This window comes from Denticeps clupeoides, chromosome 12, assembly GCF_900700375.1.
Source record: "Denticeps clupeoides chromosome 12, fDenClu1.1, whole genome shotgun sequence".
NCBI classification, from domain to species: Eukaryota; Metazoa; Chordata; class Actinopteri; order Clupeiformes; family Denticipitidae; genus Denticeps; species Denticeps clupeoides.
In genome coordinates this window covers 19,445,211-19,514,767 of record NC_041718.1, presented here as the reverse complement: position 1 = coordinate 19,514,767, position 69,557 = coordinate 19,445,211, and the positions used below count along the sequence as shown (strand labels likewise).

At 45.6% G+C, this 69,557-nt stretch overlaps 5 protein-coding genes across 7 annotated transcripts; all 5 read right to left on the bottom strand.

The window, feature by feature from the left end:
- Nucleotides 1-20,196: 20,196 nt before the first annotated feature.
- ube2v1 (ubiquitin-conjugating enzyme E2 variant 1) lies at nt 20,197-22,748 on the bottom strand. The gene is made up of 4 exons (XM_028998506.1): nt 22,659-22,748; nt 21,851-21,999; nt 20,947-21,072; nt 20,197-20,667 (listed from the first exon to the last, which is right to left on the bottom strand). The coding sequence occupies exons 1-4, from the start codon at nt 22,678-22,680 to the stop codon at nt 20,521-20,523; spliced, it is 444 nt and encodes a 147-aa protein (XP_028854339.1). The 5' UTR covers nt 22,681-22,748; the 3' UTR covers nt 20,197-20,520.
- A 485-nt stretch (nt 22,749-23,233) lies between these two features.
- Nucleotides 23,234-35,489, bottom strand: LOC114800363 (proto-oncogene tyrosine-protein kinase Src-like). Of its 2 annotated transcripts, XM_028997617.1 has the most exons (13): nt 34,937-35,489; nt 30,822-31,082; nt 29,370-29,469; nt 28,717-28,734; nt 28,068-28,166; nt 27,872-27,975; nt 27,644-27,793; nt 27,348-27,503; nt 26,989-27,168; nt 26,780-26,856; nt 25,843-25,996; nt 25,503-25,634; nt 23,234-25,410 (listed from the first exon to the last, which is right to left on the bottom strand). In XM_028997617.1, the coding sequence occupies exons 2-13, from the start codon at nt 31,072-31,074 to the stop codon at nt 25,202-25,204; spliced, it is 1,632 nt and encodes a 543-aa protein (XP_028853450.1). In that variant the 5' UTR covers nt 31,075-31,082; nt 34,937-35,489; the 3' UTR covers nt 23,234-25,201. The 2 variants fall into 2 exon arrangements, with proteins under 2 accessions (XP_028853450.1, XP_028853452.1); XM_028997619.1 differs by lacking the exon at nt 28,717-28,734.
- Nucleotides 35,490-35,702: 213 nt separating this feature from the next.
- LOC114800364 (protein phosphatase 1 regulatory subunit 12B-like) lies at nt 35,703-41,033 on the bottom strand. 2 transcript variants are annotated; one of them, XM_028997620.1, is made up of 7 exons: nt 40,871-41,033; nt 39,062-39,078; nt 38,819-38,951; nt 38,621-38,725; nt 38,316-38,366; nt 37,855-37,905; nt 35,703-36,835 (listed from the first exon to the last, which is right to left on the bottom strand). In XM_028997620.1, the coding sequence occupies exons 1-7, from the start codon at nt 40,952-40,954 to the stop codon at nt 36,749-36,751; spliced, it is 528 nt and encodes a 175-aa protein (XP_028853453.1). In that variant the 5' UTR covers nt 40,955-41,033; the 3' UTR covers nt 35,703-36,748. The 2 variants fall into 2 exon arrangements, with proteins under 2 accessions (XP_028853453.1, XP_028853454.1); XM_028997621.1 differs by lacking the exon at nt 38,316-38,366.
- Nucleotides 41,034-42,155: 1,122 nt separating this feature from the next.
- Nucleotides 42,156-54,762, bottom strand: LOC114801090 (immunoglobulin-like and fibronectin type III domain-containing protein 1). The gene is made up of 22 exons (XM_028999059.1): nt 54,741-54,762; nt 51,981-52,035; nt 51,225-51,251; nt 50,343-50,465; nt 50,123-50,262; nt 49,942-50,041; nt 49,651-49,699; nt 49,363-49,555; nt 48,209-48,322; nt 47,979-48,141; nt 47,631-47,903; nt 46,617-46,741; nt 46,374-46,515; nt 46,010-46,303; nt 45,019-45,198; nt 44,801-44,929; nt 44,170-44,478; nt 43,774-43,859; nt 43,252-43,444; nt 42,797-43,093; nt 42,363-42,689; nt 42,156-42,290 (listed from the first exon to the last, which is right to left on the bottom strand). The coding sequence occupies exons 2-22, from the start codon at nt 52,018-52,020 to the stop codon at nt 42,286-42,288; spliced, it is 3,309 nt and encodes a 1,102-aa protein (XP_028854892.1). The 5' UTR covers nt 52,021-52,035; nt 54,741-54,762; the 3' UTR covers nt 42,156-42,285.
- Nucleotides 53,233-67,354, bottom strand: LOC114801026 (immunoglobulin-like and fibronectin type III domain-containing protein 1). Its single transcript, XM_028998971.1, has 21 exons — nt 67,228-67,354; nt 67,004-67,143; nt 66,837-66,936; nt 66,705-66,743; nt 66,530-66,575; nt 66,202-66,388; nt 66,000-66,113; nt 65,740-65,908; nt 65,356-65,628; nt 64,511-64,792; nt 63,104-63,228; nt 62,882-63,023; nt 62,408-62,701; nt 62,021-62,320; nt 60,246-60,425; nt 59,845-59,973; nt 59,670-59,749; nt 59,385-59,577; nt 58,189-58,482; nt 57,672-57,992; nt 53,233-53,237 (listed from the first exon to the last, which is right to left on the bottom strand). The coding sequence occupies exons 1-21, from the start codon at nt 67,313-67,315 to the stop codon at nt 53,233-53,235; spliced, it is 3,501 nt and encodes a 1,166-aa protein (XP_028854804.1). The 5' UTR covers nt 67,316-67,354.
- Nucleotides 67,355-69,557: the final 2,203 nt, after the last annotated feature.

Below are 69,557 nucleotides of genomic sequence, written 5' to 3'. Positions count from 1 at the left end.
GGAGCCAAAAACTTGTTCATAGCACGATAGTAAACGGTACTTTTTACACTTTGAACCCGATTTGTGGGCGGGCCGTACGACCTACCAAAATAAACAATACGTCATATTGTGCGGAGTGGTCAGGCCGAAGGCCTGACCACTCCGTTGTTTCTGTACGTTTAACGGTTTTTGCGTGGCAGCCTTGAACGTAAGACGTGTCCTTTTTTGCTGCTCCCAGCACAATAGTAAGTGGTCTGTCATGCTGACAGGCCCAAACTAGAAGCCAAAATTCCAGGGGAAATTTTGATGGGCCTGTCCGGGCGTTTTTCGTAGGAGCGCGGGCATAACCTGCTGAGCTGGTCTCAGCTGTGAAATCAGGCGGTGTTATTAAAGTATCCGATAGAGCAGGCAGTGACGTGAAATCTGTTGACGTATAGAACATGTTAAAAAATAGCATGTTAGCATGTTAATGCTAGCCTGCTAACATCAAAAGTGCTAACAGGGCGTGGCCAAGGTGCTTCACATTAAATTTGGTGTTGTTTGGAGCATGTTTTAAAATTAGCATGTTAACATGCTAATGCTAGCATACTAACATCAAAAACGCTAACAGGGTGTGGCCAAGATGCGTCACTGTAAATTTGGTCACGTTTGGAGCATGTTAAAAAAATTAGCATGTTAGCATGCTAATGCTAGCATGCTAACATAAAAAACGCTAACAGGGCGTGTCCAAGATGCGTCACGTTAAATTTGGGGATGTTTGGAGCATGTTTAACAATTAGCATGTTAGCATGCTAATGCTAACATAAAAAATGCTAACAGGGCGTGGCCAAGATGCGTCATATTAAATTTGGTGACCTTTGGACAATTTTGAAAAAATTTGCATGTTAGCTCAAGGCGTAGCATGTTAATGGCCGTAGGACAGGGCGTCCCTAATAAAGTTGCTGTAGGACAGGGCGTCCCTTATGAAATGGCCAAAGGACAGGGCGTCCCTAATTAAGTGGCCGAAGGACCGGGCGTCCCTAATGAAGTGGTTGTTGGACAGGGCGTCCCTAATGAAGTGGTTGTTGGACAGGGCGTCCCTAATAAAGTGGCTGTAGGACAGGGCGTCCCTACTAAAGTGACTGATGGACCGGGCGTCCCTAATAAAGTGGTTGTTGGACAGGGCGTCCCTAATAAAGGGGCTGTAGGACAGGGTGTCCCTAATAAAGTGGCTGTAGGACAGGGTGTCCCTACTAAAGTGGCTGATGGACCGGGCGTCCCTAATAAAGGGGCTGTAGGACCGGGCGTCCCTAATAAAGGGGCTGTAGGACAGGGTGTCCCTAATAAAGTGACTGATGGACCGGGCGTCCCTAATAAAGTGGTTGTTGGACAGGGCGTCCCTAATGAAGTGCCTGAAGGACAGGGCGTCCCTAATGAAGTACCCGAAGGACAGGGTGTCCCCAATAAAGCAGCCAAAGGACCGGGCGGTCTTAATAATGTGTTTGATTGTCATCCTAATGAAGCTGCTGGTTTGAAATTCCATTGAATCACAGTGCTGTCGCTGCTGCTGTATCAGTACCCCTTGTAGGACCCCCTTTGCTGGCAATGACACAGTAGCAGTACCACTTAAAAGGGGCCCCATTTTACCAATGCTACCAATGCTAAAATTAGCATTCAATGCATTCTAATGCGAAAATGACCCTGTTTGAACGTTAATAGCTCGGCCACGCCCAGTCCGATTGCTTATAAAAGTAATAGCACACCTCACACAATATAGTACTAATTTTTGATATATAGTACGCCGGTGTGCGTGCTTCGGTACGACCCGCATTAAGTGCCGAAAAAGTCTGAAATAATAAAAAAAAAAAAAAAAATAAAGTTTTTTTTCACCCATTGACACTTTTTTGTTTTTTCAAATTTGTCAATGATCCGTAAATCAGACATAGATAAACCATACGTCAAAACATCAGTCTTGATGAGATCTACGAGACACCATTAAAAACTTTTTTCTATGTCAAACCATCTGGACACAAAGTCCAAAAAAGTCCAATTTTGGACTAGGATAATAAACGCGTTCCGAAAACGCTTTTTGGGGAATTGCGCGCCGACCGTAAATCCGACCGAGCCGAGCCATACGTCAAACCGTGCGGAAGGAAAAGCCGCACGACCTGATATGAGACTTGTGTGTGTGCTGTGAAGCGTTTCATCGCAAATCTTAAGAAACCAATTTTTTTCACACTTTTAATGTTTTGATCACAATTTGTGGCCCTCCTGTATTCCCCAAACAAGCAATCAATATGTCATTTTGTGCGGAGAGGTCAGGCCTTCGGCCTGACCTCTCCGTTTTTTTTGTGCGTCTCACGGTCTTAGCGTGGCAGCCACAGATGCGAGACATGGTCTTTTTGGCCTTCTTCCCTATTTCCCATGTTTTCCTGACCACTGTTGGTGGTAGCAACACATCCAATATGTCAGATTGTGTGTCTCGGCGAGGCCTTCGGCCTCGCCTCGACTCCCGTGTCTCTAGCTTTTACGGCTGGTCACAGGGAGCTGAAAACCTCTTCCTCTGTGCATTAGTAAACCACACTTTTTACACTTTGAACCCGATTTGTGGGCGGGCCGTACGACTTACCAAAATAAACAATACGTCATATTGTGCGGAGTGGTCAGGCCTTCGGCCTGACCACTCCGTTGTTTCTGTACGTTTCACGGTTTTTGCGTGGCAGCCTTGAAAGTGAGACATGTCCTTTTATTGCCTTTTTCCCAGTGTTCCGGATTTATCCGGGTTTTCCAAACCCCCGTTGGTGGCACCGACTCGTCCCATATGTCAGATTGTGTGTCTCGGCGAGGCCTTCGGCCTCGCCTCGACTCCCTTGTCTCTAGCTTTTACGGCTGGTCACAGGGAGCCAAAAACTTGTTCATAGCACGATAGTAAACGGTACTTTTTACACTTTGAACCCGATTTGTGGGCGGGCCGTACGACCTACCAAAATAAACAATACGTCATATTGTGCGGAGTGGTCAGGCCGAAGGCCTGACCACTCCGTTGTTTCTGTACGTTTAACGGTTTTTGCGTGGCAGCCTTGAACGTAAGACGTGTCCTTTTTTGCTGCTCCCAGCACAATAGTAAGTGGTCTGTCATGCTGACAGGCCCAAATAAATTTTTGTTTTTCCCATTGACACTTTTTTGTTTTTTCAAATTTGTGCATAATCCGTAAATCAGACAGAGACAAACCATACGTCAAAAATTAGGTCTTGATGAGATCTACGAGACACCATTAAAAACTTTTTTCTATGTCAAACCATCTGGACACAAAGTCCAAAAAAGTCCAATTTTGGACTAGGATAAGATACGCGTTCCGAAAACGCTTTTTGGCGAATTGCGCGCGGACCGTAAATCCGGCCGAGCCGAGCCATACGTCAAACCGTGCGGAAGGAAAAGCCGCACGACCTGATATGAGACTTGTGTGTGTGCTGTGAAGCGTTTGTTCGCAAATCTTAAGAAACCAAATTTTTCCACACTTTTAATGTTTTGATCACAATTTGTGGCCCTCCTGTAGTCCCCAAACAAGCAATCAATACGTCATTTTGTGCGGAGAGGTCAGGCCTTCGGCCTGACCTCTCCGTTTTTTTTGTGCGTCTGACGGCCTTAGCGTGGCAGCCACAAATGCGAGACATGGCATTTTTGCCCTTCTTCCCTATGTCCCATGTTTTCCTGACCACTGTTGCTGGTAGCAACACATCCAATATGTCAGATTGTGTGTCTCGGCGAGGCCTTCGGCCTCGCCTCGACTCCCGTGTCTCTAGCTTTTACGGCTGGTCACAGGGAGCCAAAAACCTGTTCCCAGAACGATAGTAAACGGTACTTTTTACACTTTGAACCCGATTTGTGGGCGGGCCGTACGACCTACCAAAATAAACAATACGTCATATTGTGCGGAGTGGTCAGGCCTTCGGCCTGACCACTCCGTTGTTTCTGTACGTTTCACGGTTTTTGCGTGGCAGCCTTGAACGTAAGACGTGTCCTTTTTTGCTGGTCCAGCACAATAGTAAGTGGTCTGTCATGCTGACAGGCCCAAATAAATAAATAAATAAACTTTTTTTCGCCCATTGACACTTTTTTGTTTTTTCAAATTTGTCAATGATCCGTAAATCAGACAGAGAGAAACCATACGTCAAAGCGTCGGTCTTGGAGAGATCTACGATACAACATCAAAATCTTTTTTCTATGTCAAACCATCTGGACACAAAGTCCAAAAAAGTCCAATTTTGGACTAGGATAATAAACGCGTTCCGAAAACGCTTTTTGGCGAATTGCGCGCGGACCGTAAATCCGGCCGAGCCGAGCCATACGTCAAACCGTGCGGAAGGAAAAGCCGCACGACCTGATATGAGACTTGTGTGTGTGCTGTGAAGGGTTTGTTCGCAAATCTTAAGAAACCAAATTTTTTCACACTTTTAATGTTTTGATCACAATTTGTGGCCCTCCTGTAGTCCCCAAACAAGCAATCAATACGTCATTTTGTGCGGAGAGGTCAGGCCTTCGGCCTGACCTCTCCGTTTTTTTTGTGCGTCTGACGGCCTTAGCGTGGCAGCCACAAATGCGAGACATGGCATTTTTGCCCTTCTTCCCTATGTCCCATGTTTTCCTGACCACTGTTGCTGGTAGCAACACATCCAATATGTCAGATTGTGTGTCTCGGCGAGGCCTTCGGCCTCGCCTCGACTCCCGTGTCTCTAGCTTTTACGGCTGGTCACAGGGAGCTGAAAACCTCTTCCTCTGTGCATTAGTAAACCACACTTTTTACACTTTGAACCCGATTTGTGGGCGGGCCGTACGACTTACCAAAATAAACAATACGTCATATTGTGCGGAGTGGTCAGGCCTTCGGCCTGACCACTCCGTTGTTTCTGTACGTTTCACGGTTTTTGCGTGGCAGCCTTGAACGTGAGACATGTCCTTTTATTGCCTTTTTCCCAGTGTTCCGGATTTATCCGGGTTTTCCAAACCCCCGTTGATGGCACCGACTCGTCCCATATGTCAGATTGTGTGTCTCGGCGAGGCCTTCGGCCTCGCCTCGACTCCCTTGTCTCTAGCTTTTACGGCTGGTCACAGGGAGCCAAAAACTTGTTCATAGCACGATAGTAAATGGTACTTTTTACACTTTGAACCCGATTTGTGGGCGGGCCGTACGACCTACCAAAATAAACAATACGTCATATTGTGCGGAGTGGTCAGGCCTTCGGCCTGACCACTCCGTTGTTTCTGTACGTTTAACGGTTTTTGCGTGGCAGCCTTGAACGTAAGACGTGTCCTTTTTTGCTGCTCCCAGCACAATAGTAAGTGGTCTGTCATGCTGACAGGCCCAAATAAATTTTTTTTTTTCCCATTGACACTTTTTTGTTTTTTCAAATTTGTGCATAATCCGTAAATCAGACAGAGACAAACCATACGTCAAAAATTAGATCTTGATGAGATCTACGAGACACCATTAAAAACTTTTTTCTATGTCAAACCATCTGGACACAAAGTCCAAAAAAGTCCAATTTTGGACTAGGATAAGATACGCGTTCCGAAAACGCTTTTTGGCAAATTGCGCGCGGACCGTAAATCCGGCCGAGCCGAGCCATACGTCAAACCGTGCGGAAGGAAAAGCCGCACGACCTGATATGAGACTTGTGTGTGTGCTGTGAAGCGTTTGTTCGCAAATCTTAAGAAACCAAATTTTTTCACACTTTTAATGTTTTGATCACAATTTGTGGCCCTCCTGTAGTCCCCAAACAAGCAATCAATACGTCATTTTGTGCGGAGAGGTCAGGCCTTCGGCCTGACCTCTCCGTTTTTTTTGTGCGTCTGACGGCCTTAGCGTGGCAGCCACAAATGCGAGACATGGCATTTTTGCCCTTCTTCCCTATGTCCCATGTTTTCCTGACCACTGTTGCTGGTAGCAACACATCCAATATGTCAGATTGTGTGTCTCGGCGAGGCCTTCGGCCTCGCCTCGACTCCCGTGTCTCTAGCTTTTACGGCTGGTCACTGGGAGCCAAAAACGTGTTCCCAGCACGATAGTAAACGGTACTTTTTAAACTTTGAACCCGATTTGTGGGCGGGCCGTACGACCTACCAAAATAAACAATACGTCATATTGTGCGGAGTGGTCAGGCCTTCGGCCTGACCACTCCGTTGTTTCTGTACGTTTCACGGTTTTTGCGTGGCAGCCTTGAACGTAAGACGTGTCCTTTTTTGCTGGTCCCAGCACAATAGTAAGTGGTCTGTCATGCTGACAGGCCCAAACTAGAAACAAAAATCCCCAGGGGAAATTTTGATGGGTCTGTCCGGGCATTGGTCACAGCCGCGGGCATGGAATTTGTAAAATGGGAATTCTTTAATGTGGTACTGCAGTATGCAGTATGGCCTGACCTCTCCTTTGTTTCTGTGCGTTTCACGGTCTTTGCGTGGCAGCCTTGAACGTAAGTTATGTCCTTTTTTGCAATTTTAATGGTTTGCTCACGATTCGTGGCCCTCCTGTAGTCCTCAATGAAGCAACCAATATGTCATTTTGTGAGGAGAGGTCAGGCCTTCGGCCTGACCTCTCCTTTATTTCTGTGCGTTTCACGGTCTTTGCGTGGCAGCCTTGAACGTAAGTTATGTCCTTTTTTGCACTTTTAGTGGTTTGGTCACGATCTGTGGCCCTCCTGTAGTCCTCAATGAAGCAACCAATATGTCATTTTGTGAGGAGAGGTCAGGCCTTCGGCCTGACCTCTCCTTTTTTTCTGTGCGTTTCACGGTCTTGAACGAAAGTTATGTCCTTTTTTGCACTTTTAATGGTTTGGTCACGATCTGTGGCCCTCCTGTAGTCCTCAATGAAGCAACCAATATGTCATTTTGTGAGGAGAGGTCAGGCCTTCGGCCTGACCTCTCCTTTGTTTCTGTGCGTTTCACGGTCTTGAACGTAAGTTATGTCCTTTTTTGCACTTTTAGTGGTTTGGTCACGATCTGTGGCCCTCCTGTAGTCCTCAATGAAGCAACCAATATGTCATTTTGTGAGGAGAGGTCAGGCCTTCGGCCTGACCTCTCCTTTTTTTCTGTGCGTTTCACGGTCTTGAACGAAAGTTATGTCCTTTTTTGCACTTTTAATGGTTTGGTCACGATCTGTGGCCCTCCTGTAGTCCTCAATGAAGCAACCAATATGTCATTTTGTGAGGAGAGGTCAGGCCTTCGGCCTGACCTCTCCTTTGTTTCTGTGCGTTTCACGGTCTTGAACGTAAGTTATGTCCTTTTTTGCACTTTTAGTGGTTTGGTCACGATCTGTGGCCCTCCTGTAGTCCTCAATGAAGCAACCAATATGTCATTTTGTGAGGAGAGGTCAGGCCTTCGGCCTGACCTCTCCTTTGTTTCTGTGCGTTTCACGGTCTTTGCGTGGCAGCCTTGAACGTAAGTTATGTCCTTTTTTGCACTTTTAGTGGTTTAGTCACGATCTGTGGCCCTCCTGTAGTCCTCAATGAAGCAACCAATATGTCATTTTGTGAGGAGAGGTCAGGCCTTCGGCCTGACCTCTCCTTTGTTTCTGTGCGTTTCACGGTCTTTGCGTGGCAGCCTTGAACGTAAGTTCAGGCATTGGTCACAGCCGCGGGCATGGAATTTGTAAAATGGGAATTCTTTAATGTGGTACTGCAGTATCACTTCAAAGAAGTTTTTTTTTACAAATGCTACCAATGCTAAAATTAGCGATCAATACGTTCGAATGGGAAATTACCCTGTTTCAGCGTTAATAGCTCGGCCAGGCCCAGTCCGATCGCTTATAAAAGTAATAGCACACCTCACGCAACAAAGTTCTAATTTTTGATATATAGCACGCCGGTGTGCGTGCTTCGGTACGACCCGCATTAATTGCCGAAAAAAGGCTGAAATAATAAATAATAAATAAATAAACTTTTTTCGCGCATTTACACTTTTTTGTTTTCCCAAGTTTGTGCATGATCCGTAAGTCAGACGGAGATAAACCATACGTCAAATCGTCGGCCTTGGCGAGATCTACGAGACGACATCAATATCTTCTTTGTATGTCAAACCGTCTGGACGCAAACTCCAAAAAAGTCCAATTTTGGGCTAGAATAATAAACGCGTTCCGAAAACGCTTTTTGGCTAATTGCGCGCGGACCGTAAATCCGGCCGAGCCGAGCCATATGTCAAACCGTGCGTAACGACAAGCCGCACGATTTGATACGAGAGTCGTGTGTGTGCTGTGAAGCGTTTCATCGCAAATTCTTGGAAACCAGATTTTTTCACACTTTTAATGTTTTGGTCGCGATTTGTGGCCCTCCTGTAATCCCCAAAGAAGCAACCAATACGTCATTGTGTGTGGAGAGGTCAGGCCTTCGGCCTGACCTCTCCGTTTTTTTTGTGCGTCTCACGGCCTTAGCGTGGCAGCCACAAATGCGAGACATGGCCTTTTTGGCCTCCTTCCCTATTTCCCATGTTTTCCTGACCACTGTTGGCGGTAGCAACACGTCCAATATGTCAGATCGTGTGTCGAGGCGAGGCCTTCGGCCTCGCCTCGACACCCGTGTCTCTAGCTTTTACGGCTGGTCACAGGGAGCTGAAAACCTCTTCCTCTGCGCAACAGTAAACCGCACTTTTTACGCTTTGAACCCGATTTGTGGACGGGCCGTGCGACCTACCAAAACAAAAAATATATCATCGTGTGCGGAGTGGTCAGGCCTTCGGCCTGACCACTCCGTTGTTTCTGTGCGTTTCGCGGTCTTATCGTGGCGGCCTTGGACGTAAGACGTGTCCTTTTATTGCCTTTTTCCCGGTTTTCCGGCTTTTTCCGGGTTTTCCAAACCCCCGTTGGTGCCACCGACTCGTCCCATACGTCGGATCGTAAGACTCGGCGAGGCCTTCGGCCTCGCCTCGATTTTCGGGTCGCTAGCTTCAACGGTTAGCCTCGGGGAGCCAAAAACGCGTTCCCGGCACGATGGTAAACGGTACTTTTTACACGTTTTAACCCGATTTGTGGCCGGGCCGTACGACCTACCAAAACAAAAAATATATCATCGTGTGCGGAGTGGTCAGGCCTTCGGCCTGACCACTCCGTTGTTTCTTTACGTTTGACGGTCTTCGCGTGGCGGTCTTTAACATTCTTTAATGTTCATTTTTGCCATTCTCAGCACAATAATAAATGGTCTGTCTTCCTGACAGACCCAACTAGAAGCCAAAATTCCAGGGGAAATTTTGATGGGTCTGTCCGGGCATTGGTCACAGCCGCGGGCATGTTATTTGTAAAATGGGAATTCTTTACAGTGGTACTGCAGTATCACTTCAAAGAAGTTTTTTTTTACAAATGCTACCAATGCTAAAATTAGCGATCAATACATTCCAATGGGAAATGACCCTGTTTCAGCGTTAATAGCTCGGCCAGGCCCAGTCCGATCGCTTATAAAAGTAATAGCACACCTCACACAACAAAGTTCTAATTTTTGATATATAGCACGCGAGTGTGCGTGCTTCGGTACGACCCGCATTAATTGCCGAAAAAAGGCTGAAATAAATAATAATAAATAAATATTTTTTTTTTCGCCCATTTACACTTTTTTGTTTTCCCAAATTTGTGCATGATCCGTAAGTCAGACGGCGATAAACCATACGTCAAATCGTCGGCCATGGCGAGATCTACGAGACGACATCAATATCTTCTTTGTATGTCAAACCGTCTGGACACAAACTCCAAAAAAGTCCAATTTTGGGCTAGAATAATAAACGCGTTCCGAAAACGCTTTTTGGCTAATTGCGCGCGGACCGTAAATCCGGCCGAGCCGAGCCATACGTCAAACCGTGCGTAACGACAAGCCGCACGATTTGATATGAGATTCGTGTGTGTGCTGTGAAGCGTTTCATCGCAAATTCTTGGAAACCATTTTTTTTCACACTTTTAATGTTTTGGTCGTGATTTGTGGCCCTCCTGTAATCCCCAAAGAAGCAACCAATACGTCATTGTGTGCGGAGAGGTCAGGCCTTCGGCCTGACCTCTCCGTTTTTTTTGTGCGTCTCACGGCCTTAGCGTGGCAGCCACAAATGCGAGACATGGCCTTTTTGGCCTCCTTCCCTATTTCCCATGTTTTCCTGACCACTGTTGGCGGTAGCAACACATCCAATATGTCAGATCGTGTGTCTCGGCGAGGCCTTAGGCCTCGCCTCGACTCCCGTGTCTCTAGCTTTTACGGCTGGTCACAGGGAGCTGAAAACCTCTTCCTCTGCGCAACAGTAAACCGTACTTTTTACGCTTTGAAGCCGATTTGTGGGCGGGCCGTGCGACCTACCAAAACAAAAAATATATCATCGTGTGCGGAGTGGTCAGGCCTTCGGCCTGACCACTCCGTTGTTTCTTTACGTTTGACGGTCTTCGCGTGGCGGTCTTTAACGTGAGACATGTTCTTTTTTGCCATTCATAGCACAATAATAAATGGTCTGTCTTCCTGACAGACCCAACTAGAAGCCAAAATTCATGGGGAAATTTTGATGGGTCTGTCCGGGCATTGGTCACAGCTGCGGGCATGGAATTTGTAAAATGGGGCTTCTTTACTGTGGTACTGCAGTATCACTTCAAAGAAGTTTTATTTTAATCCGTTGTTTCTTTACGTTTGACGGTCTTCGCGTGGCGGTCTTTAACGTAAGACATGTTCTTTTTTGCCATTCTCAGCACAATAATAAATGGTCTGTCTTTCTGACAGACCCAATAATGACTTACAATGAGATTTACACTGCTCACAATCCAAACTATTATACTGATATACGTACATTAGTTCATGATGCTGTTTATTGGGTCTGTCAGGAAGACAGACCATTTATTATTGTGCTATGAATGGCAAAAAAGAACATGTCTTACGTTAAAGACCGTCACGCGAAGACCGTCAAACGTAAAGAAACAACGGATTTGTAAAATAAAACTTCTTTGAAGTGGGATTTGTAAAATGGGGATTCTTTACTGTGGTACTGCAGTATCACTTCAAAGAAGTTTTATTTTACAAATCCATTATTTCTTTACGTTTGACGGTCTTCGCGTGACGCAGCTGTGACCAATGCCTGGACAGACCCATCAAAATTTCCCCTGGAATTTTGGCTTCTAGTTGGGTCTGTCAGGAAGACAGACCATTTATTATTGTGCTGAGAATGGCAAAAAACAACATTAAAGAACGTTACAGACCGCCACGCGAAGACCGTCAAACGTAAAGAAACAACGGATTTGTAAAATAAAACTTCTTTGAAGTGATACTGCAGTACCACAGTAAAGAAGCCCCATTTTACAAATTCCATGCCCGCAGCTGTGACCAATGCCCGGACAGACCCATCAAAATTTCCCCTGGAATTTTGGCTTCTAGTTATTGATTATTATTAGGTATTGATATGCTACACTGATCTGTCTATGCATCTAGGTTATAAAGACTGAGGCATACACAGCAATACACTATTAATGTTGCACATTTATGAGAGAAACATGCTTGCCTTTTCATAAACACAAAAAGTAGTTTAGGGAAACAGAAGGTGTATGTGGACCATGCAGCCAGTGGCTAGAAGGAAAGTCCACAATATCCATTCAGGCAGAAGATTGTAAAATGAAGACTTCTGGAACCAATAATTAAATAAAGAATATGAGAACTAATTGTGGTAACAGTAATGTGCTAAAAAAAACAGCACATAATAAAGAGCCACATTGAAGAACTTTGTCTTTCTGCTCAGGCGAAGTTTAAATGTCTGTCCCGGACAGATGTCCGCAGAGCATTTACAGTCTCACACTCACACTATATAAGCAAGATTTTCTTAACAATAACAATTTTAAGAATATTTGAAAAACAAAGAAACTTCAGAACAAATGGAGGAAATAAGCTCATGGTTACAGAACCCCAGTAATGATGTGGCCATGATTGAAGCATTATAAAAGATAGAAGAGTCGGAGCCCTACAAATTCTATTTATTGATGCGGTTTGGTAAGCTCAAAGATTGTCCAAATGAACTCAAAGTAGTGTTTGTGATAGTAGACAAGCTGGACTTGTGGGCCCTGCGCGACACGCTGTGCGATGGTTCTGACTCAATGTGGGCTTTGAAAATAATTCTGGGATAGATATGGTACTGTTTGGTTTCTGACGGTTTAATTGGGTTGGGTCGTGATAGCGGGCATCTATATTCCTGCTTGGACATCTCGCTAATGTTCCTTCACCAGTCTCACTTATAATACATGAAGAGTCTGGAAGAGAAGCGGGACACCTGGATACAAATACTGGGAGAGGACAGGTTCCTGTACCTCACTGGGAAAAGTCCTGGACCACCAAAGCTCCTCACCATGCATAAACTCCTTTAGTGCCCTGACTACAGGGAATTTATACAGACCCAAAAACACCCACCAGTCATTATACGCCTTGAGAATTTCTTCCTTTTCAATAAGATTATTTGAATGAATCAGAGCAGACATCAAAGCCATCATTACCGTATTTTACACACATTTGAATACAGGAAATGTGTGTCAGATGTTGAGGTGAGAAAAAGATAAGGCCATGCTGAATTTGATGGCAGCAAACAGTCTCTGTAAGTGTCTGGTGATGCAGGTTGTATACATGAAACATCTCACTTTCAGCATTTGATACTGAGTCTCTTGTGCAACTAGAGGAATTACGTTCACGTTTACAATACTACTTACCTGAACCTTCCATGAATGAAGCAATGTACCATAGACACAATGACTACTTGACAACTGTATTTGATGGACTAGTATCGTGATAAGAGTGGTGTTGTCGTAAGAGGGGTCTTCTACTTTAAGTAGAGAGCGGATGAAGGCAATCTGGAGACCCACATTGTGTAGGCATTTATATAAAGGATAGGAGAGATGGAGCCCTACGACTTATATTCACTTATGCAGGACGGTAAATGCAAACAAGACTGTCCAAATGAACTCTATGTAGTGTATGTGGCATTGGAGTAGCTAGACTTGTGGGCCGTTCTCCACATGGTTGTGAGTGGCTCTTGAAATTAGTCCTGGGTTAGATATGGCACCATTACGTGTTTCCTGGTTTCCCCGAGTCGAACTGTAATAACCTGCATGAATATGTCTGCTTGGACATCTCGCTAATGTTGGGAAGAGTCCTGGACCACCTAAGCTCCTCACCATGCAGCAACTCCTTTAGTGCCCTCTATACAGTACATTTAGCAAGAGCCTGAAGTATGGACCCATAAATTATGACACAAAAAGCATCCTCGTTGTACCTCAATGTGTACATGTGCCATATCAAATTGTGAAACGTGTCACTTTCAGCATTTGAGCCTGAATCACAAATTAATTTTAACATGTTTATGTTATCAATTTCGTTGGTACCTAACTATAAAAATAAAGATTCTGACATAACAATAAATGACTGAAAATACTGCAAGTACTGAAACATAAGAAATATGCCTCCTCCAACCTGCACAATTTCCTTTCAGTTCAGGCAGATGTTTTTTCTTCTGCATGTCCTTTTTTACTAGAAACGAGGGAAGTCCCCTCTGAGCACCAACCCAGAAGCAGAAAGTAGGTTCCTCGGACTGAACTCTTCTCCATTCCCTTGGTAATTAATACTGCTTTCTTGTTCTTCAGTTGGCCATTCTGACACCCAAGACTAACAATATAATTTACTTTTATTTTAGGAAGCCTGTATACTGGACTGGGCAAGAGCTATTCAATAAAAATGATTTATTTTACCCTCTTATGCTGTACAGTGTAATTAGTCATTATTGTAAGTAACAGACGTCAGCTCTGTTACAGAATGTCCCTCAGAAAAGGCTTCATCTGCCCCACAATCTCAACTGTATGGTCATCCCAATCCCAACCATCCAGTCTCTGCTCCCCCATAACTACGCCAGCCCCGTTGTCGTGGCGTTCAGGCGGCTGGACATGGTTTGGAAAAATTGTGTCTGTTGTGTGTAATCTTTCCCCTATTCCACTTTGTGATCCGGGGATCTACAGAGCTGTTCTCCAACATGTATCTTTGATAAAGTGATTTATTTAAAAACTGCTATAAATTATTTATTGGCAAAACTGTCATCGGTTCTTATTCTGCAGCATTTGACACCGTTAACCACAAGACTTATTGAGATTGCAATACACCATGTCACTAGTTACAAGTACCAGTGAAAGCCTGGCCATCAACCCGACCGTACATATACACAAACATGACATATGGGGGTAGACAGGTCAGGAAGATTGGGGAAATGAAAAAACAAAGAAAATGGAATGACACGGGGAGAGAAAAAAAAAGCAGCCCCTAGACTGTCCATTGTAGGACATGGTCATGACACAACATAAAAAGTGTCATTTTAGTCTAGTCAAGACTTTTACTGAGCATTTTAGTTTTATTTTATCCATGACGACTAAGCTAGATTTAGTAAGTGAAATTTTTTTTAGTAATGCAGTTCTATTTAACTCTGGTAACCTGGTAGAACAGACATCCATTCCAGACACGGACGACACTCTGATTTTTTCAACACACATTTCGACACACATTCTGTTTTTCCACTTCAATATGAAGAAAGTGTGTCCAAAGATCGCTTTTTCTCCCAGTCATCTGCTTAACCATGTAAGTAATGAATATTTAATTAATACCATGATTGCGTATTGAGGAAGCACATCTCCTGTTTGACCGGAAAGGGAGATAAAGGAAATAGAAACAGTGACATAATAATGCGATTAAACGAGATTAATTAACGTCGTTTTTGTGAGCGAAAATGTTGAGTCTCGTTTTTATTCGTCAACAATACTTGATAGATTTCGGTTAGTTGTTGTCCCACGACCAGCATTTACGTCTCATCTTAATCACGTATGTAAGGTGAGACTGATGAATATAGGGTCAGACGTACTCTTGCGGTGCATGGCCAGCATGTTCGTTTGGTCCTCTGGGTGCAGACAGGTCAACAAAGATGTTCCAATTAGGTCCTGAGGGACGTATCCCAGCAAAGGCACAGCTCTACGAACATGCAACACACACACACACACACACTTCCCAAATTCTCCCATACCACCCCTCTGCTACGTTCCCTCCACTGGCTCCCAGTAGCTGCACGCATCAGGTTCAAAATACTGATGCTGGCCTACAAAGCCAAACATGGAGTAGCACCATCCTACCTCACAGCACTTATTACACCTCGCACTGCACCTCGTATACTCCGAGCCTCCAGTACTGCTCGCCTGGTCCCTCCATCTCTGAAGGTAAAAGGAAGACGCTCATCTAGACTCTTCTCCATCTTGGCCCCTCGGTGGTGGAATGAACTTCCCCTCGAGGTCAGAACAGCTCAGTCACTGAGCACCTTCACACGGCAGCTCAAGACCTTCCTCTTTAAAGAATATTTAGATTAAATTTTAACTTTCTTGTTGTCGAACTTTGTGTACAGAATCTTCAACAGAGTGAATTAAATAGATGTATTCATAGTTGGGGTCCTAGTGAATCGGAATTGATCTCTTCATCGATGGTAACTTGAAAGCACGCTGTAAGTCGCTCTGGATAAAGGCGTCTGCCAAATGCCGTAAATGTAAATATATTTACACAATGTGCGTCTGCATCAGCAGAGCCATTTATGGCCATAATGAATCATTTAGCCTGGGATACAAAAGGCTGAAGAGAATTTGCTAACCACTCATCCACCTCCAAAGAGACACATGTGTAGTGGTAAAGATGCGTTTGTCCATTGGAATACGAGGGGCTGGATTAGAAAGAAACAAGGGGGATGGGAAATGCTGTTATAGTATAACTGAAAGCCTGACTTAATTACATGACATCTACATTAGAACTATTACAAGCAGATAAAGTCCTACAATATCAAAATAATACAGTGAATGTGAGTTGTAAAAGTATATACAGTACAGGCCAATGTGTTTTCTTTATTTTCATGACCATTTACGTTGGTAGATTCTCACTGAAGGCATCAAAACTATGAATGAACACATGTTATGTACTTAATGAAAAAAAAGGTGAAATAACTGAAAACATGTTTATATTCTAGTATCTTTGCTCTGGTTACTGCTCTTGGCATTCTCTCGATGAGCTTCAAGAGGTCGGCACCCTAAATGGTTTTCCAACAGTCTTGGAAACAGCTCACCCCAAACCATCTGGATTGGGTTCAGGTCCAGTGACTGTGGAGGCCAGGTCTCCACTTTTTGTTAAGTACATAACTCCACATGTGTTCATTCATAGTTTTGATGCCTTCAGTGAGAATCTACCAACGTAAATGGTCATGAAAATAAAGAAAACACACTGATTGAAAACGTGTGTCGAAACGTTTGGCCTGTACTGTACATAAAATATATATTTGTGAGAAGTGGGGTGGTCGAACATCTCATGTCCCGCTGTGGGAAGCGACACCTGTCACCCGTCCACAGCAGTGGGTCCCGGCCAGGTGCTGGTTATATTGGTTGTGACTAATCAAAACCAGAGGGCCATAAAATCCCCAAGAGATTCAGCCGAACAGACGGTCATTTTCTTCTTCGCGACTGAAGGATGTCAGAATTTCACACACACGCGTTGTACACCAAGCACTCAGAGAAGCAGTATTATGCAAAAATAGCATTTATTTGAACACTGAACTGACATGAAATCTACATAGAAAGTGTCACTCGTGCTCTGATGGGACTGCAGCATTCGCCCAATCCCAGGTGGAACCTATTGTCCCCTGGGGTCAGCAAAGTTTTTCTAATCACAGTTGATCACACACACGTGTGCATATGTGTGCGTGTATTAAAGTGATTGTCATTAAGATGCACAACACACAGTGACACAACAAAGTGTGTATATTTAACCATCACCCACGACAGGATGAATCGGGGAGCAGTGTGTGGGGACGAAACTTTGCTCAGCGGCACCTCTGTGCTCGAACCGTGTGTGTTGTTTTTTTTATGTAAAAACATATTTCCATTCTCCCATACCACCCCACTGTTCACTGAGGGTGATGGGTTAAATGCAGAGGACAAATTTCACTGTGTGCACCGTGTGCTGTGCTGCTGTGAATCACATGTGACAATCACTTCACTTTACTAACTAGTAGTAGCCTAGTGGGGTAACACACTCGCCTGTGAACCAGAAGACCCAGGTTCAAACCCCACTTACTACCATCGTGTCCCTGAGCAGGACACTTAACCCTGCAGATATTCCGCGGCAGGCAGCGCGTTGGCCAGGTGGGAGATGTCGCCGGCGGACAGCCTCCGGTCCACGGGCTCGGTGGGGACGAGGGTCCTCCTCCTCGGCCAATTTCGGGCTCCACCTTCACACCCAAACAGCCAGGCAGTTTGAAGTGTGTGTGTGTGTGTGTGTGGACGTGATACAGCGCTCCCCAGGGGGTCCGAATCTTTAGAATCGAATCAGTTAACTAAAAGATTCGTTCACCGAATCACACCAAACACATTTGTAAAAAGAAACGAGTTTATAGATCACGATGTTTGAAGTGTCCTGTACTATGGTTTGCTATTTAACTGGTCTGCTGGGCAAATTGAGGGACAGTGGTGGCCCCCGTAATCACTGCTCACTAAGGGTGATGGGTTAAAAGCAGAGGACACATTTCGTTGTGCGCACCGTGTTTCACAATGTCAATCTCTTCACTTTCAGTACATTCAGTGAACAATTTACACTGAACTTGCGCCGTTCAGTCCCTCGCAAATCGTCGCAGTGAGAGTCTGCGTGTTTTATACACTCCATGTTACATGCTGTACGTGAGCTTTTTCTTCTTTAGTTCGTTTTCTCCGACGTTCACTTGAACACGACACCAGGACAAGTCACCAGACCTCACGGCCCGACCACCTGCATGCTCTCTTTTACTCATTTCATCTCTTCCCTGCAACCTGTTACTGCTGCACTGGTCGTTGCACAATCTATGTACAATGCACTTTGCAGAATCCCAGTGGTGTCTGTCTTATATTCTCCTTGAACATAAATATTTGCTTGCATTATATCTTACTTACTTTTATACTACTTTTTATTAGCCTTATTCTATTTTATTTATTTTTTTATACACAATACTTTAACTATGCACAGTTAAAACAGAGTGGTTCAGGATGTATTTCACTGCTATAACTGCACAATCTTGAACCCCCGTCTCCCTCCGTCGCTCCTGCTGCAGCTGGTGAGTGTCACTCTCTCCTCATCACTGCCAGCCTGAGAGTCAAGGTCGCCCTCGGAGGAGGACGAGTCAGGAGAGTGTAGTTCTCAGAGTGATTCGTTCGTTCAGGTGTCGGCGACTCGGTCTCTGCCTTGCGCCCGATAGCGCAACTGAACCGAGGAACGAACGAATCACTTGAGGAAGTGAATCGGTTCAATACGTTCCCTTTTGAACGAATCGTTCGCGAACGACACACTACAAAGATTGGACAAAAATGCAACACTCCCCATTTACCCTTGGGACCCGCACCAAGAAATATCTGCGTCACCAGCTTTTTATTTATTATAATATAAAAACCGGAATTCCAGAGGCACTCAAATGGCACGCACCCCGGCCACTTGTTGCGGACCAGATGTGACTCGGATGAACGGCTGGATGGCAGTCTCCAGGGGTTCATACTCAGTAAAACATCCTTATGGAGCGACCAGGGCCTGGTGTGACGTTTCCTCAGCAGGGGGATTTCTGTCAAGAGGAGCAAATGGCCAACGCAACACCTGACACACCCGAATCCTCCCAAACACTCAGCTGCACCAACAGCGGTGAGCTGACCTTCGACCCTACGTACGCCTGCAAACACACCACGCTGCCGCCCTGACGACCCCTTGCAAAAGGAACACGTGGCAAGAAAACAAAGAGACGCCTCGAACGTGTGGGGAACAAAAGAGGCAGAGAAAGTGGAATCCGGGCGGACTGACGTGTGTCACCAACAGGATTCTTTTCTGTGTTTATATGCATTCCTACCCAATTCGGACTAGAAAGTATGGAATCCGTCCACCACCAGGACAGGATTTCGCCCGCCCTCCTCACGACCTGCACTGGCCCCTCTGGGATGCCCAGTGGAGGTGGTGAGTGGTGGCCTAGTGGGGCGGTGGTGGATAACGGTTAAGGAAGCGGCCCCGTAATCAGAGGTTGCCGGTTCGAGTCCCGATCTGCCAAGGTGCCACTGAGGTGCCACTGAGCAAAGCACCGTCCCCACACACTGCTCCCCGGGCGCCTGTCATGGCTGCCCACTGCTCACTCAGGGTGATGGGTTAAATGCAGAGGACAAATTTCACTGTGTGCACAGTGTGCTGTGCTGCTGTGTATCACATGTGACAATCACTTCACTTTAGGAGAAGGGTGGACAACATCTCCCACCCCGTGCAGGAAGCTCTGACAGCACAGAGCAGCTCCTTCAGTGTCAGGCCGCTGCACCCACGATGCGAAAAGGAGAGGATCAGGACTCCTCACAGTTGACCTCTCACACACAGACTAACAAACACACACTTCAAATACACCACGCTACTTACCAGCTGTACAGGTGTACCCATTGTACATTTGTAGATATTACATATTTATTTTTCTGCCGTGACATATGCAATTTCCCTCTTGTGGGACTAATAAAGGTTGATCTTATCTTTCTTTAAGGGGTTTGGTCAGTAGTAACTCAGAACCCACCGGGCTGCTGTCGGTTCCGAGGGGAACGCCTTTCGAAACTGCAGACACACAGGCAGCTCGGTAACAGAACCGGCGGATCAGGTCGGACAGGAGCCGTCAGAATGGCCAACGGCGGGAGCTCGCAGGATGGGCGGGACAGACCCCTGGCAGGAAGCAGTTTTAGTGCGGGTCAGGGGAGCCAGATGCCTGGCTGGGCGAGAGTTGCGTGTGGAAGCCTTCCTGTTGTTGGAGGAAGAAGGTTTCACGTGTGGCAGCTCATCAGATGCTACAAAAAAACAGATTCTTTTTCTACGGCTTTCTAATTTCCTGGATTAGGAACTAGCAGGTAATACACTCACCTGTGAACCAGAAGACCCAGGTTCAAAGCCCACTTACTACCATTGTGTCCCTGAGCAGGACACTTAACCCTGAGTGTCTCCAGGGGCGGACTGTCCCTGTAACTACTGATTGTAAGGTAAATGCTGTAAAATGTAAAGACGTGTGGTCAATGAAGACCAGAGCTAAACAGCCTTATGCATACAATCCTTAAAAAAAAAACAAAAAAAAAAAAAAACTGACACTTTTAAACATCTTGCACCCAGAAACTTACTAGGTACAGTTTGTGTGAACCTGAAAAGGAAGAACAGAGCACACACAGCCACACTCAATAACATCATTTATGTTATTTCCACAATCTGCATGTATAACAAAAAAAAAAAAAAAAAAAAAAATTAGTAAGATGTTCAGTAATTTAATTCGCATCGTAACGTCAGGCCCGCGCCAATCTTTTCTGCCTGGCCACTGCAACATAGTGGGGAGGGGCCTGACGCGTGGGCGTGGCACATAAGAGATGAATGGGGGAATATTTGGGGAAGTCCCCCACCCCCCCTCAAAAGTCTTGGAAATAAAAGGAAACATGAAGAGTCTTTTGTGGAAGTGTGTGTGTGTGTGTGTGTGTGTGTGTGAACTTGAAGAGCAGCGGCTCAGTTGCCGTAGATCTGTCCCTCCGGCGGCTGCGGAAGCTTCATGTTCTCTTTGCACATCATGAGTCTGCGCAGCTCCTGGAGGACGACGCGGATGCTGTACGAGTTCTGCCACTTGGCCAGTGACGACACCGCGCGCATGTCCACCTGCGGCAAATGCAGAGTGCGCGCACACACACACACACACACACACACACACACACGTTAACTGGGGGAATAAAACAGCTTCTTCTCTGCTGGAGTCTCTGGTGAACATGTGTGTTAAAGGAGTAAAGGGCCACTGACTGTGGCAATCACAGATCAGACATGTGGATTTCTGCATGCACCAAATACGTGAAACGGGTCTTGCTGTTGCGCAACCGGCCACTCCCCTTTTCCACAAGAGTCCTTTACGCCACGCTGCGCGTTCGCAGAGGGAGAACTCACCACGCCGTTTGAGTTGTGCACGCCATTCAAGTTGATCTTGGTCACAAACCGAACAAAAGGGGGGGTCTCCGGGTATCTGGGTCCACATTCCACTCTCAGGCTGTACATCCTGTTCTCGTAGATGGTCTGGAAGGGAAAAAGACCATCACGGTTCCTTCTGTTCAGCACGCATTCATTAAATCGCGGCATAAATGCTTCCATTTTGGGACTCTGCAACGGGAACGGGCCTCAGTTCCGCCAATTATTTATATTTACAGCATTGACCAGACGTCCTTATCCAGAGCGACAGTCCCCCTGGACACACTCGGGGTTAAAGGTTCCCCATCACGAAAATTACACGTTGTGAGGTTATTTATGCTGGGTAGCTCAGGTGATACTTCAACTTCCGCGGGCCCGAGGTTCGAACCCCGGGCGCAGTCCAGCGTTTTTCCCGGGCAGCGGTGGCCTAGCGATTAAGGAAGCGGCCCCGTAATCAGAAGGTTGCCGGTTCGAATCCCCATCCGCCAAGGTGCCACTCAGCAAAGCACCGTCCCCACACACTGCTCCCCCTGTCATGGCTGCCCACTGCTCACTCAGGGTGATGGGTTAAATGCAAAGGACAAACTTCTCTGTGTGCACCGTGTGCTGTGCATCACATGTGACAATCACTTCACTTTATTACTTTAACATTACAAGTTCCCTGAGCCTGTCTATTGTCCTGCAGTGGCTAGAAATGAACCTGTGACTTTTGTGGTCATTATGTCATCGCTACAGAAACGGTCATGTTTTCGCAGCCGTTTTTTTTTCCCCTGGACCTAGAAAAGCTGGACTGTAATGTGATTGGCCAGGATTAGACATGCTCGTTTCTACGGATACCCAAGGATGCTTCATCACTGAACGTTTGACGACGAATCCGGCATCTTACCTTGGGTGGGCCAATGATCATGCCCCTCCACCGCGTGAGTGTCATGTCCTCGTCGTCCTCCAGGCCCCAGCTGACGGTTCCATCTCCCACGCCCTTCTGGCCCTCCTCCAGCTCCTCCAGCAGTCGGAAGTTGCGAGGAACCTTAACGCCTGGGAACGCACAGTTTCAGGTTCTCGAGGAACCGCCGAGTACACAGTCCCCACGCGAGGGTTCTCAGCCAGAACGTCTTCATTCCAACCCTATCTGAAGTTCCCATCAGGGAGATGGTCACCAGGAAGGTTGACAACAGGCAAGTCTTACAAAAGAAATTTCCCTTTTTTTTTTTTTTTTTAAATGACCCTCCAGGAAGATCTCCTGCTAGATTGCGAGGCTGGTGCCACCGAAGTTCTGCACTTGCTGAGAACATGAGCGACACAACTTCCTGGGATGTTGGCCAATCAATCGACGAATCGATGGATGAATCGGCTGCTCGACAACAGGCGAACTCGTTATGAACCGCCAAGCCGCACGTGAAATGATGGTAATATTTACAACACCATCAATTATAATGTGTGGAGGTCTGAGGAGCTGGCGTGAGTATTTTACAGCGCGTTTAATGCCGCAGACACCGGGCAGAAGGAGGAAGCAACCCGCCCACAACTCTTGCCAAACAGTCACCCCCCCAAAAAAAAACAACCCTCCCGACAAGTTACATACAGCAGACGCGCCCCGGCCGGCGGGCGGAACCGGAGGATCAGCTCGGCAGGCATCGGTCGGGGGGGAAAAGCGCGCAGAAAAGCACATTCGCCCAACACAGAAACTCGCTTACCTGATCCGACGGCGGCCGCCATCTTGTCGCAATGTGGCGGGCACGCGCACGCACTGGCCCGCGCGTCACCGGGACTGGAGGCGGGGCGACGTCGACAGGCGCCGAGCACGACATTAATGAATTTAAAGCGATTTCATTAGATTCTATACTTCATAATTAATGACAGCCTGGGTACGGTGTTGTACAATGAATCTTGATAATGCATTTCTTATTTATTGAAAAATCATCTGAATTGTATTTATTCATTTTTATTGGAATGTCAATGTAAGACTGCATAGCACCATAAGGTACCACTTCAAGGCCAATAAATCAATAACCGATGGTCAAACATGCATTTTATGTTCTGTAACAGTAATAAATACATTTTACGAAATATCTGGAATAAGCAGGCATGAAGAAACCTCCGTTTCCAGCCCGCATCGCTAGAGTTTTAGCAACAAGATCCTATCTTTTATGAACAGAGGTCATCCATGAAAACCTGCCCCTGTAGCCACGGAGGATTTTAATGTCACCACATCAACGTTTCAAACCAAATATGTCATTTAATTTCACACACATGGCATAAAGAACAACAATTGAAATTGTAATAGAATTTATTGCACTTATACAGATGACATAGCACAATATTTCAGAGTGATTTGGCTGCACAAAAGGACACTGGCTCATTAGAAAAGGTTAAATCTAGATTAAATCTGTCTACACTCCATTTTGGAGACGCTTCTGAAAAACCATTTCAGGAGTAGCAGGTCCAAAACTGCATAGGCTTAAAAAAAACACCCAGCCACTGTACAATAGAGCTATAAAAATCATGGAGGTTTTCGGCGATTCATAGGCAAATTCTTCCACTTGTGAGGAAGCAGAACTGTAGAAAGTTCAAGGCTGGTACCGACCATGAATCCAAGTCTAGTACCAGGACCAACCGTCACCCGGTGGCTCCAGGGACGGCTATGTAATGTTTGTCCTCAAATGCAGGTGTGGGTATTTACAACACCTGCAGGCTCCCTATATATTTACAGTGGAAAAAAAAAATGTTGCGGGTAAAAACATAAACTGTTGCAAGATTTGAAGAACAAACGTGGAAGAATAATTTTCCCTTTATTGCTATAGTAACCATCGAAACAATCAAATATTTTTGTGAGGAGATTGTGACTTGGCGGGTAGACATCAGTTATGATTGATAACTGAAAGATAACTGTATTTCTCACACTGGTTCAATAACCACAAAATAAATCATATTAAATCCAGCATGGCATTCCAGTACCAATAACCATGTTTTAAACGGGTCTCCTTTAAAGAATGGGTCTTCATGATTGGCACAATGGGATGTGGTCATGACTGATGTTTTTAAATCACGTTGCACCTTTTGTAAAGAAAGCAGTCGTCATAAGCACCAGCTGATGAGAATTCACCAGAAATTCTCTCGAATTCTTATTTTGCCCCCGCGTCTGCAGCTGGATTATATAAGGACGTAAAAAAAAAAAAGTCCATAAATAATCAACATTCATTCTGGAAAAATAGTAAACATAGAAAGACCCAACATATGCCTGGAAAAGCCAAACAAGTTGTATATATATATTAATACTAACAATAGTAACACATAAAAAAAATCTTAACTGCAGTCTTGACTGCTCTGAAGGGAACATGTGACTTGACCTGAAGTTCTGCATTTCAAAAAGCCAGAGCGTCATAATGCTTTCATCAGTAGTTTTATTTATTAGCAATGATAAGAAAGGATGGGCCGCTGTGGCAGAAAGGAACCAGCTCCTCAAACTAAGAGAACCCCAGCACCTGCTCTGCAGCATCGTCTTCAACCTGCCCTCGCTTCAACAATTACGCTGAGAAGATGATGGTTCTCAGGAGCCCACAGCTATTAATGGAACCAAGTAATGGGAGTGTCGCAGCGAGAACATCAGCAGTGGAACAGTGTGTCGCAGCAGAGAATTGAGGTCTGTTCTACGTGTACTGTACAACAGTATCTGATCCGTCCACCAGCCTTGATTCTAGGTAGTATCTGCAGCTACAGAGGCGGTATGGACCACTGATTTTCATTTTCAACAATACCCGCCGTCCTTTCATTTTTTCACAAAAAAATAACGAAAGCCCGATTGCTCTGCATCAGCAACTGTGACTTCAGAGGGAGTTCTGGGTAAGTGCAACATTGGAGCATGGCACAAGGAGGGATGAAATGTTCTGAATCTCGACGTGGCGCAGCGCTGTGGACAATGAGAAGTTGGACAGCGGCGTCTCAGAGCAGGAGAAGAAAGAAGAAGCCCAGCATTTGTGGCACATCTGAAACCTGGCAGCTGAGAACAGCGGGAAGGAGGAGACCAGTGTTCGACCCCACCCACTGCATGTCTAAGCCCCTCCCACTCCACGATTTAAAAAGATTGACCTCAGCAGATTCTGCCGCTGGACACAAATGAACACTCAGCACAGAACATTCCCACAATCTTCACCTCGTCTGACTTAATCCCAAGCTCCCTCTATAGGGGTGGAGCGCCCCCTGGCCTTGATGGAGGTGCAGCAGCAGCAGATTCGCGTTCCTACAGGTTCTCTCCTGGCTGGTACTGCGGCTCAGTAGACGTGAAGTAGTCCTCCAGGAAGCCCTGTAGATACTCGAAGGTGGGCCTCTCCTCCGGCTCCCGGCGCCAGCACTGCAGCATCAGATCGTGCATGGAGCTCGGACACTCAGGTGGGCACGGCATCCGGTACCCACGCTCCACCTGGTCCAGGACCTCCCGGTTAACCATGCCTGAATCAGACAGAAGAACGGCCTGTAGAAATGACTACGTCCTTCAGCCAAGTACACCCTTCCACGTGCTACAAGCCAGCAGATGACTTTACCTGGATAAGGGACCCTGCCTTTGGTGGCCAGCTCTGTCAGCAGGACCCCGAATGACCACACGTCAGACTTGATGGTGAAGCGGCCGTACAGAGCAGCTTCAGGCGCCGTCCACTTGATGGGGAACTTGGCACCTAACGAAAAATGATGTTGATATTTGAAAGAAATTAGTCTCGTCAATCAGACGGAGGGGTCAGTGAGGTGAGAAGCCATCAAAATCAATTGGCAGGACTACCAGAAAAGATGGAGAAGCACTTATTACAGGGAAAACAGTATTTCTGACTGGTTTAAATAGGTCGTGCTTTCGCTTCTGTTTGCCTGGCACATTCAGCGCATCCTCACCCTGTCGAGCAGTGTACTCGTTGTCCTCGATGAGCCTCGCCAGGCCGAAGTCGGCCACCTTACACACAAGATTGTCCCCGACCAGGATGTTTGCAGCCCGGAGGTCTCTGTGGACGTAATTCATCCTCTCCACAAAGGCCATCCCAGCAGCAATCTGAACGAAGGACAAGACACACAGTGACACACAGTGAAGAGTATGAACCAGGTTCCATTCAATTTCAAAGATTACTGCATAAAATAAACCAATAAAATCTCCAATTTCCAAGACTATTTATTGATCTGGACTGTAACTGCCCAGTAGTAATTAGTTACCAGTCTTTCCAGTATATCTGTGCACTATTATTACTTGACCTGTTGTTATTAGGACCTATTTCACTAAGTGCGCTTGATTTGTGGGGACTAATGTAGCTCTCATCTCAGTGTAAACTGCTATGCTGTGAACAACCAGTGAAGGAAGCATATGTTGACTTGGCAAAAATGGCTCATAAGGGGAAAGGTTACCTCCCCTTTCTCATGCTTAATTTCCCATGCCTCCCTTAAAACATGATCTCCACCAACCGTCATGGCTTCCAACCGCGCGAAGCCTCGCAGTTGCTCGGTGATTGGATGTACAAATGCATTTTTTAGTTCCATCAAGCGAGACTCTGAAGAACACTGGGTTCTGGGTTCATTTACATTTTTTTTCTGGAAAACCTTTTCTACTTAAAATCTTGCTCAGAAAACAAGTCACATGTCCTCCGCACGACACTTCAGAGTTCCTGATGGGGGTGCAAGCGCAACGAGAAAAAGACCCAAGGGGAAAATGAGTTCCCCTCAGGTGGCTAGTTCCCATAACTCGGAAAGCACCTATTTCTCTCTCGCTCTCTCGTCTACTGCATTCTTTACTGCTGGATACACTGGTCGGACCACTCAGCTGATGGGACCTGAGGGGATGTACCTGAGAGGCCATGTCCACCAACTGAGGCAAGCGCAGCAGCTTCCCCGAGTCTCCTTTCAGAAAATCCAGGAGACTTCCTGAGGTGGGTGTAGCATGGAGGAGGGATGGATACACACGCAGAATAAAATTATAAGCAAGGGTCAAGGTGTCACAGCCACACGGTTACTATGGTAACCATTCGAGATGGTGTGCGGGTGCCGCCGCCTGACCTTGGCTCATGTACTCTGTGACTATGTAGATGGGCTCCTCAGACACGACGGCATACAGCATCACCAGCTTCTCGTGCCGAAGCTTCTTCATGACCTGAGCTTCTTCCAGGAATGCCTCGGGCGACATGGTGCCCGTTTTCAGCGTTTTGATGGCCACCCGTGTGGTGCCGTTCCACGTCCCTGTTTAGGGTAGACACAATGGTAAACGGGCTAATACCGATCTGATTTTAATCAAGCGTAACGAGTGAGCTGTTCAGCAGGACAGAGCACATTTAATGTTCTTCAGTTCAATAAAAACAAACTGTCTGGGAGATTGATTTTAATTAACACCGCAGACACCCCAGGCATGCTGGTCGTACCCATCCAGACTTCGCCGAAGCAGCCCTGCCCCAGCTTCACGTCCAGCCGCAGGGATTCACGCGGGATCTCCCAGGCGTCCTTGGCCAGGCCCTGGGTCTGGGGCTTCAGCGTGGGACAGATGTCGGTCAGGACGTGGCACAGGCCATCCGCGTGCTCTGCGTCATGAAGGAAAAAAAAAAACCCACATATTATGAAAGTGAAGTGATTGTCATTGTGATACACAGCAGCACAGCACACGGTGCACACAGTGAAATGTGTCCACCCTCGGTGCCTTGCTCCGAGGGTGTGAACTCACTGCGGTAGTGCATGACCAGCTGCTGCAGGCTGGTGAACTGCGTGCGCGACGTGATGTAGAAGCCGCCGCTGTCCAGTTTCCGGATCTTGTAGTGTTTGACGTTCAGGCCTTTGGTGTTGTCGTAGTCCAGTACAGAGAGGCAGTACGCACCTTCAGAGAGGGCAAAAAAAAAGGCCTTAATCCACTGATAGAAACCTATAGTGTCTCTCCTCATCAGGTAAAACGTACCCTTGCTGGTTTCACTCTCTCGTACCAGGAACGTTCCCTGGCGGTTCTGCAGGTTCAGCAGGAGTCGCTCGGAATCCCGCCGCGTGATCTTACCAAAGAACCACCTGTGGTGCGGAACAGAGAGGACGGCGATGGGAACACGGGAGTGTGATGGGTCACGCAGCAGGACGGGAAGGACAAAATGGAAGATATTTACTCTTCTGCCTGGATCGAGTCAGAAGGGGCGACGTAATTACTGGGGATGTAGCCAGTCTGTCCCGTCGTCAGAGAGTGAGCCAACCACCAGTCTCCTTCCCTGCAACACACACTCAGAATCAATATGGATGACAAATCTTCATGTTCTTGTTATCTACAGAGGCCATTGTCAGCAATGATGTTCCCGTCTTAATGATATTGGACTAAATACGGTACAGTGCAGTAGTGAAACTAATTAAAATGAGATAAAATTAAATACATTTTTAGGACTTTAACTGAAGTGGACTATTTAAAAGCAGAAAAACAAACAATTATTAAAAGAGGCAATAATTTCATTGAGACATGGTACAAGAACTGGGGGTCATCAAGCAAAAGTTTGTGTTAGTGCCTAGGAGTTCTGCACCGTACTCGTTCCAAACGTTCTAGTAAAATTTCTAGTATCGTGTTGCATCATTTATTTCCTTCCGTTTCCACGTTTCTAAAATAGTGGCCGCTCGAGTGGAGCCTGGACAGACGCCGCCTGCGGGGGAAAGTAGCACCGGCGCCGTTATTATTAACCTTCCCTGAGGATGGCCATCTGGAAGACGGCGGCGGCGGTGGCGGAGTGAAAGTGTGAGGAGGGGCGACTTTCGCCTCTGTCTTTTACTGACCTGAAGTTGTACTTTCTCCTAATTTAAAGCATGAAGCGTGAAAAAGAAGAAGAACAATTTTCACAGAGAGATAGAGAAAACAGATGGGGTGAGAAATAAATCAGGCAAGAATGCACTTTTCAGCAACTTATCGGCAGGGAAAAGTGGGGAGAAGTCAGGAGGGACAGATTCAGAACATCCAGATTCTTACAGCTAACAATGCTAACAAGCTAACGGGCATTCTACAAGACGGCCGCCATTGTAGTTTCAAGTTTCTATGCTTGGTAAAAGGAGTCTACATGCAACAGAACATGCTTGTTAGCAGTGTTAACCTCTACATTATATGAAAATATAACTCATTTACGAGTTCTTTTTTTCACAATGTCCACTGACACATACAAGTTGTATGACGTTCGAAACACGAGGGAAAATTGCAGAATAGAAACGCAGTCATCTGTGAGAGTGACATATTTCTCTAAATCCAGAAAACAATTCTTGCAAACGTTAAAAATTTTTGTATTTGTTGCAGAATTCACCACTTAAAAAAAAAAATCCAACAAAACGAAAATACAGAGTTTCATCACATGGGACCATTTTCAGACAGAAATCATTTCCAGCCCTGTCGGTTTCAGGCAATTTTCCTTTGTATAAAGAGTCAGCTTGTCTCTCCTTACGTGTTGTTGAGGATCTGCAGCCGGTCGCCTTTCTTGAATGTGAGGTCCGAGGCTGTGCGCGATTCGTAGTCATAAAGTGCCACGAACGTCGTGACGCCACCTAGGAGGCAAGTGTCAAAGAGGCTTGAGGACACAGCAGACGCAGGACATGAGACATGCAGCTGTGACCCGGCACTGATCCTTTTATTAGACACACGTTACTGAATTCAGGCTAATGCTTCTCAACCAATTATACTTATCCTTTTGTTAAAATATTTCGCGAAATCAGCTAAACCAGCTAGTAGCGGTTTTGTACTTTCTTGTACTACCACTGTGCACCTGATGAGGCACTTGTGAGTTGCTAACCATGCTAACCAGGTAACAGCGGCCGTATCTTGTAAATGTAAAAAAAAATGTATCTTGTACTACCACTGTGCACCTGATGAGGCACTAGTGAGTTGCTAATCAGTTAGCAGGGACCTTGTCTTGTACTACCACTGTGCACCTGAAGAGGCACTAGTGAGTTGCTAACCATGCTAACCAGGTAGCAGCGGCCGTGTCTTGTACAACCACTGACCACCTGAAGAAGCACTAGTGAGTTGCTAAACATGCTAACCAGGTAACAGCGGCCGTGTCTTGTACAACCACTGACCACCTGAAGAAGCACTAGTGAGTTTCTAACCATGCTAACCAGGTAACAGAGACCGTATCTTGTACTACCACTGTGCACCTGAAGAGGCCCTACTGAGTTGCTAACCAGGTAGCAGTGGCCGTGTCTTGTACTACCACTGTGCACCTGAAGAGGCACTAGTGAGTTGCTAACCAGGTAGCAGAGGCCGTGTCTTGTACTACCACTGTGAAGCCTGAAGAGGCACTAGTGAGTTGCTAACCATGCTAACCAGCTAGCAGCGGCCGTATCTTGTACTACCACTGTGCACCTGAAGAGGCACTAGTGAGTTGCTAATCATGCTAACCAGCTAGCAGTGGCCGTATGTTGTACTATCACTGTGCACCTGAAGGGGCACTAGTGAGTTACAATAGCACATAGAACATGATTGAGTCATAGACAGCTATCCTACAATATTTTGCAATATCAGCACTATTACGACGGCTGCCTCCATCGTTGAACTTTTTCTGAACAGGTTCACTATTCTCGTCCTGACCATGTTTTTTTGTTTGAAATGAATATGTTTTGCTAAAATTTGACAGGTGGCCAATGCTACACACAGAAACAGTTTAAGCTTTAAGGTAAGATGACCAGATGTATTCTTATCCCGGGAAATTGTGAGCCAGGATTTTTTGAGCTGCCTAAACATTGTCGTCACATCATGGCCATCCTACACGCCTACTCACTTCCAATCATGTTAGTGTAACACTTCCCTTCCACAACCCTCGTGCTAAGGTGACTCCTCTTTCACAAGCCGGAATCTGGTCATCCTATTTTATGGGATTTTAAATAAAACGAAACCTGACCTGCCAAAGACCCTCTGTGGGGTGAGATGAGGGTGTCCATGTGATTCACCCCGCCGAACAGCGCCAGCTCGGCCTTGTTGATCTGGTGGTCATAGTTACGCCGGCTGGCCCCTACGGCAGGACTGCGGTTGGGGGTCTGGGTTTGGCGGCCATGGTTGTGGTGGTGCATGCTGCTTGCACCCATCCCAATGGTCCCATCCAGGCTCAGCGAGCGATGGCCCTGGTCTTTGGGTTTGCTTTTGGTTCCCCCCATCAGAAGGCCTGAAGAAGAAGAGGTCACATCTATAATATCCTTGGGCCACAAACATTCCCACCTCAACATGGCCTGCACTACCATATAACTGTGTGGCATGGATATTCCTGAAACTACACACACACACACACACACAGATCTTTCAGTAACACAACATCTACAATGATACAAGAATGAACCCCTCGTGTTGACACAGACGGCGCCACACAAGTGCTGTTTGCACTGGCTACTGCAAAAACCCACAAGAAAAAGGAAACTTAAGACAGCGCAGCAGGCATGAAGGCTCCAGACACTTCATGTGATGTGAGTGTAAGTACACGCAGCTGTTCCCCTCTGTTGCAGAACGGAGGATCTGATGTCCTCCCACGCATCTCAAACATCCACTTCCTGCCAGGGCCTCGTCCAGCCACCCTCTTTCTGCCATCCTAATAGGCTCACGCTGATGTGTGTGTGTGTGTGTGTGTGTGTGTCAGAGAGAGAAGAGATCTAGGGAATATCAGACAGAAGAAGTGGGAAAATAATCCATGTGTTTGGGTGGGTCTGAAACCAGTTGATCACAGCAACTGGTCTGCTGAAGCCTCACATTCACGACACTATTTCAGCTGTTGGGTGGTAGTAGCCTAGTAGGTACCACACTCGCCTATGAACCAGAAGACCCAGGTTCAAACCCCACTTACTACCATCATGTCCCTGAGCAAGACACTTAACCCCGAATGTCTCCAGGGGGGGACTGTCCCTGTAACTACTGATTGTAAGTCGCTCTGGATAAGGGCGTCTGGTAAATGCTGTAAATATGTAAATGCTGATCTTTATGATTTTTTTTCAACACTGTTTGGGACAATCACATTCAATCAACTATCAAGGGTAGTTTTATATCATAAAACTACAACACCAACATTTACATTTACAGCATTCACCAGACTCCCTGATCCAGAGAAAGAAACAGTAGTTACAGGGACAGTCCCCCCCTGGAGACACTCAGGGTTAAGTGTCCTGCTCAGGGACACAATGGTTGTAAGTGGGGTGTGAACCTGGGACATCTTGCTCTTCTGGTTCACAGGCGAGTGTGTTACACACTAGGCTACTATAGAAAGTATTGTCATCATGCTGAATCTGCCTCAGTCAAATATGTAAAGAATTTTGCAGTTTGCTGTCGGTTCCTTCAACGTAGGCGTGTTTCGGGCGTAAAGCGTAATATATAGGGACAGAACGCATAGAACTCTAACAGGACACTTCTTAGCTTAAAACACCGAACTGATTTTCGTAAGAGCAGCACACGTTCCAGCAACGGAGACGAAATCTCCATAGCAACACCGAACAACTACAGCCCCCTCAATAAACCCATTCTGAAAATGGCTTCTCTCTCACTCTACTAATTACTTCTAAGGGAAAAAAAAAGAACTCAGCCAAACGCCGATCATCCCTCATTTTTACGTTTGACTTTCATTGACCAAAAAAAATCTGGAAGGAGGGAGGATTTAATAATCGCTGTGGAAAAAGAATTTTTACAGGAAATCCAATAGCCTTTAATTAAAATGCTGCCCTTTGACCATTCTCTTCATCGTTGCAGTTCGGATCAATACGCATGATTAGCAGCACGGAGAGGACCCAAGCACCACGACCAATCCCTAAAATGGTGACGGGGGTGCCAAACAACCCGGATCTGCGGTCACGTGACAACCCTCAACCACAGAGAACAACCTTCAAACACGCAGAGGTCCACATTCCTCCAATATGTAGAATGGGGAGGCTGGAATTAACCCGACGGTCACCTGGAAAAAGAGAGACGTCCCCGAGACGTTTTACTGAGACGTCAGTAAAAAAAAAAAAAACTGCCCGTTAAACCAAGTAAAGGTTTGCTGGTTTCTGCGATGGGTTAAAGGGACGCATGTGGTTGACGGACTGTGAAAACAGTGGTAGGTGTGGAATTCACAGCTGCTCACCGCAACAAGCCATGACATCTCCTTCACACCCAGGGACGGGCGCCGCGGCGGCAGGTGAACGCACAAAGCGCCTGGAGGAAGGCAGTTTATTCCACATGAAAAAAAAAAAACCACCAACACAGCCCTCCGTGGTGATGCAATGGCAATGGATATCAGTGTGGACAATAGTATTAGACAATAGTCAAATTTTGGAAATCTGGAATTTTTCCCAGTAGGGCTGCACGATTACGGCCAAAATGCTAAAAAATAATCATGATTATTAATGCTACAATCACTATTATTTCTTATATCAACGATTATTAATACAGATTATTCGATATTTTTGGTGAAACATTATGTTGCACTTTCTATTTTAAACAAACAATAAGTGAACAAGGATTTTAGTTCCAAATGAAACCTCAAATAAATAAGAAAATAAGGGCTAACAAAAAATAAATAGAAATCGCAGAGTACAATGATAAAGTGCAAAAAAAGACATCTATGCAGAAAAGGAACAGAAACACCAGCCTCTCAACATCTTCTGTCTTAAGAGAAAACCGAAGGCAGGTCACTATGAAAATGAAATATGAAAGATAAAAATAACTATAGACAGGACAGGTCCCATAAAGAGAGGCATTTTGCATAGGTTTGTCAAGACAACGAGCTAACTATAAAATACAGAACGGAAGGTGTGCCTTTCATACGTGGCGGAGGCGGGAAGAAGGAAGCTCAGGTCTGTAACGTGAATAACGTTATTTGTCAAACAGAAAATTTCATAACATTCAAGATGTTTTTTTGTTTCAAACCTGCCAGCATCTGTCTGAAATCTTAATGACAGTATTTTGTAATTAGTTTCCGTTACTTGATCTTTTTTTGTCTGATGGTGCGGTTTACCCACAAGTTATGTTGAACGGTGATATTCATCTTGATTCTGTTAGTTCATATAGATGATAGACAAAAGACTTGGACGGAACTGGCGTGGATAAAGAGCCGCTCACCACCCTCACGGGCTGATGATGTTATAAATGTTTAAACCACGCGAGCTGGAGAGGAGCAGCACGGACAGGGACCTGTTCTGAAGCCACTCGACTGACTGAAGGTTGCCGTCTTGTGCAGAGACTTTGTGTAAACTGATCCGAGCGCAGCTGGAGTCCGACCTCCTCACACATGCTGCCTGTCTGCAGGACAACGGACGGCCAAATGGTGACGGAGGCCGACAGCTGAGGACTTCCCTGTCAATCCAGCAGGAACTCCATCTCTCAATGAACAAAGTCTACAGATGCCGCTGCTCAGGGAACAATAGCCGATCACGGCCTCTTTCTCCACACACATCAGGAGATCCTGCAATAAACGCTTGAGGCAAATCAATATTCCATCGATGTCTGACATACGGGTTTGTATTGCAGACTTCTGCACAGCTCTGATATCTATACATGGATAAATATATGTACACACGCTGCAGAGTTGTGGCTCGGCAGTACGCATGCGTCGGGTTAACGGCACCGTCACACGGTAATTACGGTGGACGGAACTTGGCGCAAGCAGCTCCAGGTCTGCAGCCGCATCTTTTATTCGCGGCATTACATTATCGCCTCCTCATAAATAAGCGGACCGGTGCGCGTCGCGCAGAGTCGTCGCACGTCGCGACACGTACCGCCGCGGCTCACACGTCGTTACTGTTATTCCGTGTTATTATCGTGGCCGTGCACGTGGCTTTACGCGCCACATTTACGGCACGTAGCGCGCGCGCGCAACGGCATTATGTAACGGGACGCCGAGCGGTGCCCCATTACGCGTGCGTGTCCCCCCATTGTCGGCGTAAAAGGGGTCGCGCGTCGCATACGCGGCCTCCTATAGATCCGCCGCGTATCGATCGCTTATCTCCACGCACGGCAGCGAAACGACGCTGCCGGCGCTCCGCGGGCGCCGCTGGAACTCACCTTGCGAGACAACGAGCCGAGGTTCACCTGACGCGGTTTAGAAATCCGCCTCTTCATGAACGAGGCCGGACTTCAATCGGACGACGGACGGAGGTCATGACCACATCGGCTGCGGAGAAAAAAAAAAAAAACACTCGGCGTCACCGTCCGTCCCTTCGCCTTCACCGACGCGGCATCTCCAAAAAAAAACAAAAAAAAAAACAAGCAAAAGGAAGGAATAAAGACACGGGCGGGACCACGGCGAATAAAACGCGCACAGCCGAGCGTGAATCTCCGCGCCGCATTACCGACCCCGCACATACGGGCGGAAGCGCTGCGACGTTTGCGTGAGGGGCGTCGGGAATGGAGCGCTCGTACGCAGGAGGAGAGCCGCTCGTCCCCACGAAAGGGGTCTGCCATCTGCCGACCGTCGCCAGAAGACCAGCCGACCCACGGGCGACGGGGAAGAACGATCGCGCACAGTGTCGCCGCGGAGAGGAACGTCGGATCGCGTTTTTTCAGAAGAAACGAACGAAATTTGCGTGTTCGCGGCGTTTCGACGAATAGGGATGCTTAACAAAGAAAGTGAAGAATAGAACTACATTTCCCATCATCGCTCCCGGCGGCTGAATGTCTTGCGCCTACCCGAACGCTGCGCAAAGGAGGCTGGGATTTGTAGTCTCCACCCCCCAACCTTAGTTCCGTTAGCAAAACATTAGCCACACATTAATTTCTTTGAGAAAATGTCAGAAATTTTATTTAAAAATACACATGAAAACAAGCAGGCTTCAGCCAAACAGCATGTGACTAAACATGTTAGACCCCATACACAACAAGACATCAATTTGTTAAAATCTTTTTACTTTTACTTTTGTCTAGAAACAGCATTAAGCAACATTAAAAAGTCTCCCTTTTTTTTTTTTTTTTTTTACAAACTAGTCCTGCTATAAAACTAGCACCACTACTTTCTATTGGGAGCACACCTTCAACTATAGTCCATAGGTATGTCTCAAATTTGGGCCAAGATGCTTAAAAAGATGCATTCAGAGGTCATAGTGTGACTTATTCAGAACATGGCTGTTGCTACAAATGAAACATACATTTCACAATTCAAGACACCATTATAAAACATATTGAAACGTTACTGGGGTTCAATATCCACATTGAACACACAACTGCACAACTAGGAGCTACAATTCCCCTCTGACCATGTGAATGCTTAACGTATACCTCAAAGTGGCCATTTTATAAATTTGCATAACCTGTGTTAGATAAATAATATATTGACAGTAAATCATATACAGAACACACGGACAATAAATAAAACCATGAAACTGAGTGCATTACTCTTTGTGTAATACAGTACGTGGAGTGGGTTTGCATTTGGGGTTTGGGGCATTTGCCGTTAAACATGTGTGTGTTTGTACATTCAGTGAATCAAAAGGACTTCCAGTGTCATACGTGATTAAAACCAAAAACGGAAGTGGGTCTGATGACAGAAAGCAAGGTTAGATCTCTACGGTGAGGAGCAGAAGTCGTGGTCCAACAGGAGGTGTCAGTAGAGAGCCGGACCAGTTCACTTGTATGAAGGCACGTCAGCTATTCTGAAGGTCCACAACAAGGTTTTGGACAGAAACTGATATTTGATTATAAGAAACGTGATAAACATGCAGACAGGACATTTAAAAAGCAAAAGTATCCTCGAGACTCTTTAGATTTGTGTCCTCCCTTGTGGCAGAAGTGCAGAGGTGCTTAATACAGTCAGGTGGCTCTGTTGCTGGATTTAATGGCCTTCGGTTTGGTGGTGGTCGCACTGGGCGGATGTTTCCCCTCTCACTTCGACAGCTTGCTTATCACTCGAATGAGTGCTCCGTTCTCATCCTTCAGCCGCTGGTTCTCACTCTTCAGGTCTGTTCGTACCTGGTGGGGTAGGTGGTGCACACATCGTTCCATCTTAGTAAAGCTCAATGGGGACACACGTTGAAGTACATTTAAAACCCCCCCAAAATGTTAGCAGTTTCAGGCCCCGTCCACACAAAAATTGCTTTTCTCTATACAGGTTTTCGGTGTATAAACATCCTGCGTTCAGGATGCGTTATTTGAAATACCCAAGCGCTGTTTTAACACCCTCCCACACCTGTAGGTGGCGCTGTAACTCCCCGCTCTGCCTGTTTGGCGTCTAGTTCTCCTGAGCTAAACACGTCATTGTTCTCCAGCCTCGTCTTTTCATTAGAACTCTGCACCGTAGAGTGGATTTCATGTACCTGCTGCAGCACAACCACAAACGTGCTATCCGCCATTGTATGTCGGACTTGGTGATAGGTCAGGTTGGAGGATGGGTTGATATGCCAGCGATTTCACAGAAAAAAGCCGCTTTGCAGCGTGGACGAGGCCTTCGAATGTGTGAAGCAAGCATTTGGGTCGGCTTTACATACTCAAACGCAGAATCTCATGTTGATACTTTCTTTGCATTTTGACTGTGCTATATTTTACTTGGCTACAACAGTGTCAATAGAACAAAATGAGTCTGACCTGGTCCCGGTCCCCGGCAACCTGCAGTTACATGATGGACCTTCTACAGGTCCACACCATATCTAATAGACCCCATCTACGGCCATTTGCCATCGGCTGCTGTTCACATTAGGATTTTTATGAAGTTTCCAGCTGTCTCTAGAATGGAAATCTGGACAATTGTGGCGTTGTGTTGCCGCACAGTGAAACCCTTTCTCTGGTTTTTCCGAATGGGACTGTGCAGAGCCGCAGCTGTGGAGAAGACATCTACAGCAGCATTTGCTGCCGGACAATATAAACTGCAGTGCCACCAGCGCTTTTGTGCCTCAGAGACTCCCAGTGTTGTCCTCAAACTATTTATTGTGTTGGAATTCAGAGCTGCATTAGCAACGACCTGCCCCTAGAAGTCCATCCCCCTTCCCACGTACCTTCAGTTCATCCTCCATCTCCCATATCTTTTTCTCCAGATTTTGCTTTTCCTTGAGAAATGAGACGGGGATGCTGTGGATTATTATTGACAGCACTGACAGCATATTTCACTTGTCATATGCAGATAAAAAAAAAAAACCATAATAATAATAAAGTGAAGTGATTGTCACAAGTGACACACAGCAGCACAGCACACGGTGCACACAGTGAAATTTGTCCTCTGCATTTAACCCATAACCCTGAGTGAGCAGTGGGCAGCCATGACAGGCGCCTGGGAAGCAGTGTGTGGGGACGGTGCTTTGCTCAGTGGCACCTTGGCGGATCGGGATTCGAACCGGCAACCTTCTGATTACGGGGCCGCTTCCTTAACCGCTAGGCCACCACTGCCCCCACAGGATCATAATTCTGTGCTGGAAAACAGAATGATTGTGCTCATGTGTGTTTTGTAGAAGGTAAATACCTTCTTCTCTGCCTCCAGGACGCTGGACTTTTCTGACATGTTGCTGTCCTTCTGCAGGAGAGAGCCAGAAACTCCTCGGTTCCTCACTTAAAACCAGTCTATGATGTATGCCGCTGAATTTGAACAGGCCAGTTAGTTAGAGACACGTGAACTGTAGCTCCACCCTGGTTTTGTGTAGAGCTCAGTTGTAGCCAGGCACTGTTTGCGGGTCTCTTGGTCCAAAAGCGGGCTTCTCTGGGCTACAAATTGGGTCTACCTGGTAGGTGTTTCTAATACACTGGCCAGTGCAAGTAGAAATAAGATACCTGTGTGACTTTGTTCAGCTGGGCCTGGATTCTGCACAGCTCCTTCTTGCTGTCCTCTAACCTGGACTTGAGCTTCTCGTTGGTCAGCAGGGCCTGTTCATACATCTGTAACTCCCAGAGACCCAGACAGTTCAGGCCAAGGTAAGTTTAGCCCACGTTGTGCCACACTACTGCAAACTTTGTGCTTTTCACCTCTACCTTTCTGTAGTCTTTGGTGTCATCATCTACCTTGCTGGCCCCTCCTGCCTGGTTGTCCCTGCTGGTGGAGGATGCTCCACACCATCCGGATGCCCGGTCTGGAGCTCCATCTCCGAATGCGGAAGGGTCGAACCTTTACAGAGAAATTCAAGAACTGCGCTATGAAGATGGTCATTGCTGTTCATGAGAAATGATAAAATGAACCTGGATTTGAAGCGACTGACTTGACGTGTTGTGTCTTACCGTGATGCTCTTTCATGCTGAAATGAGAACAGAAGCGTCTGATCACTGATGGCACCATAACTGTCCACAATCACAGCTCATATAAGGAGCTGGTGCTTAGGGTCATAGTGTAAGAGAGTGATAGAATGTAGAATATATTACATGTGACTAATGGGAGTACAGGCTGCTGTGATGTTAATTTTTCATCTTCCTGGCCTGAAGACACTTATACCCTCAAAGCGTTCTCCTTCTCTCCAGATTTTCATTCTGCTCTCTCCTGTATTCTCCTCTTTTGTTTCTCTTTTCTCTCACAGCCCGTCTCTCTCTCTCTCTCTCTCTCTCTCTCATATATTCGAGGTCCTGGAGATGACAAAACACATCCAAAAAAGGTAAGGGCTTGAAGAGTTGGCTGCATGTCAGAGGCTGCAGCCTGGTGAGCCGCTCGCTCTGCTCTGTATCAGGAAAAAAACCCCGAAAACAACACAGATGGACCAATATCGAACCGCGGGAATCAGGACAATCAAAAGAGTTCTCATTCCACACAGCCAATGGCGGAGGTCCTGAGTGGTGACCAACCGTAGCTCTGCCCTTCGCTGCAAGTATCAGCTCGGGTCTGCTGGGTCACTGTGGAATAATTACGATTTATTTCCGGAAAGCAAATCTTCACAGCATCTCCTCGTGGAATTTAGACTCCTCTCCATTGCAGCCGTCTGGCTGGAGGCTTCTTCGAAAGATCTTAATGATATTCACTCGTGATGTCAGCCATTTCACAAAAGCATCGCTCTTTGCATTAAAAAGCGCACAGTTTGAAGGAGCGACGTGGCGGTGTTGTCGCGGCCGTAGCAGGGGTCAGGAGTTGAAATTCTAATCACGCTTTTTTAGGACCAAATAAGGCCATCCTGGGGCCCAGATCACGTCCCACCAAATAGCTCCTTGTCTTGGGCTGGAACAGTGAAAAAGTGCACAAGAATGTCTGCATGGATGCGTGCATGCTGCACGCAGCAAGATGCACGCTGTTATAAAACATCAAAATGACAGATTCCTCGCCGTGGCCGCATGCTTATGTAACGATGTCTTCCCGTTGTTGCCGGTGCGGCTTCCCAGTGGAAACAGTGAGTGTGTCCCTGTGGCGCACCAGAGGAACAGAGCCCTGTAAACACGGCGGCGGCGTTCCCATGCAGCGGCCCGCTCGTCCGCTTAAGCTTAAATAAACACTGGGGACACACGCGCACGATCGGAAAATAGCAAAAGGATTTACTCAGGTCCTCAGCAGTCCAACCTTACTGTCCAACCCTGTGGAGATTGCACTTAAATATGGAATACGAATATCTGAATATGAAACAAGAAGCTACATGAAACAACGCACCTTCACCACACTTTACCACACTGTTGCCAAGAAGTGTCCTTTAAAGGCGTCTCATGGTTAAATGCCACACATACCCTGAGGAAGGCCAGCGCTGCCTTCCGTGAAGTTCTTTTAAAAGTCTCCAGATACAGTAAGAATCTTTAACTGGTTCACAAGTCACCATTGAGGGCTACTGACCGATATTTGTGCAGATGAGTACTTTTTAAAAATAAGAAAACAGGTAGGAAATTAAAACATACGTGTTACGTGGATTTCTTTAATCAAGTTCAGATGAAAAAGCACGGAACATCCATAAAGTATGGAAGTGAGTATGGACGAAAGAACCATTTTGGGATTGTCCCTTCTGTGTGTGCAGTCATGATGTCTGGATGGTGTGAAATGATGTTAAATCTCTTCACTTTATAAAGTGCAGAGGTCTATTACGAGTGCGGTAAAAGTATTTGAACTACATGATTTCTGCTTACCCTGAGGCTCCTGCTGCTGGAGGCGGATGAAGGCTCACTTGGGGGTCTGCGGGGACGGGGATGTTCCCTTTGGCTCGAGGACATCGCAGCAGGCTGAGAGCAAGGTGCGTAAGAGCAGATACACAGTCACATGGCTGAAGACCTGGATGATGATGATGATGATGATGACGATGATGGCAATGTGGAGGAGGAGGAGGAGTTTGCAGTAGAAGAAGTTCTGACGAGGAGGCTCCCATATCACCCTGAATCCCTCCTACCCTCTCTCAGCCTCACACACACTCCCACCCACTCGCATACATGTGGTTGCATAAAGCCTCTCTCCCCTCTTCCTTCCAGACGCTGTAAATGCTGATTCTGGTTCCAGCACACAGTGTACTTTTTATATCAAATCAAATTTAATCATTGAAAATTTTAATGAAGATAAAGACATGAAAAGCTGCATGACGACAAGTTTGATCACTCCAGTGAGGACTTGGATCGCAGCACCATCTTGTGGTTCGAGCCATTAGGCACATAAATGCCTAATTATTTCTGCTTTAAGTCGTCAGTCCCTTGAACCTCATTAGAAAACTGTCAGCCAAAAGCTTTTACTGAAGTAGCCTACAAGCTAAACAGTATATTTCATGGCTGCCCACTGCTCACTAAGGGTGATAGTTAAAAGCAGAGGACACATTTCATTGTGTCACTGTGTGCTGTGCTGCAGTGTTTCACTTCATTTTTCATAGCTAGCTAGATAGATAGATTTCTTTTGTCGTTTTAATTACTGCATTTCCAGAAACACCAGTGGGGCTGGAAATCTCAGCCCCCTACAATTAACGCAGCAGAAAGTGCGGGAAAGTGTGGAATTTGTTGGCACCTAGTGGTGAGATGGCAAGTAGCTGCAACAGTGAACAGATCTCACAGAATTCAACACCCTGCTTCTTTCATTACCTAAATAAAATGACGGGTTCCTGCACAGTCACACAATCATACACCAGCCAATTTTAACAGTCAATTTTATTTGAGAATTACGTACTGGACAGTGTAATAAAGCTGAAATGAAAATGCATTTAGCTTTCATGAAAGTGTGCACATTCATCTGCACGCACTTTATGAGCTGAATGTCTGTGCAGTTTAATTTGTGGTCAGGTTTTATTCTGAATTAGTGTGCTGTATGCTTATGCATGCTTATTATTACCCAACAGTCGGTTGGAAATGAACTTCCATATGAGGACGCTGTTGTCATCAATCTTGTCATCGAAACCAAAAATCTGCCTTTGGTATTTGATTCTACATATGTTACATGCTGCCATTGAAAAGGTTGAGGTGAGGTGTGTGCTGTGAGAGATGTGGTGTGCAAAAATTATTTGGGATTTAAGAAATTTCATTTGTTGAGGGTTTGTTCACAGCTCCCAGTCGAGTTGAAAATCCTTTTCTCATTCTGGAAAAATAAACAGGAGAAGTAAGAGAGGGAAAAACGTTGGAGCAATGAGAGCAGAAGGGCTGTCCTTACCTCGGACCGTGAGGGTGGTGCTGCACTCCGCCACGCCCAGATTATTCTCCGCCACCACCCGGTACTCCCCTCTGTCGTTGGGGCCAACGCGGAGGATCAGCATGGAGCAGACGCCACACACGTTGGTGATGTAGTAGTTGGCGTTGGTGTTGAGGCTCATGTTGTCCCGGTACCATGTGACGTGGGGCGCGGGGTTGCCCCGCACTGCGCAGGTCATGTAGCACTCGTAGCCCTGTGGAGCCGCATGCATCTTCAGAGGAACTAAGAAGTCTGGGGAGGTCTGGAGGTTGAGGGGCTTTGATTCTGCGAAGACAAGTGTGAATTTCTCTGAAAGAAAAAAAAAGCGATTCATTTGTGATTGAAAATTTGACTCAGTATTTGATTCAGTTAAGTTCATTAGTATGGAATGGATGTGAGAAGAGAAGAATGTTAACCCCTCTTTTTGGTTGTGCCCCACGTAGGCGCCTCGGTCGGCTCAGAGAAGCCCATGTCGTTCTTGGCGAACACCCGGAAGAAGTACTCTCTCCCCGGCAGGATGTTGGCGGCTGTAAACTTGTTGTTGTAGAGGTGGTCAGCGACGGTGCGCCAGGTTCGTTTGACCGAGTCTCGCTTGGCCACCATGTAGTGGAGCCGGTCGTCCCGCTTCTCGTCAGGAGAGGGAGTCCAGGACAGGGTCACCGTACCGGGGACGCTCTGCTCCAGCTCCACTGGGCCGGGGGGCTTGGGGTCATCTGGTCATAAGACATGAACACTTTATTAGAGCCACTTTAAAATGTTGGACTGTCCTCCAGACAGCAGAAACTGACCATCGATGTAGGGACAGAAGATGACACTGCACTGGACACTGACACTGGACAGACACTGCATCAAGTTAAACTTGCTGCTTTACCGGTTACTCTGATCTCAATGTTGAAAGTCTCCTGGCCTACGAGGTTCTTGACCATGATGGTGTAGATTCCAGAGTCGGAGCGCTCGGCCGTGGGAATGAGCAGCTGCGAGCCTTTGGCGGAGTTGGTGACGGTCACATGTCTGGCCACAGGCGCGCCGTCCTTCAGCCAGGTGATGTCGGGCAGGGGAGACGCCTGACACAACATAAAACAGGATTTGTTGCAATGGTGGAACAATCGATTATAGACTGGAATATACATGTGGATATCTGTTCACTGTGTGCAAAATGTCAGTCATGATTTAATGTCCCATTAAGTCCCCATCCTCATAAGGATATTTAGAAAAATGTTCAGTGTTTAGAAGACGCATAAATAAATTGACCTCTCTCTTATGTTTGAAGTTCGCCTACAAAAGCAGCTCTCGTCTGCAGAACTTCCATCAGCCAAATAAGGTGTGAAAGTCTGGCTTGCTGAGAAGCTCGCGTCTCGCGGGCAGAAATGAAGTCGGGGTGCCTCTGCCGTACCTCAAAGGCCACGTGGACCCGCAGCGTATTTCCAGCCCTCATGACCACAAAGCTCTTCATCTTCTGATCGGTGAACCGGGGCCTCACTGGAGGGGCGCCCATTAAAGCAGAGATGTATGTAACAGATTAAAATGCGCATATAGAGATTAATTTAATTGCATGCTGCAAATCTTGTTAACATGCAACAAGAACATTCATCATACATACACAAATGGAAATATATATAGATTTAATATAATATACAATTTGAATTGAATACATTTAATTCATTTAATTATTCAATTGATCATGAATGTATATTGGATGCCGATACATATTTTACAGGGTTTTCAGCTCTAATCAAATGTAATCTGCAGTTCGTGGCAGAGAAGAAGAGAGGCTCGGATTCTTTCTCACCAGGAGGGGGCATCGCTATGATGTAATTGTCGAATCCATGCGGGAAGCCCTCCCCTCCCTCATTGGCGGCGATGACCTGCACCCAGTACATGGCCATGGGCTTCAGACCCACCACGGTGAAGGACGTCTGGATGGCTGCAGTGCTGCTGCAGCGGCTCCAGTCAACACTCTCTATGGGCCGGACCTCCACAAAGTAGCCCTTGGCCTCGTCCTCCACCCCCCTCAGCACTCTGGGTTTGGACCAGGCCAGACACAGGGTGTTGTAGCTGGAACCTGTTAGCTTGAGGTCAGTGACTTTGCCTGGAGGTTCTGGAAGGACACGATGGGATTGTGAGATCAAGCTCCTGAGCTTGTCATCTCATAAATGCATCTCCACAGAATTCCACTGGAAATTTGGGCGAGTTAACAGATGCATGAAAATGAGGCTGCGGCCCTGTTTAAGGTTGAACGCTTATGCTGAGAATATTGTCAAAAATACAGGTACAGGTTCTTCTCTTAGAACATTTTTCTAAGAACATATTGTGATAAGTTTACTGTCCAGTGTTTTCAACGACACCAAAACCAGAGAAGATCGTCAGATCATAAAATAGATGGAATTACAACTGGAATGCATAATTAATTATGTACTTACTTTTAGGGTCTCGCGCAAACACGAAATCCGAAGGCAAACTCGGTTCTCCTGCTCCAGAAACGTTGATTGCCACCACTCTGAATTCGTACTCTGCCCCCTCGAACACGTCTTTCACTGCATATTTTTTTTCTGGTGTTGAAATGACAGAGACGGATGAATGTTTCCAACTTGTTCAAATTCAGGAATTAAAGGAATGAAATGAAATATGTGCGTTTGACCTTTGATTGGCTCCTCAGGGGGATTTACGAGGTTCCAGAGGTTGCTGCCCCGTTTGCGTTTCTGCAGGTTGTAGCCGACGAGGCTGGCTCCCCCAGTGTTGGGTGGAGGAAGCCAGGTCAAATTGATGCAGTCTTTAAAAGCACTGACCACCTTCGGAGGAGCCGGCTGGCCGGGGAATGCTGCACCAAAACCAACTAAAATGTCGAACTTTGCTGTTCTATGAAATGAAATGACTGTGTATGACGACTCACCCAGCAGACCGGCAGCAATGTCGTCAGTCTCCATCATCTCACTGACGCCCTCAGCATTCTTGGCTCTGATCCGGTAACAGTACTTCCTGCCACGGTCGATGTCGGTGTCCCTATAGGTGGGCTCGCGGTGGATCTCCCCGATCTTTGTCCAGGTGTTACGTCCTATCTGCTGCCGCTCCAGGATGTAGTTGGTAATGGGACAGCCGCCATTGTCCTTTGGGGGACGCCACTTGAACTCGATAGCGTTCAGTGAGCTCTCCACTGTCTCCACGGGTGGCAGTGGGGGAGTTGGTTTGTCTGTCAGGATGACCGGAACATGTCAACAGAACATTCTGTAATCTGGATTCTAGTGGTTGAACGGTTAAAGCTCAATTCCTTCCCCTAACCCCCTGGCTCCACCCACTGTACTATTCCAAAAATTATATTGTTATTGCACAATCAATTAAGAAACTTACTGAAGCGTTTTGAGGTTCTCATTCAGACATTTCACTGCTGGCTTTTCTTGAAAGCCATTCATCTCACAGTGAGGTGTAAGCAAAAAAAGCGTGTCTTCAAAACTCCAACCTCTTATTTTACATTTCATCGACTTTTATTCGTTATATAATAGGAATGTTTTCAATAGTTCAAATTTTTGGCACAAATCTGATAATGGTCTACCCTTCGGACCCCCAATACCCTTTCCTACCAACCCCAACATTACAAATAGAAACCTGTCAAGAGCAAAGGAAGTATAATTTACCAAGGACTATAAGTTTCGACTGGGCCTCAATGGTGCCGTGTTCATTCTTAATCTTGATCTTGATGGCCCCGGTGTCTTTGCGCTGGCACTTGATCAGTCGCAGGGAACTCTGGGTGTTGGACGCCTCAATCCTCACGCTGGGGCCCGACAGGAGCTCTTCATCCGCTTTATACCAATGCACTTTCATCGGCTCCTTTCCCGAAAATGGCAGTGCAAACGCAGCATTGTCGCCCGCCCTTACGATCACAGGCTCAGAGAACTTCCCCAAAGCCTCAGAGTCAATTCTCGGAGGGTCTGAAACAGGAAAACAAGACGCTGGGGACATGTCCACGGAGGCGTGCGGCTACTGAGAATACGACTTCACCTTCAACAGCGAGGGCAGCCTCGGATTTACGTCCGTCCGCTTCAAACCTGTATCTCCCGGCGTCCTCTTCCTTGCAGCTTGAAATGATGAGTTTATGGGTGCATCCATCTTTAACAATCTTCACGTCGTCTTTCGATTCCAGCTTCAGCAGCACACAGCACAAGATGAAACAAAGGAGAGTGTTATAGTGTGTCAAAATTCCGTCTGTACTCCCACAAAATTAAATAAAATATATATATATACCTTCTTTCCATCTTTGTACCAGACGCCCACACAGTTCTCACTGCTGAGCACGCAGGACAGCTCCACCGACTCGCCTTTGTTGGAGACGGTGTCTGACAGGCCGCTGGTGAAATGAACCCTGGCATCTGAAACAGGGAGAAACTTCCTCCAACACTCTTTCAACATGGTTCCGTGATGCCGTGTAATCGTTCCCTCAGTGCATTTCCATGCAGACTATCTGCCATAGTTAAGTGCTACTCTTCTTTCTTTTCTTTTTTTCGTACATCTCATGTCTTGCTTCATGGTTTAACATTCTCTATAGGAAAACTCATTGACACCACCAGGTTCCTCCAAACTTTCCTGTGAAAAAGCAAGGGCTCACCTATAACTGTGTCAGGAACCAATGGACCAGTTCTGCTGCATTTCTTAGTGTCTGCTGATGCGGCACCGTTACCAAGTTCCTTCCCATCACCAACAGAACCATCTCCTTGGCCAGATCCGTCTTGTCCAGATCCATCTCCACCAGACACATCCCCTTGACCAGAACCACCTGATCCATTCACTCCAGAACCATCTCCTAGACCGTCTCCCAGTCCTGATCCATCTCCTGCCCCTGTTCTCTTAGCCTTCAGGTCTTCCTCCTCCTTCTGCTTTCTGGCTAGCTCATCATCTCCTTCACCTGCTCCACTTTTTCTGCCTTTTCTTCGGTTTGGATCCGCTGGAACAGAAAGAGCAAAGAAAGGGCTGTAATATCCTGACAATATTACACTGACCCATACTTATACTGAACATGTGGCATGAGTTGATATTAATATTGGATCAATAAATTAATATAGACTGAAATAGACTGATATCTAAGACGATAAACAAGAAGAATGCAGTGTTGGTCTCTGACATGATTACAAAATATGCTGCTCATAGTTCTCCAGTGGCATCTCTTTACAAAATGATCTTCTTTTCCCTTTCAAAGAACATATCTCAGTAAAACCTGTCTGCCCACCTCCACATTAGAACCCCAAGCGAAAGAGGTCTGACCTTCAACACACAGTGACGCATGGCATGGTGTGATGCCTACGATGGCCGTTATGGTTCCACTGTCAGATGTCTCACAGTCCTTAATCACCAGCTTGTGGACCAGCTTGTCTTCTGACACGATGATGTTACACTTCTCTCCTTCTTCCATCACTTTATCATTGCTGTACCACGTGATCTTATCCACCGGGGCAGACAGGGAACAGCCAAACTCAACGCTTTCCCCTTCTTTAGCTTTGCCATCTTGGAGCTTGCTGGAGAACTCAACCTCAGGAACTAAAAAACAAAATTATGTATAAATTATAATATGTAGACAATTTATTTTCTTTGGAGAATGAAGCTTCATTTTACTTTTGAAATCGGTGGAGAGGACATTGCAGTCTTCTACATCTATTTGGTACAGGCCAGCATCTTCTGGTCCAAGTTCTCGGATACTGAAGGTGTACTTGCTGCCTTTCTGCTGCAGGTTGTGCTTCATCTCATTGTTGCTGCTGTATGGAAGCATGACCCCATCCTGCACATCGGAACGAAAGAAACTCGGTCATCCTGATAAAACTACAGCCTGGAAACAAACACTCCACCTTGTAAAGGAGAACTTGGCTGTTGGGGTCTTTCAGTTTCATGTCGACCCCAAACTCAGCCGTTCCATCCGTCTTCACCACGACCTGGTCGACTTTGTCCAGTTGCTCAACCATCTAAAGAGCACAGAGGGCAGCAGAATCTAAGTCCATGTTACTGATTCTACAGAACCATGTTGTAAACAGTGGAGGCAACTGAAAGATATCAGTGGGGTCTCAAACATGGCCGGCCATGTTTTATATGCCATCCATCCAGGCGACGGCAAAAATGGAGGGAAAAAAAGGGTTTCTAAAAACTAGTTGGTATTACTGTGTCTGAATAAGCAAAGAAGAAGCCAGCATGAATTAGCAAAGCCTATTAAGTACTAGCAGTAATAACGATATGTACATTTCCTACGTGCATATTCATGCTAGTAATAAAACAACGTAAAAGGTGGCGATAAAACAACGTAAAAGGTGGCCCTCCAATCTTTGTGTCATGATCCGGTCCGGAAGGTGTTACTCTGGTCCGGGATCCGGTCCAGAGTTTCACGATTGTCCTGTGTAATGTTCCCTAATCATTTTCACCTGTGTCGAATGTATAAATCTGCCCTGTTTGTTTCTGTTTGCCGTTGGGTCTATGATGTGTAACATGTTCACCAACGTCTCGGATGTCTTCCCTGTCCTGTTCTGCACAAATTAAACGTGACGTCATGCGATTGCGTCCTTCTTCCTCATCATCTCGTCACCTCTTCACCCTCCTCTCTGTTCACCTGCCTCGTCATGCCTGAAGGTTGACAATTTGTGCTAGTACGATTCTAGACACACCCCTGGGGAGCCATTTAGCCTCTTGCCTAGGCCTACAAATTTGTTAGGGCCCGGCCTGGTCTCAAATCAATGCGCTGACAATCATGGGGACATGCGGTGAGCCATGATGAGCCCTTGGATGGCAAACTCTTAACAGCCCAATCACCTTCAATGGTCACCAATTTGACTTCGCAGTGGAAGGGAATGTGATGTAATCGTGTGAATTCTAATGATTTGCATTATTTGTTGTATACAGTTTCACATACACAATGTAAATAAGTAGAATTCTTAAATATTGTCCCTTTAAACTGGAAAACCACAAAGATATTCCCAGTAAATTCCCAGATATTCCCAGATATTCCCATTCATACTTTAGACTGCTCCTCCTCTCTCTCTTTCTTCAACATGTTGAGCTTCTTCAGCAGCCAGCGGAAGTCCGTCACACCAAAGTCGGCGCAGATCCGCTCATAGTCCTTCTTCTGCGCCGACAACAGCAGTTCCAGAAGTTTGGGGTCGATCTCGCCTTCCTTTTGGGGTTTGGGCTTTTTTTTGCGCTCAACAATGCTGAACGGCCACAAAAGAACAATCAGATAAACAAACAACACTAAATATTGTAGGATACGTGCAGCCGATGAGCTATGCGGTGAGAATAACGTTACGTAGTTTTCTTCAGGAGTTTCCTGAAGTCTTCCGGGTCATTCTGGGAAGCTTTAAGAAAAATGGAAACCTTTAGAGTTCCATAATATGTAAAACTGGTTAAGGGTTCATTTTGAACCCTTGAAATGTCCTGATAACAGGCAGAAACCATTTATCAACGATTGGTGTACATGATGCGTAATTCACCTTCCGGCTTCTTCTTTTTGACTCCAACTACAGGACGAGAGTAATACATTGTTCATACAAATTCCTTTTAAAAAAAGCTTTATCATCGTTTGTTAATGGGTACAAACCTTCAATCACAGTCAATGTGGTCGTGCACACGGCTTTCCCGTACATGTTTGTTGCAAAGCATTTATACGTGTCCGCTTGGTTAACAGCCACGTTGGGCATCTGTGCAAAATAACAGTCACACACATGAGCGTTCTACCATCACAAAGCGTCTTGAGTTCCATAAACAGGAACATGCTCTACCTCCAAAAGGTATTCGCCATTCTTTTCATCGTATCTCATGCGATATTTCTCTGGATCTGAGGTGTCGCCCTTGGTCCTTGCCCATGTGACCGTGGGTGTGGGGTCTCCAGTAACCACGGCTTTGAAGAAGGCTAGTTTACCTGAAATGAAACGCGCAGTGGCCAGTGTGGTGACGTTGTGCCTGCTTGTCACACTGTCCCTGCAAGAACCCGGGTCCTACCCTCCTGAATGGTCAGGGCGAAGGGCTTGCGCGTGATGTCCGGGGTGCTCTTGCCTTTCGGGACCTCCTCCACGTGCTGAGTGATCATCACTCCAGGCACCCTGGAGCGCTTCTTAATGGCCACTGGGGAGAATTCGACCAGAGGAAACAAAAACCGAGATGAATACATTTATAACGATGGCACTCAATTCATGGCTCCCAAAATGAATGTGCTGTACACAGTAAAAAAAAGTTGGCAAAGCTTAAACGTTTAAGTTCTCATAATATATATTTTTTACAGCGTTCATGTCAGCTGATCATGTGGCTTTTCATGCTCAGCATTAGGGCTTTTCAACCAGAAGAGGGCAACAGCGCGCCACACGTCCCTTCTGGATTCTTCCGTTTCCAAACGAACCTTTCATCCCACTGATGATGACAGATTCTGGAGTTAAACCTCCTGATCGGCGTAAACTGTCTTAACTACAAGGGGACATTGTGTACGCAGACTTTTTTGGAGACGACCTTTATTTTCCGCAAGGGGTTGACACAGAGCCAAGACTTGCTAGATTATAAAAAATATGTGGGACATTGTCATGGTGCTCATCATCGTACTGAAACTGCCAGAAAATTTCACAGGTCCATTTCAAACATCCACTTGTACATGCATGTCCTGAAAAGGCAAAACTTGTCACTAAAAACTGGATTTTTTCTAGCAACAAATCAAATCTGATGACTTTCATGTGTGTTTTAAATAAATAACTTTATTTATCCTATCAGATCCGCTGTTTTCAAAATGTAAATATTGATAAGATTGACATTGTGGTTGGTACTACAATATTGAAGAAATTCCATCTTAGTTCTGATTTTTTTTATTATGTGGAACTGCTGATTTCTCAATCATACCTGCACCCGGAGGAAGATCTTCATCGTCTGGTGTTGATGAGAGGACGGGAGACAGCAGAGACACGTCAGACTGAATAAAGCACCACACAGCGAGAGCACAGAGCACAATGCAGCCCTAAAACAGACTGAACCATCAAAGCACTCAGGTCCAGACCAGAACCTGAACACTAGCCCCGTTCTGCAGAAGAATATTCATTAATTGCTGGAAGCAATTGGGTCACATCTGCAATCAACAACTACAAAAAACAACAACACCCTTGCAGCTCATGCGTCGCTGTATGTGAGTTCAGCTTTCAATGCAGCGGAAGCGGCAGTTCACATGAAAACCAGCAGAGCAGCACCACCATGAAAGTTCACTCATCTGCTCATTCATTGGGTCTTCTTCTGCCTTCTTCATTCGCCAGATTTCCTCTCTTCAAAAGCAGTGAACAAGCCAGTTGAGGAGCTGGAAGTGAAGATGGATCTCCACTCCGGCTCGATGCTCTTAGCGGCTTTGTAGGGCTTTGCGGAGGAAACGTCTTTGTCAAATTTCATGTTGAAGAGCTTGTATCTTCTGCCTTCATTCAGAAGGGTGACCCGAGTTGGAATAGAAAGGCAAGGCAAGGCGAGTTTGTCCAGAAGTTTCTTCAGGAGTCTTGGAGGAGTTCCAGTCCTGGAAACAGTCTTTATAGCCCTTATTCACCGTTCATTTACACACTTTAGTACTGGAGCACCTGGCGGGCACCTGGTTTATTTTTTGAGCATTAAAATCCTTACCCTTCCCCTGGGGATGAGCATCCTCTGTGGCTCTCTTCATCTTCCGTTATTTTTCCTTCAACGGTTTACGGGCCAGCAGGGAGACAAAAAACAGGAACGTCACCATGTGCATTTTTTATTTCCTTATTTAGAACCGTGTTCTACATTATTCATTCACACATTGCTCTAATGCTTCTGTGTAACTTCCCTTCCAATCAATCTAATGCTAAAGAGTCAAGTCAATATCAATTTCACTGTTCTTCACTTTATCTCTTCATACGAATCAGATCAATATGGGAATTCATTAACTAGAGTTCTCAGTAATAATGATCATAAGACTCTCACCAGTTCATAACTTGTAGAACGATAGATCGTTTTTATTTCACTTCCTTTACCCACAACATGACATTCGCCTGCCAATTTTTAAAGAATGTGATCTAAAGCACATTCTAAGATAAATTTACCCTTGCAGCGAATGAGATTTCAGGTTACTCCTAACGAGACATAGATATTAGGATTTTATGAGAGACGGTCACATGACACTTGCAGTGAGGTGAAAAAGGAAATTGCCGAAATTGCCCTTGTGATTGTGAGCACACAGTGGTGAAGCACCATCTGACCCTCTGGAGTCAGCTGGGTGGGCAGCAGGACTCAGGCTGTACATCTCCAGACAGAATGCAATGCTGACAAGTTTTAAATAAATCAGCCTGCGTCACTCCAAAAAAGGTCTTCAGAAGACAAGCGAGTTCAACAGTCCAAAGCAAAGGAGCAAAAGCACGATATTTCTAAAACATAGGTCATGTAGCATTCACAAATGCATATTTAATATGAAACATTCATGCATTGTTGCTGTGAATTCATAAGTGCTCTCTCATTTTGCTTTATTAATCAATATCCTGGTGTCTGAGACACATTAGCAGACTTCACTGTTTTTTTTCTCTTCATATGACTTAAATCAATATAGGAATTTATTAACTAGACAACGGGAGAATGAGGAATGATCAGTGACGATCATTAATAACGTGAAAATGTGGAAAATAGTTCTAGTGTTTTGTTTAAAAGCTCTTATGAGATTTCATCTCAAAGATGTCTAATCGAGCCGAGCGATTTATTGCACAATTTTATAAATAAATGTGCTTTGAATGTCAGATAAATATGTCATATATGCCAGTCAGGCGCTCTAATTTGTGCCCCATCGTTCGCAAGGCATTAAAAATGATGTCAGCTATTGGTGCGAATCAAATTATGACACATTGTTCATCCGCCATTGGCTTCATTCTGCAAAAACACATCAAAGAGTGTTAAAATGATTGAATAACTAAATTAAATGTTTTATTAAGGGACATAGATTCACAGATCTCTGTGAACCTCATAAATCATGAATCTAGAACCCTGGTCCAAATCATATTATTTGATTGGCCTCCAGAACTGTGCCCTGCCACTGGCCCCTGGAACCATTTAGACCGTGGAACCAGTAAAAGATATATTAAGCGCTCGATGTGATACATTTTGCATCTGGTGTAACGCAACACTGACATTAAACAAATTTATGGTTTCACAAGATCCTCAGTAATCCTTCTACAGGCTGCAGGAGGCCGTCTCACCACTGCACTTCATCTGATAGGTCACATAACTCATAAAGGCCAACGCTGCAGGGCTTTCGAACCGCGATCGGCGATGATTCCGAGCAGACAGAGCATCACCAACATCATCATCACTCCATCCGTTCTCAGAATAAACACAAGATTGGTCTTAGGTTCGACAATTGACATTTTTTTTATTCTGATCCAGGATGTAATTCAAAACCCCTCCTGCCACTGCAGAACGAAAGTGGGCGTGAAATCCTGCAGAATGTGTGCAGTTCAGCGTTCTATCAAAACCATCTATTATTTATTAATCCTCTGGTGTGTGGGCCACCGCACATAAATATTTCACTCACTGCAAATCCCGAGCCTGTATAGCGCAGCGCAGCGATCAGCTGGGAAAGAGCGGGAGAATAAATTATTATTCCCGAACGATCCACCAGCAGAACTGTTTGTGCTTTGTTCATTGGTTTAAATTATCTTTGCGGTAAAAAACCCTGAAACAAAAAAAACAACCAACCAACAAACCAAAAAAATAATAATTTCATGTTTGGTGTATGAAATCACAAGAAATAGAATAACAAATATTGCACTGGTCACTCTTCTAAAATATTCTAGAACCCTGGAAATGCTCCTCACATCCTGATCTTTTGAGCGATTAATTAAAACATGAATCACTAAACATTAAAATATTTAGCAGGACACTCACTTTTCCACCATGTTACAACAGCATTTACATTGAACACTGGCATTCCCACCATTTAGCAGATGCTCTTGTCCAGAGCGATGTGCATTGGTGCTTTGTTGTACCAATCAGACAATTTCTTATGTTCAATACGTGTGCATATATACGTACATACATTCATACATTTTATACAGTTATCCAGTTATTAACAGACTATGTATTTGTATACTGTATTTTTTAATATTAATCTGTCTGTTGGCATAGTCTTTTATTTATTTTATGGCTTTCTTGTCTTGTACTGTCCTCTTTCAGTTGTGACAATGTAAATTTCCCACTTGTGGGAATTATAATCATCTTAAATTAATTCCTGTATAGCCAGGCTTAAATCAACAACGGATGTTGAACGGAGACTATCGGATAAGTTTCAAGCCCTACTAAAGCGCAGCGGACCTTACATTGAAACAGAACAAAAAGCCACGCCTTCCATCCAGGCGTTTTCGAGTGGAGACTCACCTCGTGGTCTACAGCTCAGCGTCTCTCCTGCTTTCTCCAGGACAGAGCGCCGCCTGCCCCCTTTTGTTAGGCTGTAAAAGATTATTGTAGCGAATGGGAACCCTACATGCAGCGAGGCTCCATCAGCTGTCACACAAAATGTTTTATTTGGGCGAGGTGTTTATGAAGCGGGCGGAGACGGGGCGTAATGCTAAATGCCGGATGAATTGCCTTTAAATGATTGTGGAGCAGCTAAGGGACCATTTCACGCAATACACAAACAAACCAATTAACCCGCTGGTTTCATGCAGTTAATTCCACGTCTACACAGATCAAACTGAGCCCATTTTTATTACCCATCAATTTCAGTCTGCTCTCGAGTCCCTGCCTGAAAGCGCATGCATGTGGATTCTGCTGGTTCACAGCGCCTCTGGCACGAACCAGCTGTTCCACATACACAGGGGTTCTCCAGTTCCACCACTGCGCCAGGCCAGAATTTATTGGACAATTAAAGGTAATCTGACAGTGATGTTTATTACAGTTCTGCGAATGGGACTATTTACTGATCTGAGAGCCCCCTGCTGTCTGTCTGCGGTCAGTAGCAGAACTGTACTTTTACGACTGGGGACTCGTGACCTTTGACCCCAGACCCAGGAAGTCCTGTAAATTGCCAGACACTCATCCTCCATTGTGTGCAAATATCAGGTACGTTAGCGACTGTTCCGTGTCCCGTAGAATCAAGCGTGCTCTGTTGTGCCGAACGTCCAGAGTTTGGCATTTTGCTTTGCTTATTCATCACCCTGACTCCGGAGAGGACCCTGTCAGTCCTGGGCTGTTCAATAAAGGCCTCGCCGAGTGAAAAAGACAATTACAGTACAAAGCCGTGGAACGCGGGGAGCAATCAAGAGTGCCACGTTCTCGATAAGCACATTTTTCACCCTGTCAACCACAGGCAAACGGGAAAACGAAATAAAAAGCCCCACCGCTCCACGAGGGGCTCCTTTTACGGAGATTCGGCGGAGGATGAAATATTTCTATATTTGCTGAATTATCGTCCTCTCAGCCAGGATTTATTGAAGGGCTTAAGGGGATATATTTGGGCCGTGTAATAAAAAACGCACACTGGGCAGCAGCGGCAGGCCACGCTGACGTGGGTTGGGGGTCCGGTGTTACCGGAGCGGCTGTGGGTGGGTGTGGGTGGGTCAGACGGGTATAAAATTCATGCTCTGCTATCCTTTTCACGCCTTTACACCGAACATGTTCAGGGAGCAGTTGACCAACTTAATTACTGAAATATTCAGTGATTAATAAAAGAATATAGACAAGAAAACATGCAAAACGCCTACAAACATGCAAAACGCCTACATGCAAAACGCCTACAAATAACAGTAAGCATATAGGAAACCTGTATTTTTATTATGGGAAATGTCTCATTAGAATTTTTTGAATGATAGTTAACAAAGCACAGAGCTTAATCCACACTTACTGAAAAGATTTTAAGTTCAGTTATATTCTGTCCATAGGACACCTTATCCAGAGAGAGGAACGCAGTCAGTCAGGGTTTCTGTTCAAGCGTATCATTTATATATACAAGGTACATCAAGACATTACAGGAGCATGGATGTACAGCAGTGGTGGGCGTTCCTGGACCTGAAACTACAAATCCAGATCAGGATTCTGAACCAGATGTTCGCTACACAAAATCCTGGTCCTGATTGTGTACATTCAGCTCCAGGAATGCCTGTCACTGCTACATAGTGAAGCGGAATCCTGGCTGTGAGGTGAGAGACGTTCCTGATGCTCCTCCCCATCCTGGACGCTTCAGTCTAAGAATGAAAGAAGAAATCATTAATTCCTTATTAATTCTTTAAATACATTCAAAGTTAAAAGTTTAGGTCTGGGCAGTGTCCTAGCAAAGCTTATTTACTGTCTTCGCACATTTTTGTACATTTACATTTACAGCATTTATCAGACGCCCTTATCCAGAGCGACTTACAATCAGTTGTTTGTAAGTCACAGTAGTAACAGTGTGCTGGAAACAGAACATTTACTCACAGGTCTCCAAATCTTTGGAACAACCTTCCAAAGATTGTTGTAGAATCTGACACAGTTTGAATACTTAAATTCAGACTAAAAACCTACTTGTACGTTCAGGCGTTTACCAGAACTCCCATTAGTTCACCATTAGTAATTCCGCTGGGAAAGTTTACTTCTCAGCTCACCTACTGACATTCTTTAACTTTAAAACTAACATGGCCCTTCTCTTTTCTACGTCTTTCACCATTTACTACACCATTCCCTCTAATATGCTACCTCAATACTACAGGGTGTGCCATTTATATGTATACACCTTCATAAAATGGAAATGGTTGGTGACATTGAACACATTTTATAAGTGTTCAGAACTTGGAAATAACTCATGAAAGAATAAAGTTACGTTAAAACCAAGCACACCATTGTTGTTCTTGTAAAATTACCAATACATTTGATGTGTCACATGACCCTCTTCCTATTGAAAAAACAAAAGTTGGATCCAAGATGGCCGACTTAAAAATGGCCACTATGGTCACCACCCATCTTGAAAACTTTGCCCCCTCACATATACTAATGTGCCACAAACAGGACGTAAATATCACCAACCATTCCCATTTTATTAAGGTGTATCCATATAAATGGCCCACCCTGTACATTATAATACATTACTGGGCCGCAATAACCTCTATATGCCATATTTCCCAGATAAAACTCATTGAACATCCTAGGGTGGTACGGTGCTGACTAGAGGAGGACTGAGCCTTGCTTCCTCTCAAGGCTTCTTCTCTTTTCTTTGCCACTGTCACCTTTGGCAGGGAATTTGAGCATTGTTGTAATGTGAGGTGCTTTGAGCCAATGTACAGTGTTAAAAGCGCTGCATAAATAAAATAGATTGATTGATTGATTGAGAGTCCATACCTTTAACCCTCAGCTTTGTGGAACACTCCGCTTTGCCGTGTGAGTTGACAGCGACCACCTTGTACTCGCCGCTGTCACTCGAGGACACTCTCAGGATGTACATGGAGCAGACGCCATGGGCGTTGGTGATGTAGTAGTGTTTGTCGCCGCTGATGCAAATGCCGTCCAGGTACCAGGACACGTGGGGCGCAGGGCAGCCCCGAATGGCGCAGGTCATGTAGCACTGGTAGCCTTTGGGTGGAGTGTGCACCTTCAGAGGAACCAGGATAGATGGGGGTCTCTCCAGGGTGAAGAACACTGGTGCGCTGGGGACCAGCGTAGCTGGATACAGAAGCAAGTTATTCATTAAGACATCTGTTAACAAGAGTCTATCCGTGTTACTATCACCGGTCTCCAATAAATAGAATCATCTCATGCATCAATCAACAAGATTGCGTTCCAACGTCACTCATGAATCATTGTGAAATGCTGGTTTCCTCAGAATCTTTCTTCTGCTTCCTCTGTGTTTGGAACTCACCTCGGTTGATGTTAATTCCCCATGTTGGAGAGTCTGACGGTTCCGACAGGCCCATGTCGTTCTTGGCGTACACGCGGAAGTGGTATTCCCGGCCTGGGTGGACGTTGGCGGTGAACGTGTTGCAGAACAGTCGGTCGGCGATGGTGCGCCAGATGCGGCTGTTGGACTCGTGTTCTGCCACCATGTAATGCACGCGGTCGTCCAACTCCTGGTCTGGTGAGGGCGCCCAGGTGATGATGACTTTGCCATCAACCACTTGCTCCAACTGAACTGGACCTGGTGCTTTGGGTTCGTCTGTAGAGCCACAGTCAATAAGATATTTTACATTTCCAGTATTTATCAGACGCCCTTATCCAGAGCGCCTTACAATCAGTATTTACAGGGATTTGCTCAGGTACACAGTGAAAATGAAAGTGAAGTGATTGTCATTGTGAAACACTGCAGCACAACGAAATGTGTTCTGTGTATTTAGGCATCACCCTTGGTGAGCAGTGGGCAGCCATGACAGGCGCCCGGGGAGCAGTGTGTGGGGACGGTGCTTTGCTCAGTGGCACCTCAGTGGATCGGGATTCGAACCAGCGACCTTCTGATTACGGGGCCGCTTCCTTAACAATTAGGCCACCACTGCACCTAACCCCAGTGGACGCAATGCTGGTAAGTGGGGTTAGATCCTGGCTAAAATACTGGACACTGGCTAAAATTTTAAGTAATTTAAGTAAACTCTCACTCCTAATATTTTAGCATTGATGTTATGTACATAAACCAATCAAACCGGATCTAGACTATTTTACATCAGGGTGGTAGTAGCCTAGTGGGGAACACACTCGCCTATGAACCAGAAGACCCAGGTTCAAATCCCGCTTACTACCATTATGTCCCTGAGCAAGACACTTAACCCTGAGTGTCTCCAAGAGGGGGACTGTCCCTGTAACTACTGATTGTAAGTCGCTCTGGATATGGGGGTCTGATAAATGCTGTAAATGTTTATTTTCATTACATCAATGCTAAAATGTCAGGTGTGACAGATTTTTAAGTTTATTACATTTTTGTAAATTTGGCCAATGTTCACTTTTTCCATTGTGGGAGTTTGTGGCCTTCTGGTCCATAAGTGAGTGTCTTACATACTAGGCTTCTATCACCAGGGTCTGATTCTGGCTCTACAGTCACCACTGAAGAGGAACTCATCTCCACCCTACCTGTAACTCTGACCTCCACCTCAAATGTGGAGGTGCCACTCGAGTTCTTGGCAATGATGGTGTAAATGGCGGAGTCGGAGCGCTTGGACGAGGGGATGACCAGCTGTGACATTCCTTCCACGTTGATGATGTTGATCCATGGAGAGATGGGTTCGTTGTTTTTCAGCCAGGTGATGTCAGGCACAGGCTCTGCCTACAGACATATAAAATTTACAGAATTACACCTCAGAAGTGCATGAGAGGAAAAACTGAAGAGCCTTTAGTGATAGAGCCAGCCGCCCCTACTTCATAACAGATCTTGATCCGGACCGAATTTCCAGCTCTTACGACCATGAAATCCTCCGCATCTTTAAACTGGGGCTTCACTGAAAATTGAAGGAAGACTCATTCGTAAGAAAAAGGTGCTACAGATAAAAAGAGATCTGTGTTCGTCTGGTGATGATGATGGTGGGTCACTCACTCTTGGGATTCTTGGCACACACCAGGGGAGATGGTGGGCTCGGCTCCCCGACTCCGGACATGTTTATTGCCGACACTCTGAACTCATACTCAGACCCCTCGGATACATCCTTCACAGCAAACTTCAGTCCTACACACACACACAAACACACAAACACACACAACACAATGTCAGCGTGAGCCCCATCCTGGATGATTTATGCAGATTTCTCATGCCAGAGTTTCATGCTCTTTAGGAGTGAATCCACAGGATGGAGCCCTAACACACTGTAACACGGTACACAAGCATCTCATTTGCTTCCCTAATTCACCTTATTTAAATGATGCAAAGCTATGGGCTCATTTGCTTCAGGGTACTTTACAATTGCAGATAACGCACGAAGTGTATGAAAATGCAGGTACCTTCTATCGGCTCATTGGCCGGGTTCAGGGAAACCCACTGGTTGGTGTCTTTCTTGCGTTTCTCCAGCTGGTACCCCAAAATCTTGAACCCTCCATCCGTCTCGGGTGGAGCCCACTCCAGAGCGATGCAGCTCTTGGAAGCGCTGATGACTTTCGGGGCGGAGGGGGGTCCTGGGAACACTATTGACCAATCAGAGGGGTGAGAAAGTGCATGAAGCACTGCCATTCCACTTAGAGCTGCAAATCTGGGCCTGAACCCGACAGGCTTTTTTTTATCATTGTAGTCGGGTCGAACTCACATGGTAACTTCTCGGTCAGCAAACACGAACGTACGGTCCATAGTACCTGTCCTTTCCATATGATTTACTGCTTTTAAATTTATTTCGGTGATTGGTAAAAGTGGTTTGCATGTTGTAAATTCGTTTTTATTGAATGTTAATTTATTTATTAAATGTTAATTTGAATTACAATTTTCGGCCACCGTTGTCATGTGATGCGTTTTAATTTTCATGAAAGAGATACGAAAATGTATGCTGAGGAGGTGAAACACAGGCTAGACTCTGGCGATTATTTTTTAAACTGCCACAAATTCTTTCCCTCTTAGTTTAGCACATGTAGCCCGTGCAAAGAATGCCAAGCTTTTAAAAATCTGTACTTGTCAGGTTGGGTCAGATTCTAAATCTAGCTCATCTCTCATCGTTTGGGGTTTCTGTAGGATCATTGTTCTAAAGCAGGGGTCTCAAATTCGTGGCCCATGGGATGATATTTTGTGGTCAATATAAAAGGTTAATGTTAATGCGGGCCGCAAAATTTTATATGATTTTTTTTTCAGTGAACATCATCTTAAGAATTTCCTTTGAGTTTTCAATTGGAAAAAAGGCTGAAAAGTTTCAAAAGATTTATTTTTTTTCGCTGGGAAATAACTAAAATGACACTATACTTACACGCCACACATGGCATTTCTCACTCTTAGAGAGAGAGAGTTAAGTTACATTACCATAACTTTACAGTTTTTATTACATTTTGTATAATTTCACATTTTTTTTTTTTGTGCTTTTATTTCAAACGTGATGAGGAGGCTGGCAGAAGTGCACAGTGTGCAAGAGAAGCAGTGCAATTTCGTTAGCAGTGCAATTTCGGCCCTTGCTTACAACTTGAGAGGAGCAACTTTTTGGAGTTTACAAAAAAGCATATTTGACTCAATTTCACCGGTGTTGAATTCGTCATCGTATGGTTTGTATTTTGTTTTTCCATCAGTTGAATGGGCTGACTTGTTTGAAAGTTGACTGCGATATGATCGCCACTATCCTTGTGGATAATTTGTTATCATGATGAATCTGCAAATTAAGGATCAGATTCACCACCAACACTGATGTTCCGTTGGCAATGACACCCAGGGGAGTAGACCTCTGATAGGGCCACTCAGCTATAGCTCCCGTCCGCCGTCCCGCTTAGCAACTTCGGTTATAAAGTCAACAGAACATCCGTATAGGACGTACCGCGGAAGTAAAAGCAAAAATGACGCAAGGAAGCAAGAAGTAGTTCTTCAATATCTCATTCATATTCAGCACCGTTTATGTTCAGAGGAGCCCGATTAAGTTAAAGAAGTGTTAGTAATGACATTTGAGAAGATTGGATATTTTTGGTGGCCCAACCTCACCCAGACTCTGTCTCCTGCGGCCTGAAAGATAATTTGAGTTTGAGGCCTCGGCCCTAAAGCACCAACCATACTTCAGGGTTAAATGTTGTGTGTCCTCCAGATCGAGTATTCTTACCCAGCTCTCCTGCCATGATGCCCTCCGTCACCAGTGGCTCTCCGATGCCCTCTGGGTTCTCGGCGTATATACGGTACACATACTTCCTCCCGTGGGAGACATTCCGGTCCCTGAAGATCATGCGGTCTGCGGAGACGTCGCCAAGTTTTTTCCACATGGTCTCTCCGACCTGCTGCCGCTCGATGATGTAGTTGGTGACTCCTGATCCGCCATCGTCCAGCGGCGGCTTCCACTTCAGCTGGATCACGGATGAGCTGCTGTCAATCACATCCACCGGGCCTTCTGGAGGACCCGGCTTGTCTTTAAAGCAGAAAGGAGAACCAATGAGATCGTCTCTGTATAAAGGCGGTTCCTAAAATCTAATGTTAAGTTTATCATCTTACTCACCAAGGACAATGAGTCTGGACATAGCCTCCACAGAACCAAATGGATTCTTCAGCAGAATTTTTATTTCTCCCGAATCGGAGCGCAGACACTCTTTCATGAGCAGTCGGCTGTGGGAGGGCTCTTTCTGTATCTTAACCCCGCCCCCTTCCTGCAGCCCCACCCCGTCTTTAAACCATCTAATCTCTAGGGAGTCCTGAGGAGCAAAGGTCATCTTGAAGGATGCGTTCTGGCCTGCTTTCACAATCACAGGCTTGGAGAACCTGTGCAGCTCGTCGGGGTCCAGCTCCGGCACATCTGATTTGGGACGATTAGAGGGAAAGTGACATGAACATCTACCAATGCTCAACAATACCCATTAAATGTATTCCACCTTAAATAGAATTTTCTCATTCCCATGCATATACTTCCATAACGTTTGGGTGATGGTTCCTGGCCATCATGGTTCCAGTCTGGCTGTTTTTCTGAACCTCTTACCTCCAACAATCATTGAGGCTTGTGACCGGAGTCCTTCCACTTCGAACGCATACAGTCCTGAGTCAGTGTCGGAGGCGCTCTGGAACTTCAGTTTGTGGACGCCTCCACTTTTTGAGATCTTCGGTCCAGTCGTGGTGGACAGCTGACGGAGACGGAGAGTGGGTACTGTTTCCACCAACATGCATTCGTTAAGGTTTTCTACATGAACACAGCGTTCTGTACCTGTTCTCCATCTTTAGACCACACTCCTTGAGTCGAGTCACTGCTGAGCTTGCAGGACATCTCAGCAGGCTTCCCTCGGATGGCATATGTGTCAGATAAGCCACTGGTGAAGTGCAGTTTTCCACCTGGTGAGAAGAGGAGGACATGTGTACACTATCACACGAAGGCCTTAACTTCTGAGTTTTTTTTTCTTCATTTTTATGGGAAGGGGCTTTTCCATGAGAACAATTAGAAAAACATGGAAGTCTGTGCAGATGCACAGTCCCGGAGATGCTCTGCATGAACACATCTGGCTGTTTAACACGAGCTCATCAGAAATTCCTCAGTGTGCAGAAGTGTGCAGAAGTGGAGCTCAGTGGGGTTAGGAGATATCACCCTGACCTTTAACCTTAAACCAACATTCCTCACAAACACACAATTATCTTCTGAGGAAGGATTCTGCATTAGACAAGTTTAAAAATATATTATAAAGAGGTGAATAGATTATTAACAGATCAACATTAGATCGTTACTCTTCTAATTCGAATAAACAACATATTCTAGCAGCATTTAATGCAATGCAGAAGTAGCACATTACAGTACGTTATAGTTTTAATCTGGTATTTCAGTGCACACTCTTACCAGAGCTGGAATCTTTGACCTGTTGCTCAGGACTGGAGCCTGAACCCGCTTCAGATCCTTCAGAACCAGATCTCTCTGGATTCGGCCTATCAGTGTCTGCAGCCTTTTCTGAATATTCATACGCAATTGTGCCATTCAAACGTCACGTTTGGTGTACAGAACTCATCTTTCAGGGCTGAGGTGTGAATAATTAGTGATGACCTATAGGTAACTATTTGGGTTGTCAAGAGTTTTTTTTGGAACGGGTAACTAGTGGTTAATTATATGGGACACAACACACACCAATAAACACACACACACACACACACACACACACACACACACACACACACACACACACCGCACAAATTCGAAATAGACTAAACTAATGACCACAGACATATCAAACTATTCCAAATCAGTAGTGTTATCAAACTCTCTATCATTCAGGGCATCAAATGAACCTTAACCAAGGGGTCCTAACAAACCAAGACATTTAACAAAAATGTTTAAAAAGTCAGTGTTTTCCTAACAATTTATAGGTTATTTAAGTTATTATTTAAGTTGGGTTATTCATGCTAGGGCTGCATGTTCTCCACCATCTCACCATTGAGCGAATCATGGAACTGTGTTTCAGACCCAAAACCTGAAGAACTGACTTCTGTTTTTGACTCTCCTATCAACAATTATCTCAGTGAGCATTGGACATTCATAGCTTTGGGTGATTTACAATAAAAAAAAACATGATGATGTTTTATTTAAATGCTAAAATGCGTTATTCTGATTCATGATAATATAATATCTCACCTGCAGCAGCTGCAGCATCACCTCCTACATTTGCACCTGAATCTAGCGGAGCACCCAAATCTGCCCCTCCAGAAACATTCCCTCCAGATCCAGACGTTACATCTGGTCTAGTTCCAGATCCAATTTCTGCCTTGGCCGCTCTCAACACCTCAATCTTCTCCCGCTCCTTCTGAAGCTTGTCCTGCTGCTCTTTGGCGATCTTCTCCAAGTCCACGCCTGAGCCCCCTGCCTGCGTGGTCTTGCGGGCTTTCTTCTTACCCCGGGAGTTTGGGTCGTCATCAGCTGGAGGACAGATTAACCGGTGAACCAACATAACTGACTAGGGTGGCAAAATGAGTTCATTAGCTTCAGGGACAGTGGCTAACTTTCAGACATGAAGGTTTTCATTGTTCTATAAGAAACATACAACTCAGTACAGAAGGTCTGTTATTCCAGAACATAAAACGTTTTTCTAAAAAAAATTCGGTCTGATCTGGCCTTGAGTCCACACGGAGACGATGTTCAGGCGGCCCAAAATGCTTATTTCCTGAAACGGGTCGAAGAGTGAATTTCTGTTCTCCATGGGTACAGCAAAGCAGCTTTTATTGTGAAAATGCTGAGGAATTAGACCAACCTCCAATCTGACCTATAACCCCAAATGTGTCCTACATACAACAATGGCGGATAACATGTACGTGCTGCGCTGCAGCAGATGTTGAACCTCATAAAGCAACTACAAGAAATCCCTATACGGTGCGTATTTAGAGGCATTCTCTGCGTCTCCATGTGGGTGGCAACTTTTTTAGAAACTGTAAACCAATTTACGCATTTTAGACAAGAGCGTTCTCATGTGGACGGGGCCTTACATTCCACTACCAGCCAGGCATTGCAGGACTTGATCCCAGCCACGGCGGCGTAGATGCCCTTGTCCACAGGCATGCAGTCCTTCACCACCAAGCGGTGGATAAGTTTGTCCTCGGACACCGTGATGTCATACTTCTCCCCGGCCTCCAGGGCGGCGCTCTTTCCAAACCAGTTAATGTGAGAGAAGGGGTTGGACAGAACACACTCGAACACGGCGTCTTCTCGCTCCATGGCCTTCACCTCCTGAATTTTGACAAGGAAGTCCACCATAGGGACTGAGACAAGATGAGGAGAAGAATGGAGATTCGGGTGAAATATAAAAACTAAGCTAAAATATTAATATGAATCAACATAGTGACTTTCATTGTATGTTTAAGAAGCCCTACTTTTAAAATCGGTGGAAAAAATATTGACATCCTCAACATCCAGCTGATATAAACCAGCATCGTCTGGAAGAAGGTCCCGTATGGTGAAGACGTATTTCTTTCCAACCTGTTTCAGGCTGTGCTTCATCTCCATTTCCACCTCTTTGCTGTATGGGACCATCTCACCATCCTGAGGGAGAAAAACCTCCTCCAGTAAATGGTTTCTTGGTGGAGCTTTTTTTTTTTTTTAACATTCCAGTCTGATACCACCTGAACCTCACCTTGTAGATAAAAATCCTGCTGCTGGCATCCAGGAGGTCCATATCGATCTCAAACTGTGCATAGCCTTCCCCCTTAACTTCAATTGGCTTTAGATTTGTCAGGTTTTTAATGAACTGGAGCAGAGAAGAGAGGGGGAATAACAGCAATAATAAAAAAAAAAAGGTTCTAGAGGCACTGACTACAGAATCTCCCTGCGGTCACCTGCGCCTGCTCCTCCTCTCTCTCCTTCTTCATCTCATTCAGCTTCTTCAGCATCCAGCGGAAGTCGGTGACGCCGTACTCCGCGCAGATCCGCTCGTAGTCCTTCTTATCTGCGCTGAGCAGGAGCTCCCAGAATTTGGGGTCAATTTCGCCCTCTCTCCTGCCCTCGGATTTCGCCTTCACCTTACTGAGAGGAACGATATCAACCACATCAATGGCCAGACCACTACGATTCTCGATCGCACCATCAAATTCACGTATCATTTACACATTACGCTTGCTTGAATACGTCAAGGCTTTTTCACACACTCTGTTAAACCTTGTGTACCTCTTTCTTTTCAGCATAGATTTGAAATCTGAGGGACCCGTTGATGCTAAAATAAAGACACAAACAAGTCTAATATTGTGCATCATGGTGTGAACTTTGAAGTTATGAATACATCATAGATGTTTTTATCTATAAAATGATATTAAGCTGTAATAATTTTAGGGCTTGTACTCACCATTTGTTTTTGGGTCCACCTTCTTCTTCTTGTATCCAACTGGAAGTCATTTTAGAATATTTTTAATGCCCATTTATCACCTTAAATTATGTTGTGATGCTGCTCAGTATCATTTTCAGAGACCAGCCCCACCTTCAATGACATTCAGCATGACCGTGACCACGGCTTTCCCAAACTCATTTTTGGCGTAACATTTGTAGGTGTCCGCCTGGTCTGGTGATACGTTCGCCATCTGTGAAATTCGGAATTAAAATGTTCCTGGCTGCGATGATAATATGTATTTATTCATGATTATTTACCTCGAGTGTGTTTTCGCGAGAAACCGGGTCGAATTTCATCTGGTATTTCGCAGGGTCGGACACGTCCCCATTACTGCGGGCCCAGGAGACGACAGGCTCCGGGTCTCCAATGACGATGGCCTTAAAAATGGCCAATTTACCTGCAGCACAGCAAGTTACGGAACTTTTTACACTAGTGCCACCCAATATTAGGTGCTGAGGTCTTGGTTCCAGATAAAACTCACCCTCCTGAATGGTCAGGGCGATGGGTTTCCGTGTGAAGTCGGGGTGGCTCTTGTCAGCAGGAACCTCCTCCACGTACTGCGTGATCATCACCCCCGGGACCTTGGACTTCTTTTTGATTTTCACTGACGAGACAGGAATTCAGCATAAAATGCAGATGTGGGTCCTGCCACACCCCAAAGAACCAGGGATGAGAAGTGGTAGCTTCTCAGCCAGGCAGGATGAGTGACCCTCGTAAACGGGGGACCCTGTTTGGCCCGCAGATGTGTTTATTTTCCCGTTTCTCAGGCTGAAAGCAGATTTCAGCTCGAGACAGCCGGACGAATGTGAATAATAATGAAGTGAAGTGATTGTAACATGTGATACACAGCAGCACAGCACACGGTGCACACAGTGAAATTTGTCCTCTGCATTTAACCCATCACCCTGAGTGAGCAGTGGGCAGCCATGACAGGCGCCCGGGGAGCCCCATAATGTGAGAGTGAGAGCAGAGGATAGTATGCATGTTTGTGTATGAAAATATTTGATTCATGATTCATGATTTGGTCATGAGTGTTGGTGCTGTTTTACTGATACTTTGTTCCAGCGACAGACCCTCATTTATCAGGTCAGGGTGGTTTATTCTAAAAACAGTGGTCGATCATTCATGCAGGAAAAGCAGTAATGAGAGGCTTTAACACTGGATGGTTTACTTAATTACACACTTCATTAAATGATGACGATGAGTGAGTGGCAGTAATGAGACGTTGCATCTTGTCTGGGATTTGAAAGCATCATAAGCATCATAAGAATTGCCTGACACAGCGAAGGCCATAAGTTAAGGTTCATTATTTCGATGATTAAGGTCCATTTGTTAAGAAACTAGCTCAGAATTGGACTGGTCCCATTTCCTTTGGTGTGAGGAGCTTTGAGCAGGCAGCATTAGGAGAAATCAGTGTGACCCAGGAGCTCCACACCTTCCTCCTGTAGGCGGCCTGATCAGAGGCCTGTTTACCCAAAAATGTGGACTGAAACCTCAGCACTTCTGGAAATGAACAGAGCCACAGCAGCATGGGAGACCAGCCACATTTCTAAACCTGTTAAAGATCCTCTCATCTGGTGCAGATTCAGGCCCATCACTGTTCCAGGAAAGTCCATGGGAGGGAACATGGTTGAAATATAAAACATATATCAATAAGGAGATGGCCGTATGACTTGCTGATCAGTTGGCTCCGGCAATGGGCCAGTTCTGATTAGGGTATGGCCGGAATGAAAACACCACGCCTAGCAGAAGATGTTCTGACCAGTTGGTGCACCCTTCAGATGAATGAATATGGAAGTATTTCTCATCGCTAAGAGAGCATCTTACCCTGATGTCCAGATGTCTGCTCTGGGGCCTTTATCGTCATCTTGATTTTTTTATCCTCTTCTTCGTCTGATCTATAAGAAAGTAAAAGTATCGTTTCCATTTTGGTTTTGGCCAATAACCACTGTTCCATCTATACATTGTAGACTTTGCTTATCTAACAAATGCATGCAAGTAAATGAGCCTATGTGTGTCAAATTATAACAAACGGAGGTTCAGGAAGTAATCCAGTCCAGATGGTCCCTAATTCTTATTGGTAGTATGGTTCTTGATCACTTTAGACTCCCCCTCTGCTGGTTGTGTATAACACAAACTTCACCAATGTCCCCTTTACTATAGTTCACCCATCAGAACGCTTAAATTCATGTGCATGCGGGTGTTGGTAGTGGCCATTTTCCTCTGCAGTAGGATGCCGTGTGTATGTTGGACAGGAGGAAGTTGGAAAGGGGGAGGACACACCCTACTTCCTCATTCTAGACAATTTAAACCCCCTCCAGTCAGTACGTGACATGCCCAGGTGTCCGTTTCCCTCCGCTCTCTACACCCCTAATGCTCCTTATATAGGGGATGTGAGTGGACATCCTGGAGATAGGGTGGAGATGGACTTCCATATTAGATAACAACAGGAAAATATAGCCCAGGATGGAATTGAACTTAATGAATTCAGTATTGGATCAAATGTAACATATAAATGTCAAATCAGTACATCCCTGTCACAAAGCAACACTGTTCAATTTCACTGATCAGATGATGTTCTCAGACCCCTCCTGCCGGTCCAGGGAGCGATTTGTCTGCCTGGGAATGTCACGCTGACACGGCCTGACTAATCGCTCGACCTGTTGAGGCCTCCACTAAATCTCTGGTGGGAAAGGAGAGGCGTTCTGGAGCTCCGCCAGTCCTGGTGATGCTTTGTAAGATAGATCTGTGGAGCTGTCGACGGCTCAGCGCAGCATATTTTTCATCTCATCAGTCACAATTGTCTTTACA

Excerpts from the sequence above, each read along its gene's own strand:
- LOC114800363 (XM_028997617.1), bottom strand. The coding sequence starts at position 31,074 with ATGGGGGGAACCAAAAGCAAACCCAAAGACCAGGGCCATCGCTCGCTG. Across the intron at positions 26,857-26,988 it reads CACAGAGTACATGAGCCAAG|GAAGTCTCCTGGATTTTCTG; the intron begins GTCAGGCGGCGG and ends CACCCACCTCAG. Across the intron at positions 25,411-25,502 it reads AGGCAGGGTCCCTTATCCAG|GCATGGTTAACCGGGAGGTC; the intron begins GTAAAGTCATCT and ends TGTCTGATTCAG.
- LOC114800364 (XM_028997620.1), bottom strand. The coding sequence starts at position 40,954 with ATGTCCTCGAGCCAAAGGGAACATCCCCGTCCCCGCAGACCCCCAAGT. Across the intron at positions 38,367-38,620 it reads AGCTGAACAAAGTCACACAG|AAGGACAGCAACATGTCAGA; the intron begins GTATCTTATTTC and ends TCTCTCCTGCAG. Across the intron at positions 37,906-38,315 it reads TCCTGGAGGCAGAGAAGAAG|GAAAAGCAAAATCTGGAGAA; the intron begins GTATTTACCTTC and ends TCATTTCTCAAG.
- LOC114801026 (XM_028998971.1), bottom strand. The coding sequence starts at position 67,315 with ATGATCACGCAGTACGTGGAGGAGGTTCCTGCTGACAAGAGCCACCCC. Across the intron at positions 66,114-66,201 it reads GAGAGGAGGAGCAGGCGCAG|TTCATTAAAAACCTGACAAA; the intron begins GTGACCGCAGGG and ends TCTCTGCTCCAG. Across the intron at positions 64,793-65,355 it reads TGCCTGGCTGGTAGTGGAAT|CTGATGACGACCCAAACTCC; the intron begins GTAAGGCCCCGT and ends TCTGTCCTCCAG.
- ube2v1 (XM_028998506.1), bottom strand. The coding sequence starts at position 22,680 with ATGGCGGCCGCCGTCGGATCAG. Across the intron at positions 22,000-22,658 it reads GGCGGCCGCCGTCGGATCAG|GCGTTAAGGTTCCTCGCAAC; the intron begins GTAAGCGAGTTT and ends GTGCGTTCCCAG. Across the intron at positions 20,668-20,946 it reads TGCACAACTCAAACGGCGTG|GTGGACATGCGCGCGGTGTC; the intron begins GTGAGTTCTCCC and ends CATTTGCCGCAG.
- LOC114801090 (XM_028999059.1), bottom strand. The coding sequence starts at position 52,020 with ATGAAGAGAGCCACAGAGGATGCTCATCCCCAGGGGAAGG. Across the intron at positions 51,252-51,980 it reads TGCTCATCCCCAGGGGAAGG|ACGATGAAGATCTTCCTCCG; the intron begins GTAAGGATTTTA and ends CATCAACACCAG. Across the intron at positions 43,094-43,251 it reads CATTGAGATCAGAGTAACCG|ATGACCCCAAGCCCCCCGGC; the intron begins GTAAAGCAGCAA and ends TCTTATGACCAG.